Below are 72,089 nucleotides of genomic sequence, written 5' to 3' on the forward strand. Positions count from 1 at the left end.
TGGAGAGTACACACGAAACCGACCTTTGGACATGCCAGGATATTATGATGACATACTCTGTTGACTGATCACAAAGGATCAGTAGTGTGTTAAGTGTGTAAAAGAGTATAGCAGGGGTGTAGTGGTCAGGTTTGTTGTTGTTTTGGAAAGATTATCAGCGAAGGAGTACAGACAGAACCATGACACCTCCTTCAGCTATGTCAGAAATAGCAATGTACACTCATATATGTCCTGAGTCAGGGTCAACTGTACCTGAATGACAATGCTGACATCCTGTCAGACAGGCCCATACATACATACCCACCTCCCACTGACAAAAGGCCCTATCATCATACCAGGAGATATCACATGTAGAATGGGTAAACTGCTCCTCCCAAAGCCGAATGAATGCCATCACTTGGATAACATTGTTTCCCCATGTGTGTCATAAGTGAACAACAGAACAAACAGACCCTGCACCTGAACAGTCTGTTGAGCCTCACCCTCTCTACAGGATCTTACACTGTTGAATGTGTTACAGCAACATATGGCACACCCCACAAGTGCTGGTGCACAACAGACCATGGGAACTATAGTCCTATAAGCCTATGAAGTCTGAACTGCTAGGCCATGGAGTCCATCATGATTGCAGTCAGAAACAGAGCTATTGTAATTTGACAAACACACAGACCAACCAACTGTGGTATGTTAATGAGCTGATCATGTTCCCCAAACCTGCTAGATTGTTTTCAAGGCAGCCACCCAGGACATACATCACTGAAAGGAGCTACACACATCCCACATAGACTTTGAATAGCCCTTTATCAACATCACAGACACATGTTGTATCCACAAAACCAACAATCTGTGCATAAATATGTATTGTCATATGAAGGAATGGCAATTTGTCCACAGATAGATCACACAAGCTAAGAATTGAGGAGTCCTGTTCAAGCTGTTCACACTGGCTGACCCACATGGTTCATCCCTGGGATTGCATAAAACAAAGTGCACACACATTACCATGTCTAGTCTGATGATGTCAGCATCCTACAAATATAGCAGGAGAATAAAACCCACCCAGTAAAGTATATAGCGTGTCGTATTAATGTCTATCTCTCTTGTCTCATAACGTCGTTGGGTAGGGGTTTGAATCCTGCAATTGCTGAGTGTGTGTGTGATTCTCTTTGAGAAGAGTGGCCTTTTTGTAGACTATGAAAACCCAACAAAAGAGGTGAATTCCTCTTTGCCAAGTGTGATGATGTCAGTATCCCACGAATACAGCAGTGGAAATGAAAACTCCCAGTAAATCATATAGTCCGTCGTGTTAATGTGTATCTTCCAAGTGTCATGACATAGGTAGGGGCTTGAATCCTGCAAATGCTGAGTGTGCATGTATGTGTGTGTGTGATTCCCTTTAAGAGGAGTGGTCTTTTTGTAGACTGTGAAAACACAACACAAGAGATGAATTCCTCTTTGCCAAGTGTGATGATGTCATTATCCCACAAATACAGCAGTGGAAGTGAAAGCTCTCAGTAAATCATATAGCGTGTCGTATTAATGTGTATTTTCCAAGTGTCGTGACATAGTTAGGTAGGTGTTTGAATCTTATGAATGCATGTGTGTGTGTGTGATTCCCTTTGAGAGGAGTGGCCTTCTTGTAGACTGAAAACACAACAAAAGAGGTGAGTTTCTCTTTGCCAAGTGTGATGATGTCAGTATCCCACAAATACAGCTTTAGAAACCAAAACTCCCAATAAAGCATATAGCACATTGTGTTAATGTGTATTTCCCTAGTGTCATAACATAAGTAGATAGGGGTTTGAATCCTGAAAATTCTGAGTGTGTGTGATTCCCTTTGAGAGGAGTGGCCTTTTTGGAGACAGTGAAAACACATTAGAAGAGGTGAATTCCTCTTTGCCAAGTCTGATGATGTCAGTATCCCACAAATACAGCATTGGAAGTGAAAACTGTCAATAAAGCATATAGCGTGTCGTGGTAATGTGTTCCTCTCTAGTATCATAACATAGTTAGGTAGGGGCTTGAGTCTTGCAATTGCTGAGTGTGTGTGTGACACTGTTGATCAATGTGTTTTGGGTTTTGCTTTTACTACTATATGACATATCAGTAAAACAACAGTATGTGCATTGCACACTTCAGGTATCTGTGTGGCAAATACACATATGTACATGTGACCTAAATTGGTAACTGTGTGGCCAAGACATATATGTACATGTGACCTCAATCACTTCATAGGTGTGAAGCCTGCTTTCAACATGACTACATCTGTTACCATTGACAGTTGTTGCTGCTGTATCTTGGACCGTAGGTCACATATGTATGTATGTGACAAGTCCAGCCACTGTAGTGATCTGTGCCCTAGGTCATCTGTGTCACACACAGTTGCAATAGAATAGTGTGAGTGAGGGTGTATGCCTGGGACATATTTCAGACATGGTCAAACACAACACAGTCTGTCAATAATGGCCATTCATTGTAGGTATACAACAACTCCGTGGATATGCATACAGACCCCTTATTGCTTATGTGATACACTGAGGGACTTCAGCATACCTTTGGGAATGTGGATATCAAAGGACAGATGAAATCACATGTGGCTGTTTGTACACATCGGTACCCCAGCTACATGTTGTGTGCTACTACCAATGTGGTACTGTCAGGATACTATGTGTAGTAAATGTGGATGACTATGCTATTGTTGTCTCATAGCTTCACAACATGGGTTTGTCAACAGGTATCTGTCTGTATGATACCCTTGTGGAGGATAAGTGTCTAATCCGGGGAATGCATTGTAGGCCACTGTATGCATCACCAGATGTGGACGTACATATCCCTAGTGTGTTTGCTTGTACCTAGGACGGACGCATGCCAAACAGGAGTGGTCACGGGAATGTGTGGTGGTCAATACCACTGGTAACTGGTATAGTACAATACCGGAATGATTCTAATGCTACTGTGTATCCTACAGCTGTGTGTCAGTTGTCAAGACATCATCTAACGATTGGATAATATCAGACTGTTGAGGTTATGTACACTACCAGAATGCTAACCACTGACCGATATTAACAGTATCGCCCACAGCATAGTGTCATACCATGTCATACACACATGTGTACCTAAGTTGTGACATATGTGTAGTGAAATGCATACTGGACACCAATATGAAATATGAAGTATTAACACTGTGTAATACAGGGCATGTCACCCTTCCCATGTGCCCACCATGCACGTACATGCAAACAGTGCACCTCCACCATGTTCACAAATGTACACCATAAAATCTGTACTGCACACACCACAAACGTAACGTCCACTCACCGACACATGCTGCCACTACCACACACATCAGCCAACTGTCACATGTGTGGACAATCCATGTTTGGGATTAACACTGGTGTATACAATACGAAATTGATAATCACTGCTGGGATGCATCATGCCTGCTCAGATAAACCTACAAGGATATCATTACCCATTACTGTTCACATCATGCTAGCATTGCTACACTGCAAGTAGGTCACCCTGAGAATCAGCACCGTGCTATCTTGTTCCTGCATCAATGTCACAGATGACAGGAGGTGGCACAGTTTCATCATATGCACAGGGTGGGTGGTTGTTTTCCAGAGCCCAACGATGACCCATCCAATCAACATGTATGTATGTGTGTGTGTGTGTGTGTGTGTGTGTGTGTGTGTGTGTGTGTGTGTGTGTGTGTGTGTGTGAGGGACAACGGTACAGTATGGGTCAGTGTTGATGTGATGTGTGTGTGTCTGCATGCATACAGTACCCCTTGTGGCTGCCAAATATGGGAGTTTGTGGAACAGCCACAGACTGTACCTGCCAGGCTGTACAGATCACTAACTCTGGCCATGGACACAGTACCTGTGCCTGCCAGGGGTGACACAGACTGTATCGGGTACTAAGCCAGACTGAGTACTATCGTCAGAGGCAGAGGGATGCTGACTGGATCCATGTCCATGCTGGGACTGGCCAGAGCCACGTGCATGTGGTCGTCTCGGACGGTCTACCGACAGACCAGCCACAACATTGCTGGGGCTGGTACTGGCACTGCGGGAGCGGCTGTCACTTGGTTGTCATCTGCATCGGCTGCCAGCTGAGGATGTTGCTGGCATATGTCCACATCAACGTCCCAGCCATCCTGCACTGTCCTGGCACATGGACATAACATTGCGGAGGACAGCTAGAGTCTCCCCCCAACGTCTATCAATGACATCAGTGTAATTGCATATGGCCCGGCAAGGTCACAGATACTGTCATTGATCGCAGTGTTATGAGCCCTCTGCACCCTTAGTCCCTGCCTGGTGTACCGTTCCATACATGCCTGTTCTTGCATCACAGCCTGGAACATACCTGAGGTTGTGAGACCTGTGCTGGCACGCCTGCCAGGGGCATTACAGCCAGCAATGCTCCCACGAGAACCCCTGGACATATGCCTATGTGGTACCATTCCGTGTGTCTGGGCATGGCTGCTGTGTGGGGTTGCATGCGCCATGGATACCACACTTTCCTGGTCAATGCCTACCATATGCTATTCCTCACCTAAGGCCATTGGTGTTGAGGGATGTAATGGCAGTACATATGTGCACATAGATGGGGTGGAAAGCTGTGTACTGTCGATTGGTGGACCACCGACAGACCCTGTCAAACATGGCTGTGCCACTACACATGTATCATCATGGTCACCATTAGTGGCAGTGACCTCAGGTTCCCCGCTGCACCCATCCAACATTACCTCAGCACCTGTGGGAGGGAGACAGGAAGCACACTTTACCATCTGTACAGGATGTTCGCAACTATGCACACATGCACACATGGACACATTAACACATGCACACTAATACACTACACATTCAAGTTGATACACACACACCAACAGCAATACGGAACATAGTCGTTATTGGTTGATGGTGGAGTACAGTATCACAATACAAAGAGTCCTCTCGCACGTGTCAGCATGCAGCATGTGTGTTGCTTGACAGCATGCAGTGCGAGTATAGAGAGTCCTTGTAGTTGACAGTATACATGTCGTTGATGCATGTGTGTTGTTCACTGACTGCCCTCACCCTGGTAGACAATGTGTACATGGACACAACATTGCACTGCAAGTCTGAAACACTTTCCAATGTTGTGTGCATCATCACTCATAGGTATACAAACCATGTCCGGATGCATACAACTGTCAAGTGTCTAACGATGAATGCTATGTGTACTACTGCAGGTACTGTAACTGGATGTAGAGTAGTACCATGAGCCATCATCAGGCAGCATCATGTGGTCACTCAAGGACACTGATGCATGTCACACTGGCATCTATCTTGCTGTACCTGACCTACATTAAACAGTTCACAGACAGTCGTTGCATGGGCATGTCAGGTGTTTAATAGGGAACATTGCCTAACATGACTGTGTTGTGTGTTGACACATGTCACACTGCCCCATGATAGGGCTCTACCCCCAGGTATAGTATGTGTGCTGTGTTGATGACATATGGGATACTGGAGTACAACCTTACACCAGGTGTCTACATATGCCATGTGTATCATATTAACACATACTGCATATGACAAAGTGGTGTATGTTGTGTGCATGTGTATTGACTGTGCCTATACAATGTCCACTACAGTGTACCCCACTTGTTTGTGATGCTCTGTGTGTTGCATGTGTATGGGTCAGCTACTCATGTCACTGTGAAGTGCATAGTCACACACAAAACATGCAGAGCATGCACTACGCATAGGTGTTTAACATGTGTATATGGCCTACAACTCTCCTATGACATGCAGATGTTATATGCTAAATTGACTGTAGCCTACTCACCACCATGGGTCTCCTGTCTTGCTATCACACCAGAGGGACCTGTAAGGATATGAGACAGTATGTCAGTGTAAACAACTATGGCATTGCTGCTGTGAGTCTCCAATTATACAGTAGTACATGGGGTGACAGTCACAGGCATAGAGATAATGTCCAGAATTATCAGTATTGCATGACACCAGGCCCCACAAATTCTGCATATACAGTACACATCTGATTAATGCATAGTATAACACTTTGTATAACAGTGGTCTATGGATATGCCATGTTACCTGCACGTTCGTTGTCACTGTGCTGGGTGACTCCGGCCTCCATGATGACACAGGTGTGTTGTAACAGTTGGCCAGGAGCCACCACGCTGAGTAGCAGCTCTTCCACTCTGGTGAGGGGGGATGTGTGGCAGCACCACCACCTGTGGCAAGCTGTTGTCTGTGGACATCGGAGGCATGCTGCAGGACATGTCTGATTAAATCACTGCAGTGATGGCGTACCTGATCATAAGTCTGGTTTTGCATGGCTACATCATTCACCCGATGGACAGCATCCTGCCACAGTGCAGTGCGACCATGCTGGTCCTGGCAGGATCTTGAAAACAGTAGATTATAATGTTGGATGAGTGCATCTCTGATAACATCCTCCTCCTCCTCAGGGGTATAGGATGCCTTTCTGTTGTGTGCCATAACCCTGGAAGAATTTAAACAGCAATTGTGAAAAAGCCATGTTGCACACTCAACATTCTAATGTACAGACATCATTGATATGCCATATATAGCAACCTATTGGCTGTCAGCAGATACACACTTTTAATAACACATATGACTGCTAAGACCACAGCTGCCTGACAGTGCCTGGCACATGCTAAATACCAAACCATGTTCTGCACAGCCACAACATTAAACCAGTATGTAGGAATACACAACAGTACATGGCACACTGTATGTGACACAATGCAACACCTAGCCACAGGAGGTGTATATGAAGCTAATGCATACAGCCATTTGTCATCCATTTAAATCTATGTACAGTACGGTTACAGTACTAGCAGTACACCACAATACTTGTTGATAGCAAACCGCTCAGTAACATATGTGCACATTCACCACTATAGGTGGCATAGTGCTGTACTACACTACACATGTTGCTAGATAGGCACCTATATCCTGTGACACACATATCACCGAGGACATGTTACAGACATACCCACACACACATCAGACATACCTACAAGACACAAGGGTATGGCAACCCAGATTACAGTTACCTGTGTACCATACATTACTGTGTGTCAGCGCATACATAAACTCATGCCTGAGGTATGTGATGTGTGAGGACTCAGGTAACAAACAAAAGTGTGTTACCAAGCCATGTGGATATAGACCATACTGTGCAGGTGAGGCATACAGCTTCAGGTGGTACTACAGTCCATACCTGACTTGTATTCACTAGTGTTAACAATCAATAAGCATACATGTACTGCTTTAGCCTACAAAGGCACACTCCATTCAACAACATGGGAGTACATCACAACGTATGCCATAGTGATTTTCATGCCTGGCAATAGCATATGGACCTTTTGATGGGATTAGAGCTACAACACTACATACCATGGTATACACAGACTCCCACTAGGTTATCACACATATGCGCATCATTGACACATTCACATACACATTCTCCATCACACACAGTCAACCTCACATAGCATGTGTTGCAACAGGTACATGTGTGTGTGTTTCGTGTCTTAGGTAGCTGATAGGCTGTTATCCATAGGGTCTATGGAAGCATAGACATATGGTACCCTGCACTACACCACACAGGTAATGTAGGTTCCTGTGCCCCTGTCATGCAGAGCCACAGGGGTGATTACCGGGTTGTGTTTCCTATCTCACATGCAGTCATCATGGTTATTGATGGCAACTGCTAATGAGGACCTTCATATGCTGTTGATAGGTGGTTGGTTCCACAGTATGGTATGTGAATGTGATGATGATGTGCCAGTCAAGCATGTTCTGCTTTTTACATTACAAGATGTTGATCAGGAGAGTGTGTATCTTGCCTGGTGTTCCATCTGTTTACATGGAGCATGTCCAACACCTGTGGGTTTTCCATAGCTTTGTATGTTGGGCAGGGGTAGCCTCTGGGTAGGCGGTATGCGACACAGTGTACAATTGGTTTGCTAAGACAGTCGGCATAGGGCATCTGTTGGAATCTGGTAACACTCTTTGTGAGGTATGTGTCTGGCATCTACTGTTGCTGTGTATGTGTTCTGAGGTACATGCCAACATGGACATTGTACTCTATGATGGGTATTATGACTGATGAGTGGAGTGGAACCCTGACCTCTGTTTCCATGGATGACACACATTTACTGACGACATGTGGACTGTACTAGGTTTACATGACTAGTGTGGCACAGTGATCATCATTAGGGACACTACTGTCCACCTGTGTCCTGTAGTCTCTTATCACACCTTCGGTGTTGAGTACACTACCACCTATGTGTTAGTTCATGTGTACAGGGCTTTTAACAACAGGGATGGCAATACATGTACAACATTCAGCTGGAGCGTACATTTCAACATCCACTGGTGTACACGTTGATATGCATATCAGCACATATACAGTCCACCTTTCATGGTGGGAATATCAATAATGCTAAGGTTGAGGGGGCTACAGTTATGTAATGATATTGCACAGTGTTGTGCAGAATGCATGGAAGGTGCTCTCAGCCCATATATGTTTAGCAGGACCCCATATCTGGGAGACTATATACCTAACAAAGCATACCAATGGCATTTGAACAACACATGTCATATGCCAGCACTGTATGCTGTCTTGTTTGACACACACTACAACCTACATATATATATGCACATAATCTGCACCAACATATTAATGTCCACCTTTCACAAACAGTTTCAGTATGTCCCTTGCTCTATGCGCATGTTCAGATGCCCAGAAATCAGACACACATGTATCTCGACATATGTGTGTGCCACACAGACCACGAGGTCCACACTGTTGTAAGTCCATACACCTCACGGATGACCTGTTGGGCTTGCTATGACATGGACAGTTGTCACATGTGTGCATACAGTAATAGTACAAGGGTATACATATCTGCAAATGATACATTATTATGCTAGCCTGCTACAGCAGATGCCAATGCTAAGCTACACATTATGTGACTATCATGCATGTCTTACTCTGTGACATCCAAGTTTATCTAGATGTTTGCAATACTCCCCAAAACTGCAATTAAACGCAGTACTGTACAGACCATAGATAACATGTTCAGATGTTTGACATGTACTGCTGACCTACAACTGTCACACTTATGTCCCACTGCACACAGCTACCCAACAATTTCTCCATGGCAATACTTTTGCATGGCATCAGTGCATACATACCTATTGCTGCCACACATGCATGTATCAGAGGATCAACAGTACTAACCATAACCATCTACTACCTACCAGTAACTACAAACTGTTACATGCCTGTTTGTCCCTTCCGGGTTTGTCTGTGTATGTTTTATTGTTTTATTTATTTATTTTTTTTTGGTACTGAAATATACTGTTTTTGTATTTTTTTTTCCTGCTTGGCATTGTTCGCTATGTTGAACTTGCAATGTAATGATTGCATGTGGGGATAGCAAGTCCTATCTGCTTTTATAGGTATCTGCACGTGTGCATGTGATGCCCTCTGCACCAACTGTTGCCCAGCATTTGGTAAATGCATACAGCCTGCTGAGTGATAATTGCAGTACTCACTGCCATAGCAACCCAATGCTATAAATTGCTAAGGTATGTAGGCGTAGCCTTTTTAGATATCCAGAGTGGGGCCCATGCTTGTTTGCTGTGCAGACTGTTGTGTAAGTCAGAAGGTTGGTATACGTCTTATAAATTAAGCTAGAGGTGTAGACAGTGATGTACATGTTGTACTCAGACCTGACTTTTGCCACTTCCAATACTGAGCTATCAGTGTAGAGTTTTACTCACCACTACAAATGCTTACACAACATTTATGTGACTATTCTGGGAATATTAATGTGCTGACTTCTGCAGGGTGTATGTTTTTTGCTGTTGACATTACCACAGGGTTTGCAGGACAACTGGACAATTCATGTACTGATTATGCCTACCTAGACACTTGGTAGACCCTAAACACACAGGTATCTTTTAATTGGGGGGGGGGGCTTACATACTGAGAGCATTATGCATTAATATGTGAATATTATCTTACTGGACTTGCAGGATTGGTGTGTACCTGTGTGTTTATCAGGGCAGGTTGTCTGTTTGCATGGTTCCCACCTGTGAACTTACCCAGATGGTAGCCAGAGGTTACACTGTCATTCTTTGTCTGTGCAACTCACAGGTGTTTTCAGCACTGTTACAATGGCATTGTTACAGTCAGTTGCTACCAGTACATGGCTACATCCATTGGTATTTCTGTGTTATACCGCTACATAAGGGTATGCTTGTGGAGGGCCTAAGAAAGCTATTTGCAGAGTGTGTAACAGCATTATAGCCTATATGCCTGTGTGTTTGGGCCTCTGCCAGGCCTATGGAACAGTCACATACATCTTTGCATGGTGTCATGGATATGTAGTTGAAAGTGAGGTACACCTTACACATAATAGGAACAGTAGGTGTATACTTCAGTGAAGCAATGCATATGGATTAGTACTCCTTTCATGACATACAAGCAGTGTCTACAGTAATTATTGTCAGTATTCATTGTGTAATAGCCCACCATTCTGACTGATGTCAGTACTTTTCTGTGGGATTCTGAGGGACACAGCTAAAATATGTTTCACAATCAGGGACATCTCTGGAAAGTTGACTGAGTTAGGAGGTATGGCCTCTGCCCTACTCAGATATGCCCATGTTTGTACTGCTATGATACTGTGTGGGGGTTGTAAAGTGCCTCTGCAACATTATTTTCTGCTTCTTGATTGGCTGCTTCTCACATCACACTCATGTAATGCAATCCCACAACAATTGCTGGTAAAGATCCACAGAACAGGCTTTGTGTTATGGCTTTCCTATTTTTCCTTTACATTCACTCATTGTAATGCATGATATATTTTTTGCAGCACAAAGTTATTGTATATTTGTTGTGGCTTAGTGGTACTTCATGCAGTCTTATGTGTCCAAGGTCTGGGGTTGGAGACTGACAAAGGTATTTTAATTTTGCTGCTGAGCAGAACAAGGGCCCTGACCTACAGTGACTAAGGCACTTTTAAGCAGTTGTAAGCGGTTTTGCGCAGGTTTGCGCGACACTTAGCGATGCTTAGCTAAGCGCACACATGCGCACACTCACTTAATCCTGCTTACTACTGCTTAAAAGTGCTTACTCCCACTAACCCCCACGCTAATTTCTTTGAAAGAAAAGAAAATGGGGAGATAGGAAAGTGGTGAAAACGGGGCACAAAGAAGGAAAGACAGTAGGAAAACAAGCTCGGGATGTGCAGGAAAGGTGTAGGAAAGGTCCATAGCTGCCCATTACTTTACCAGCAACAGCTGTGCATATGTTGCAAATTTGGAGTGGAATTTGAAACCTTCCACCCCTGAGAGAGGGTTGAGGACATCAAAGTTTGTTCTGCTGCCAATTAGAATTATCAGTGAACATGTCCAAAGGACATGTGTGCGAAATGGGCAGCTATGTATGGGGCATATTTTTTGTTCGGGTACAGATTGCCCTTTTTTTTTTCAGGGGAGAGTGGAAAGTGAGGCAAAGGAAGTAGGTATATTTGGGGAGGTAGGTTGGGTAGGTAAACAGGCAAGACAAAAAAAACGCATACAGGGGCAGAGTATGACACATGGGGTGGGTGAACACAATTGACAGGGACGGATGTTTGGAAATCACAAGCCCATGAGCCCACAGATGGTAACAGTGGGACTGAGATCCCCACCCATGGGCAGTCACCACTGGACCTTCACAGACCCAAGGGTCACTGTGCTGGGGGCAGTGTAGGAGGGGCATGCTCACCCATGAGTCACCCCACTCTCGCCTCGAGCTGACGTAGGGGATCAGCGACTAAACGCTGGATCTCCCTATGCACCACAAACTGGACCGTTCGGAGGGTGACAGGAGGCCCTTCTCCACTCATGCTTGCAGGGGGGGTGAGCCCCATCCCCTGCACTGCTTCCACTGGAAGGTGGCACAGGACCTATGGAGGAGGGTGGCCCGGGCTGGGCACCAGACCTGCTGGTGCCAGGTGCAACTGCCAGCTGAGGAGGGACAGGTGGGTCAGCTGGGACTGGCCTTCCCATACGTTCTGTGATTAGGTGTGTTTAATTACAACATAGACAACTGCATTCCAAGTTAGTTGTAACAGCATGCAGTAATATTCCCATTAACCCAACACACCAGGGTTACAACAGTTGAACAGCAGGCATAACACATGCATGTATTGAACAACAGTGGACATTACAACAGCATGCAGGGATGATTGGTGGCAACAGGCCACCAGGATTGTGGTGTTTTAACAGGGGACATGCATCAAAGTAAGTGTAGATTTTATATAACAATAGGACATATGTCCCAACAAATGTTATGAGATTAGACATACCCATTGAGGTGTGGAATTGCATTGTTTATGCACATGGAGTAGGGTGTAAAAAGAAACCTCCATTAACTTCGTATTAGTACTTTAACTGTACGCTACATTCCTATTGACTGAAGGTGTATGTCCCCTACATGTATTCTTACACTAGGCAACATGCATTTGATTGCGTTATTGGTTTGGCTACTTCATTATATACCTGACCTATATCTGACATAGTAACTGACCAAGATGCAGATGTTACTGCTACATACTTGTATTAAATTTACTTGTTTATGTATCTGCACATCTAGATGTGTTCATGTGCCTTTTTCACTTGTTTTCTACACAACCCTACTTTTCAGGTAGAACACTAACATTTCTGGGGAACACCTTGACAGACTACTCATGTGCCAGATTTACCTATGCATGTCAGCCATTTCACAACTGTTGAGGACTGTTACATACTTCACAGCTACTGGCACTTCCTTCATCCACTTTATATGGAACTGCACTACTGTGAGTTATCAGCACTTAATACAACAGTAAAATTTCTTCACTGCAAGGGTACAACATTTCTGAGTAACTGGCACATACACACTGCAAGTATTATACCATTCTTATTTACATTAAAACTCTTTTCTACAGGCTCTCTCCTTTATTTGACATTACACTGCATACAGTAGACCTATTCAGGACATATTATACCTTTATTGATAGGATACAAGACTGTGTTTCAGGCTCACTCACTTTTTATGTATGACAGTGCATGCAGAGATAGTATTCCATACATGTTTTTGCTTTATTCATGGGTTACTACACTCTATTCCTGGCTATCTGACTTATGATATGTAACAGTACATGCAGAGGATTTATTCAGGGACTGAATGTTTTATGCTTCACAGCTACTGCCACTTCCTTCATCCACTTCCTATGGGACTTCACAACTGTGGGTTGACAGCACTTAATACAACAGTAATATTTTTTATTGCAAGAGTACAACAACATTTCAAAGTAAGTGACACAGATACACTTCAAGTTTTATACCTTTATTAATTACATTGAACACTCTTTTCTATAGGCTCTTTCTTTTACTTGTTATTACAGTGCATACGGAAGACATATTCAGGACATATTATACCTTTCTTGATAGGTTACAACACTCTTTTTCAGGCCTGATCACTTATATGTTATGACAGTACATGCAGGGATAGTATTCCAGACTTATTTTACCTTGATTAGTGGGTTAGTACACTCTATTTCTGGCTCACTGACATTTGTTATATAACGGTACATGCAGAGGATTTAATCAGAACATTTTATTGCTGAATTATTGGCCTGAAACACTTTTGTCATGCTCACTCACATATATTATGTAACAATACATGCAGAATATTTACTAACCTGCCTGGTGGCGCAGCCTTAGCAGCCTATCTGCATAGGCTTGCTGATTCATAGCACGAGCACCTGCAGCTGTGGAGTAAATAAAGGGATATTGAGACATACCTATCCATTATTTAGACTATAGCCAAAGTAAAAAAGCCTTGCGGAGTAAATGCTCAGCGGTTCGCAGCAAAAATCCAAAGAAAATAGTAAAAAGTAAACAACTGCTGAGCAAAACAATGAAGGGTGCTGGAAGATCCCAAAGTCAATACCAGAATCAATGTAACAATCCAAACGTTCGCTGTAAAATGCTCCAATGATGAAATTGTCAAATAGTATAAAAAACACAGATTTATTGTAACAGAAAGGTAAGCGCTTTCGCAAACATGCTTCTTCAGACCTTATTACATAAAAGACAAAGAACTATTGATTTAAATACATGGGAAGGCGCCAAAACCACAAGCAGTATTTAAAAAGACAGAACCTATTTATAAAAAACATTTAAAAACATATTAGAAACAATTTAGGAAGGTCATATCCAACCATATAGCTTAACAACATCTATAAAAAACACTAAATCAGTTTTAACTCTGTATAATTATTGGGAAATAATTAATAAAAAATAAATACAAAAAATGAACTAGCGTTTCTGATGTCCTAGTCTCCTAGATTTCAGAAGTGGACGTAGAGGGACTTTACCATTCAGCCCTGGTGGTAAATCAGCCCTGAACTTAATGATCCAGTTGATCTCCCTGGTCTCCGTGTAATTATCTACATCTCCTCTCCTATGAGTGGTGAAAATCTGTTCTAAAATTCTAAACTTGAACTGATGGTGTACACCTGCCTCACATGTATGCTTGGCTAGTGCATTGTAAAGATTGCCCTTCCTTGTGTGGTAAACATGCTCGCGTATCCTGTCTCTCAAAACACGATTCGTTTTGCCTACATAGTAGGCTGAACATGAGGTGCAGGATGCAAGGTATACCACATCCTTGGACATACAACTACCCTTTGTGCGAATGTAATATGTACCTGATCCATAGGGGTAAACAAAGACAGGGTCAGACTGGATGTACGAGCAAAAATTGCATCTATGACAGGGAACCATAAAGGGTCCCTGTCGAGGGGGACTGGTGAAGGGTACTCTAGGATAGCAGAGTAGATGTTTGAGGTTCTTCTTATTCAGGTACACAAACCTGGGTCGATCTCCAGTGAGTCCCTTAATGATAGGATCTACTGACAGGACATGCCAATGTTTAGTGAAGACATCTTTGATGGCCCCAATGTCCCTGGTGTAATAGACTGGAAACATCACACCACTACTAGTGGAAGCATGTCTATCTGTCCGCTGTGTACTTCCACTAACTGGATATACTTCCAAAGCCCCTTCTGAAAAGTAGGGCTTCGCTCTATCTGCCCTAAGGGTTGAAACACCATCCATCCCCCTTGCCACGTCCAATTCACTGTATCCTCGTGCCGTGAACCATTTCTTCCTCAGTAAGTAGAGCCAATGATAGTTCCAACTCTGACCGTGGTAATGACCGGTCGAAGTTGAACACTTCATTGCCCTCTGCTAGCAGGAATCCTTTTCCCATCAGGGTATATACCAGCGAAGAGGGGATGCATTCGAATCAGAGGGGGCGACACAAGAGGAAACTATCTCCGGACAAGTTTCCCAACCGGAGCATCAAGAAAATGTGGGAAGGGAAGAAGTAGATTTAGTTTTTAATTTATCCAGCCACGTTCTCAGCTGCTATGAGACACAAGTTCTTTCCAAAGGGCTTACATTTATTCCTACCATGTTTAGTAGGCCAGAAGAGACTTTAAGAGATTTTAAACTGTTTATCAGGAATCCGTCATTAAAGATTTTCTTCAGAGATTCAGGAAACTCTATGAGTGATACTGTTTTTAAAAAGCCGAGCACTTTCATCCCACCCATACATCCACTGGTTGCGGCTTATAGCAAATTAGTGGAGGATGATATCTACAAGATGGATAAGAGTTATTGTTCTAATAGAAGGAAGAGGTACAACCTTAGTTTCAAGCAACGGGAAGCATTAGACTCCCTCCGCAACAATTATAATATTGTCATTCGTCCTGCGGATAAAGGGGGAGGGGTAGTTGTTTTAGATGCAGAGAGATATCAGGATGATATGATGCAGATGTTGGCTGACACGAAATTCTATGAACCTATCACTAATAATAGGGTTGATGTTATCATTAACAAAATACAGTTCACTCTTTCAGAGCTTTTAAGCAATGAAGTGATTGATCGAACTCTTTATGACTTCCTGTATGTTATACATCCCTTGTTACCAACCATTCAGGGTCTTCCTAAGGTTCATAAGGATTTGCTCCACCCCCCAATGAGACCCATTGTTGCAGGGAGAGGGTGGTCAACGGAACCTTTATCTATTTTTGTAGAATCCCAACTTAGACCTTTAGTTGAAGCCAATTCTTTTATTTTAAAAGACACTGAACAGTTTTTATTGGATTTCTATCAATTTGTGAGTTCCTATGATAATTTGGATGATTTACTTTGGGTAACGATGGATGTTCAATCCCTGTTCACCGTTATACCCAATGCTGAGGGACTGGAAATGATTAATTCTTATTTGAGGAGATCCACTTCGCTCTTGGAACAGGATACTGATTTGACCCTGTTATTACTGGATATGATCCTTGAGTCCAATGTGTTTTGTTTCCAAGACAGTATTTTTTTACAACGGGATGGCGTAGCTATGGGCACTTCTTGTGCCAATAGCTACGCCAACCTAGTCATGGCTGAATGGGAGCATAGACACTTATTTCAAAATGATTTATACAGAGAATTTGCACCCTTCTACAGGCGTTTTGTAGACGACCTTTTTTTGATTTGGAAGGGTAGACCTGAGCAATTGGAATGTTTTTTCAAACAAGTGAATGACTCCTTAGAGTTCCTGAACTTTACCATGGAATGGTCCAACACCACTATTCCCTTCCTAGATGTGTATGTAGACAAGTTACCTAGTGGGATTGTTAATACAGGTTTATACCGGAAACCTTGTTATAGGAACACACTGCTACACCGCTCTAGTATGCATCCTGGTTTTGTTTACAGTAACATCATTAGGGGACAATCCATGCGTGCATCCAGATATACACCTGTAGACTCCAATCTCCAGATTGAGTTGGAGGATCTAAAGATGAAGTTCACGGCACGAGGATACAGTGAATTGGACGTGGCAAGGGGGATGGATGGTGTTTCAACCCTTAGGGCAGATAGAGCGAAGCCCTACTTTTCAGAAGGGGCTTTGGAAGTATATCCAGTTAGTGGAAGTACACAGCGGACAGATAGACATGCTTCCACTAGTAGTGGTGTGATGTTTCCAGTCTATTACACCAGGGACATTGGGGCCATCAAAGATGTCTTCACTAAACATTGGCATGTCCTGTCAGTAGATCCTATCATTAAGGGACTCACTGGAGATCGACCCAGGTTTGTGTACCGGAATAAGAAGAACCTCAAACATCTACTCTGCTATCCTAGAGTACCCTTCACCAGTCCCCCTCGACAGGGACCCTTTATGGTTCCCTGTCATAGATGCAATTTTTGCTCGTACATCCAGTCTGACCCTGTCTTTGTTTACCCCTATGGATCAGGTACATATTACATTCGCACAAAGGGTAGTTGTATGTCCAAGGATGTGGTATACCTTGCATCCTGCACCTCATGTTCAGCCTACTATGTAGGCAAAACGAATCGTGTTTTGAGAGACAGGATACGCGAGCATGTTTACCACACAAGGAAGGGTAATCTTTACAATGCACTAGCCAAGCATACATGTGAGGCAGGTGTACACCATCAGTTCAAGTTTAGAATTTTAGAACAGATTTTCACCACTCATAGGAGAGGAGATGTAGATAATTACACGGAGACCAGGGAGATCAACTGGATCATTAAGTTCAGGGCTGATTTACCACCAGGGCTGAATGGTAAAGTCCCTCTACGTCCACTTCTGAAATCTAGGAGACTAGGACATCAGAAACTCTAGTTCATTTTTTGTATTTATTTTTTATTAATTATTTCCCAATAATTATACAGAGTTACAACTGATTTAGTGTTTTTTATAGATGCTGTTAAGCTATATGGTAGGATATGACCTTCCTAAAATGTTTTTAAAATGTTTTTAAAATGTTTTTTATAAATAGGTTCTGTCTTTTTAAATACTGCTTGTGGTTTTGGCGCCTTCCCATGTATTTAAATCAATAGTTCTTTGTCTTTTATGTAATAAGGTCTGAAGAAGCATGTTTGCGAAAGCGCTTACCTTTCTGTTACAATAAATCTGTGTTTTTTATACTATTTGACAATTTCATCATTGGAGCATTTTACAGCGAACGTTTGGATTGTTACATTGATTCTGGTATTGACTTTGGGATCTTCCAGCAGCCTTCATTGTTTTGCTCAGCAGTTGTTTACTTTTTACTATTTTCTTTGTATTATTTAGACTATATTAGCTTGTCTTACATACTGCAATCCATGGCTACCTACTTAGTAGTGGGGCATCACGCTTTTGATGGGCCTCCTAGATCCACTGGTTCAGAAGGTCCTGCTTCTGCCTCTTCAGGTCTGCATGGTGGTGACAGACCTGCTCACCAGTCCAAGGGATGCCTGTGGCACTGGTGAGTTCATGAGTCAACCAGTTCCAAGCCTCTGCCTTATACTCCATTCCTTGGAACTGGCCCTGCAGGAGTCGAGTCTCATGCCGATGGACTAGGAGCCAAACCATATATCTTGACTCCTTGATGCCCCAACATTGCACTCGAAAGCGTGTACCCTCTCCAGCACCAGACATTCTAACTGCAGATGGGAGCTACAATCAGTTACGGCGAGTGTTCCCGCCTATGCGGCTTAAATATGCCACATTTCCCACACTTTTCTGTGATTGGCCATTTTTGAATATTCTCAGCTGACTGCAGACCTGCTTAGCAATTGTTAATCTAGCATTTATTAGTATATATATATATATATATATTAACAGTGGATGTTTATCCTAAGCTGTTGTGGCTTAGTGGTTCAGTACTTTGATTATGGTGCACAGTGTCCTGGTTTCAAACCTTATAATTGCTTTTTATTTTACTACTGTCCAGAAAGGTTAGAGGGCGTGGCTGTGTTTAAGCAACTTTATTCTACGTTGCTCCACGTTGCCCGACGGTGCACTGGTTGGCACTGCGTGCACCTCCACGCAAACCAGTTGCGCTGGGTAAAGCACTATTTAGCTATGGGCAACTATTTTGCGCTGGGTAAAGCACGATTAAGCTATGGACAACTACATTGCGCTGGGTAAATAGGGTTGCCACCTTTTCAAATGGCCAAAGTGGGACATTTTTGGTACAAACATCACATTTTACAGGCTGACCCATACCCACGGCCAGTAAAAAGGGCAGAACTTAACTTTTTTGCCTAAATAAAAGCTGATTCTTGTAGCATTTTAGTTGCTTATTCTGTTTCTTATAACATTTAGGTATTTCAGATACAGAATAACTGTTTTATGCAACTATTACATAAAATATAAGAATAAAAACAATGTGTAGCATTCGAAAAAACCAATAATCCTGAAAAACGAATACTAGAGAGCCAAGAGAAGCACCAAAATTCACGAACATGTAAATCCAAATAGTTTATTGTAACCAGACCAAAACGAACAGCAGCAATAACTCATTAACGCTTTTCACTCCAAAATACGCGTTTTCGTCCCTTGTAATAGGACTTCCTCAGATAACATTAATTGAAAGCCTTATCATTAAATACCTTAATTTCAGATCAATTAACCAATAGATTCACTTTTATTTTATTCAAATGGGCCAATCTAATCTTCTTAAAAACTCATTAATATTCATGTGTCATTTATTATTCATGTTGACGTCTTAATGAACGTGAAACATTTCATTATTAGTCTATAAAAACATACTTCATTCTAAATTCCTACTTAAATATTGTGAAAATGTGATTTATTTTATATAAAACAATAAGAACTAAATGTGATGAAATCTGTATCTAAAGAATGGTATTGTGACCCCATCTAGTGTATAAACATGTTACTACATTACTAAAAAACTTGTTTGTTTGAATACCCAATTAATCTATTGCAATATAAAATTAATGACCACTAAAATTGATCATTAAAAATTAATATTTGATAAAAATTAATACCCACAAAGTTTTGATAAGTTAAAATTAAAAGATGTTAAAACCATTAGCTATTTGTACCACATAATTCATTATGTAAACACTATTTCAAAGTTAAAAAATATATCATATCTTATTAGCTCTTAACTTTAATAGTGGTCCAATGGAAAGAAATTAATTAAGTCCAGGTTTCCTACCAGCATCAAGGTTAACCTGCCACCATAATTCCCTACTTTCTAGAACCTCCTCCCATGGACCTCCTCTAATATCAGGTTTTATTTGTTCTATTACAAAAAATACAAAACTAGCTCCACTACAATTTCTAAAGTGCTTAAACAATGCATTTGTCTCTCTTGTTTTGGTAATGTCATACATATGCTCGTAGATTCGCTTTTTTAAAACCCTTTCGGTTTTACCTATATAAAATGATTGACATTTTTGACAATTCGCTAGGTAAACCACTCCTTGAGTGTCACAATTAGCAAAACATTTACTTCCTATCCTTCTTTTCCTACTTTCTATATATATTTCTTCCTTATTAATGATATAGGGGCATTGTTGGCATCTTCCACATTTGAAGGTACCCATCCTTCTGTTGCTTACTATTTTCCTATCAAATCCTTTTCTTTCTATCATATTTCTTAAATTTGGTGAATTACTAAAATAACTTTAGGTTTGATAGTTTTAATTTCTTCCATGTCAGAGAAGGAAGAAATTTTTTCCCATTCCCTTGTTAAAATACTTTTAATATTTTGATTAAAGGAATTAAATTCCACCACTAGCCTTTTCTGAAATGTTTCCATGGTGTTATCCAGACAATTAACTTCTTTGTCCGAATTTCTGATTTCCTCTTGTCCCTTAATGGGCTGAAACCTATCCTTTCTACCAGTTTCTACCTCCTTCCTTATGTCCCTAACAAATTCCTTAGGAAAGCCCCTTTCTAGAAACATATTTTCCAACTTGTTACATTCTTCTTTAAAATCACTCTCCCTACTTGTCATCCTAGATCCCCTTACAAACTGTCCTTTAACTATGTTTTTCTTACAGTGTAGGGGGTGGGAGCTATCATAGTGTAGGAAGGAATTGCAATATGTCTCTTTTCTATACACTTTAGTTTCAAATTTGTGGTCCATCTTGTATACTTCCACATCCAAATAATTTAAATTGTCTGAATTTATGACATATGTAAATTTTAGGAAATTTGTAGTGGAGCTAATATATTCAAAAAACTCAAGAAATTTGTCCAGTCCCCCAGTCCAAAAAATCACTATGTCATCTAAAAACCTATGATACATTATCCAGTATTTTTTGAACTTCGAATTAATAACATATTTTTCTTCCCACTTAGAAAGGACTATATTAGCAAATGTGGGTGCACATGCCGCTCCCATGGACACCCCAGTTCTCGGTTGGTAATATTCACCATTAAAAATTGGAAAGTTATATTTTAATATGGTGTCCATGAGTGTGACCGTAGCAATTTTTTCTTCATGTGTCATTTTTGATCAAAAAATATGCTTTCTTCAAAAAAGTCCATACCATCTCTGTGTGGGATACTGGAAAAAAGATCGAGTATGTCAATAGTGACAAACATTAAATCATCTTTATATACCTCAGGTGTGAGTTCCCTAAGAAAATCCCAGGAGTGCTTTAGGATTATTTTGTTATTTACCCATATGTGTTTAGCTTTTGAATCTACGTATTTGGCTAGAGGAACAGTTTTGGCCCCCTCCGCTGTTACTATGAGTCTTAGGGGGGGATCATCCTGCTTCTTGTGAATTTTGGGTATACCAAACATGGTTGCTACCCTTGGATTCTTCACTTCGAAATATTTTTAGGTCTTGTTATCAATTACATTTTCTAAAACCAAATCTTGTAATATTAAATCTATTCTTTTATAAGCTACTTGCATCTCATTCTTTAAGACCACTGTATACTTATTTCCATCTTGCAAAATAGTATTAATTTTGGCTTCATATATTATCTTATCCATGATCACAATTCCCCCTCCCTTATCTGGTTTCATTATTCTCACTACCTGGTTATTCATTAAGTCATTCAACACATCATTTTCTTTTTTATTTAAATTGTATTTATGCCAATACCTCTTTCTTTCATTTGCTTTTCTTACTTCTTTTTCCAGCACAACTTCAAAATTTTTTAGTTGGGGTATTAATGGCGGGTTGAACGTAAATCTTCTTACTAGCTCAGACCCTTCAACATTGTTTCTTTTAAATCCTGCTCTTGATGCTAGAATTGTTAAACTGATTTTCCTAACAAATAACTTTACATCTAATATAGTTCTAGTTACATCCCCTTTATTAACTGGGATAAATTTTAAACCTTTACTCAGAAGACTGAAATGTTCCTTAGTCAAGGTCATATTACTAAAATTATAAATAGTAAATCCTTCATATATATTCTTAACATTCTCAACCATAATGTCTTGTGGTACATCTGCATTCATATTAGGGACTGGGGTATTTAAAAAAATCTCCCCCTCCCCCTTCCCCCCCCCCCCTTACTCGAAAATGTCCTCTCCTATATTGAGGCGGTTGATACTCTTGTATTCTTTCCCCCAAAGGTGGGAATTCTACATCATAAACCAATTCTTCCTCCCTCTCCCTCATGTCCCTCTCTTTGTTACTCCATTTATTGTTAAAAACTTTGTTGTCCATTTTAAAATGTGTAGGTTTCGGATAACTAGTATGGTTAGCATACTCCTGAATGTCCCTATTCAATTTCCCCATCTTTCGCTGTATAATTTCATCACATTTCATGTCAATATCTTTCCTTATTTTAAAATACTTTTCCTTCTCTTCCTGAATACTAAATATTAAATCAGTTTTAATACACAAGTCAAGTTCTTCTATTTCTTTAACTAAAGCATTCTGTTTCCTATTATTTTCCTCTACAATCAGCTGGACTATCTCCAGTCCACATTTATTAAATGCTTTTAACAAACTTTCATGTAACTGTGAACCAATTTGTACATTGTTTGGGTATTTATATACCCTAAGTCCTTTAGGGACTATTTCTTTAGTTAAACATTCCTTTAAATAAGCATTTTCTATACTAAAAGTTCTATATTGAAACATTAACTTGTGTAACTTATAAAATAAAATATAAGAAATAAGTTTGTCCTAAAATCTCAGGATATTTGCCATTTTTACAATTTTTTGTCAGGACACAACTGGCCAAAGAGGGACTGTCCCTCGCAAAGTGGGACAGGTGGTAACCCTATGGGTAAAGTGCGAGTTACCTAGGGGCAACTATATTGCACTGGGTTAAGCGTTGCTTAACTGCAGCCAATTATATGTCAGGTTCCTTTATAAATATACATTTTGTTCACTGATACATAAGCCATTTGAATGCCTTTTAGTAAATGTTTCATCATATAGGTCAGGAATTATTTCATATACTAATCTGGAACATAAAATAGGAAGGGGAGTGGTGGGACTCGAACCATGAATGCCTCCTCTTTGTGCGAACGTTCTACCACTACGCTATTACTATTTGGTGTAATTAGCATAAACATTCCTTATTATGCTCTTCCATGTCGAGATTGTTTACTGCAGCTAAGCAATGGGCACACCCGCGCACACACATGTGCAAATACGAGCAGTTATATTGGGGATTAGGAAAAATTAATGTTTTACTTTTTATAACTGTGCTGGGGTTTGTAATGTCAGGGAGTGTGGTATTGGGTACAGGGACATTTGAGCGGACTCGCTCTTGTGTGTTGACATTTTGTTTTTTAACACACTTGCAGGGGCGTAGACCTTTACACTGCTCGCCAGTCAGATACGCCCCCTGCTTGCCTGCATGGTCCGTGCTGGACTTGGGGTTGAGTCAGTGTGCCCTCATGAATATTCATGGCATGCTGACGTCATTCCGTTCAACTGCAGCCTCTGAGTAAGACTTATTTAGTCTTACATGGAGGATTTGTGAATCCGGGGGAGTGTCTTTCCTATTTGGAAACAGTTAAAATAATTAGCTGTAGCCATTATTATTTTTTCATTTTCATCTTGCTCTTATATCAGTGGAGTTCACAAAAGGTACTTGTCTTTTTGGTGTATGGGTGAGGACACATGCTATGTCTACACATTTAAAACAGCAAATTGAAATATATTATTAGGGATATTTGTTCTTTCACTTTCATCACAACCTGTCATTTGAAGATTACCAATAGCACTGTTTAAAAAATCAGAAATCAGGTATGCATATATGCATATAACGTCTGGGTGTTGAGTGGGTATACACAGAGGTACAGTGGGTCCAACATGGGGTATCTGGGCCCCAGAATTTCTGTCTGCACCTCTGGTAAATTGTATCATGCTCTGTATGCACAGAGTACTTCATGATGTTTTTTAATGTTATTGGTATCTGTGCTATAAAGGTTTTATAATCAAATTACTACGCTGTTTTGCAGAACAAGTTTCTACTGATGAAAAGATATGGTGAGGGTGGGTGACTCATTATTTGCAGCCCTGGTGTTGCTCAGAGCTTGGAATAGCTGCCAGGCTGTGTATGTGGGTAAGATTGTTAGGCAGCGCTCCTTGGTATAAGGTAGGGGATATCCTTAAGCCATGCTTCATAACAAGGACCTTAACTGCACCCAGAAATGGCTTGCAAAAGTATGCCCTTGCATATAAGTAAGGCCTCCAGCATATAAAAAAGCTGCTTTCTGTGTGTAGCTATGTCAGTTCCCTGACCATTTAACCTTCCACTGAAGTCTTTCTACCAGTTCTTGCTGTGATGATGGTGACCTCAATCAGTGGGAATTAACAAGGCAACTTGACATTGATAAGAAAATTGATGTTACGTAAGGTTTATTGGGTATGCTGCATTGCCAGAAGCTAAATTGCCAAAGATGCTTAAATACCTGCTCATATCAAGGGACTTAGAAAAGAAAAGAAAAAAAATAAAAAACATAGAATATACCTAATTGTCCAGGTGCAGTACATTGTTGCAAAATGTACTAGATTTATTTTTACCTGCAGAAATATGCCATGCAGCTTCTGTGTCAGTGCTAAGCAAAACATATTTTTCCCGCTGTATTTAAGACACAACATACCGTGAATATTAATGAAAGTAGCTGATGTAGCTCCCTGTCAGAAGTGAAAGAATTGTAATTGCAAGCCTTGTAACTTCAGATTATAAAGTACAAGTGTAAATGAAATGCAGTGAGTCTTGCAACATGCTGTAATGCCATTAAAGCTTCCTCACAAAGGAGTCATATAAAAGCTGTAGTGGTGCAGCAGTTAGCATTGTTGCTTCACAGCAAGAGGTTCTCCTGTTCGATTCTCGGCTGGAGCGCCTTCAGTGTGGAGTCTGCATGTCCTCCCCATGGTCATATGACATTTAAAGACATGCAGGTAGGTGGGTGCGTGAATAGGTGTGCCTTCTTTGAAGGTTGGGCGTCGGGCTGGCAACTCGGCACTGTAAGATCCATTGCCAATCATTAGTGGTCTGGAGTTCTGCTGTGGTGACCCCTAACTGGGAAAAAACAAAAGAAAAGACAAAGGAGTGGTTCCCTGAACCACTGCAGCATGAGGGTCTGTTTCCCCAGACTCTTCTCCAACCTATAAAAACTAACTCTGACATTAATGCACCACTAAGTGGAATATCACAAGATAATGCATGTACAGATTTAATACATATTTGTTTCATTCACACTTCCAGTCATGCTTTTTCAAGGTTCACAATTGTCCTGGTCCCCTTCAATAACACCCATCACACCAAATGATATTTGATGACCTTTATTAGATTTCCATAACATAGCTTTGATCACCAGCTTTATTAATTACAACTATTCATGATATAATTAATACTAAATACAGCATAACATCCTTGTAATGTTAATCATGGCAGTGTACCTACTCACCCTGCTGCAGTAAGCAGCGTCCATACTTCTACTTATTTTACTTATGAAGCAGCATCCCATCTCACTTCATACACCATACTTATGAAGCAGCATCCCAACTCACTTCATACACCATCCATTGAATTACCATCCACCAAATAAACACCATCCTTACCTCAGCTTGCTTATTTATTCAGCAAGCTTCCTCCAACTACTCATTTCCTTTCCCCAGATCCTTGAAATGAACATCCAGACATCAGAGGGGGAAAAGAAGAGGGCAAGCCTATCCCTCTTCTCCACCAACCAGCCTGACCAGTCTGCTCCCCCTCCCCCACCTGCAGTGCAGGACATACAATCAACAAACTCAGGTCCACTCCGGACCTCTCGACCGACGAAAGGCATCCCACCACCGGCCAACACCGAACGCATGCACGGAACCCCGTAACCCACAAAATCACATGACAAACAACAAGAAGGCATAAAATTGACAAATAAATGCAATGAACAGGTGCCTCGCAACCCGCAAAAGCACCCGCAACCATCCTACATGACAAAACTGAAACTGTAAGGTCTGCTTCGTTTTTTGGGGGTTTTTTTTACAGCAAAGCCACACTGCTCACCTACAGGTCATCAAGGACATAGTAATTGCTGTAGCAAGTTCATGCCAAAATGTGACTGCTTAACCCAGATACACTAGACTAAACCTCTTAAGCCCCTCCCCATCATTATCTCACTTCCTCCCAACCATCCCTGCCTCCACTTAACCCTTTCACTTCCCCAACCCATTTAACTCCCCTTAATATTAACCTAACCCCCCCATGAAGATGTCCCGAGACAACTTAGTTTGTTGCCAAACTTCATTTATTGTCCTCAAAATTTCAATAGAAACTTACTCATTAATGTCACTAAATCACTTAAACATTTACTGCTGCATAGGTTTTTACATTAGTTACAGGTGCACTTTAGTGTAGCATAGCCTCGCTTTGTTAACATTCCTTCATATGGCACATGTAGGGTGTAATCATTCTACTCAAAGTACCTAGCCATGAAACCTTTGTATGCATGTCACATGATCACAGCATACAGCACTGATTTCTGATGTTATAAATGGCTCTTACTTTGCAGGTTCTTTTCCAAAATTGTCAGCAGTTTAAGAGCACTATATGGTACTGAAGCTGAGATTCAACATGTTTTGTCTTCTGGTGAAGAGCTGTTGATATCCTTTTAAAACACTATTCAAAGCATATGAAGCTCTAGCATTGATTTTTGGAGTAAATAAATTCCACCAGTCCACTTGGGATAGATTCTAAACTGTTGTAAGCTGTGTTTAGTGAACATAATGGTGTGGCCTCAATGGAAGCAATGCATATCCAGATATGAGCAATAATCTTGTCTATGTATGATAGAACATTTGTTGGGTTATGGAAATGCCGATGGTCTCTTGAGAATTCCCTCAATAGAAACAACTGATAAAGTAAATGAAAGAATGTTTCACTATAAAAATGCTTTCACAGAAGGTCATTTCCAAAAATTTCAGGAAATGCTAGAAGAAGAAAAAAACAGAAATGCCAGGTTGGTCCACTAAGAGAAACCCCAAAGACAGTGGAACAAAGATATGACAAGAAAACTTTTTATTCGACCAACATAGGTTTTGCTATTACTTGAGCTTTTGGGCTAGCATGAGCATAATTCATAGCTGGTATTTGAGCCCAAGTTATCTAGATAATACTACATAGTAAAAATGAACACTCTGGCATGGGTGTTTGGTAAAGAAAGTTAGATGATGAAATTGAGTATGTGTAATGAAAATGTGTTGCATTTGAAATAGAATAAAAAAGAGCAACTGAAACACATTGTGAATGGTGGTCCAGCCTGGGCTCCATGTTGGTAAGGAGTACCAGCAGGAAGGGACAAAAATACATGTTTATACAATTTTTGCAATCATTTATGTCTGGCTGAAACCATAGATTCATCAGCACTGATGCTTCAACACATACAGCCTTCTTATTCCCCTTCCCCAACTTCTCCTCAGTTTCTTATTGCAAATGATCCCTCCTGTAACTAGCAACTAAACATTCTGTTACAGCTAGGGGAGTGGACTTGTAGGAAGGTGCATGCCTTTTACACCCAGTCATTGAGTTTGAAAGGATATTTAGGGGTGTGGTTAATTTTAAGCTTCCTTGCATTTTCCTGATCGCCAAGTGTTCCAATATTCAGGGACATCACATTTCTTTTTTTAAATTTATTTTAGTACACAGTCCCACTCCCAACTTCTCTATTCTAGCCACTGTCATGTAATGCTGGGTTGAAGTTTTTACCTTATTACTTCCTGTTTCATTTTGCATTCCACATGTATGCTTTGTAAAAGCCTGATAAAATGTAACTGTGTAAATACTGTCTAAAATAAATAAAACCACAAAAAGCTGTAATCTTTATATTAAAGGAAGCAAAAATTGATTTGCAGGCACACAGTAAAGAGGGGATAGATAAACAATAGTGACCTTCACAAATAAATCAGTTTCTTCCAGTATTTTATTACTTTTCTTATAGTGCAGTGAGGACAGATGCATGTTTCATTAAAGTAATGCTAAGGCTAAGTTGCCTTGCAATTTAACAATCAGTACTAAAAATATTTTAATGAAATATGCTTATTTATTTTTATTTTTTTCCTGACAATTACAAGTCCAGCTAACCACTTGTTGCCTTCTACCTCTACTGCTGCTAACTTTAGTTTCTCCAGCATTACTTGTGGTATTGCAGGTGTAAGCAGTTTGAGAGGAGGATGGGAAAGCACAGTGCAGAATTTTAGCAGCAGAAGCATAGCTAGGATGGGGCGAAGTGGGCAGCCTCCCTCAGAGCAAGATGTTAGGGGTGTAATCGGTAGATCTCAATTGGTCAGTACAGAAATATTGCTTTTGCATTAAAGAGCAAAGTGAAGCACTGCTTCAGTCCTTCATGTGTGGTATAACTTGTAGCAAACTGGTTGCTCCTTGAGTAGAGTAACAATAGAACTGGCACTTACTTAAGAAAGAGCTAAGGAGCCCCAGTAGGGCAGCATGCACCTTATTTTGTTTGTTTTGCTTTGTTTTGCCTTTTATTTTTTCTGCACAACTTAGACTTGAGGAGTGCCAGGTTGATTTTACACAGGAGACATTTTTAGATGACCTAACTAGACAGAGCTGCTGATGTCACAGACATCATTATGGCACATAATGAATGGCAGCTCTGAACCTAACTTCTACTGCTAATCTTTTAACAGCAATCTGTCTTGCCACTGTATCACACCACCATCACCTGGAGAGTGTCAGATAACATGCTTGTGCATGTGAATCTGTAAGAAGAAAAGGTTATACAGAACAAGTTAAACACTCACATGCCTTTAAGCATTATATTACAGTTACTGCATGCAATTGGAGGAACATAGTTTTGTTGCTTTAATGTTATGTGTTAATATGCTGGGAACCTCAGCTTCAAATCTATATGAAAAGAACGGAAGGTTATGTAATGGGTTTAAAAGTACAGTGTGGTATATATTTAAGAAAGCTAAAGAAAACATTTCTGTCATATATCCTCAGTATTTTATGAAAAGATGTAATTGTTCACCATTTGTTGACATTATACCTTCCTATATGTAGCTGAAACTTTGCATACTATATTGCTGAATATCCCTTTGAAAGTGAATGTAAATGACTACTGTTTGCATCATCTTGATTACAGTAAGTGCCAATGGCTAACTAGTTACTGCATCACTCAGGTCATGGCTGAAATGTCATATTAGACGTGCTCACCTAACAGTCTATCAAATGAAAGCAAAATAAAAAAATAAATAGATAAATAATATTACTTTCTACTTGCTCAAATCCATTTAAGTCTTCTTCTCTTTTGGCTGTTCCCGTTAGGGGTCTCCACAGCGGATTGTATTCATTTATTTATTTTATTTATTTTACATTTGTTAACCGGGAAAGTCCAACTAAATATATATCCATTTTCACAGAGGCCCGGGGAGAAAAGCTCCGACATCACACTACATATATGAGAGAGCATATAAGCAGCCTATACACATATGATCTCCATGAAAGAAATACCTATGAGCATATTTACAGTAATTATTAACAAGTTCTTGTTGTATATACTACATACAATCACATACATTTTTCATTTTTGTTTTCCCAAGATGGGTATTTGTTTAATACAGTATATGTCATTGAATTAGAAGGTGCATATCATTGGCTTAACAAGTATACCAGGGGATACAGGTGATCTCTGATGGAATCCTTGCAAACAGTGCAATGGGGTGGGTTAGCCAGGGGTATAGCATGAACAAAGCCAGCTGTTTTCATAATGAGTTTTCAGGAGTTTTTTGAAATGGATAAGAGAGGTGGTAGATATAATTTGGCTTGGGAGTGAATTCCAGGTTCTGGCAATAGTGCATGCAAAGAGAGATTTCCCAGCATCGTTTCTATGTTTGATGACATGTATGAGGTTTTGGTTAGTAGATCTTAAGGCTCTAGTGGTGACGTAGGGCTGAATTAGTTGCAGAAGTGCTGGAATTTTGTCACAAAGGTAGTAGAGCTTATGTGCTACTGAGAGTTGATTGAGTAGGAGTAGGTGAAGCAACTCCAGCCAGTTGAGTTGCTTGAAGGATAGACAGTGATGGGATCTATAGGAGGCATCAGTTGCAAACTTGGCTGTCTTGTTGTAACAAGAGTCCATTTTGTTTAGTTCTGTGCAGTGGAGATTAGTCATGATATGGGAGGCATAAAAGAGGATGGATAAGAGGTGAGTTATTGCTATAGAGGCTTTGGTATGTTTAGTGATAAGTGTTTGTTCCTATAAAGGAGAACAAGCTTTTTGTTTACTTTCTTGATTGTTTGTGCTATGTGTATGTCAAATTTTAGGTTATTGTCTATTTCAATGCCTAGCAGTTTTGTGTGTGTGGTTGGGGTGATCAGAGTATTGTCAGTGGATTCTATGGTAAATTCATTGTTTAGAGGAGGTGATCTACCAGGGCTAAAGAGCATTAGTTTTTTTTTTGGATTAAGAATAAGTTTAATGTTAGTGAATCATGCTTCAGCTAAAATAAAGTCATCTGTTTCCATTTCTTCCTGTCCTGTGCATCTTGGTCTGTCACACCAACCACCTGCATGTCCTCTCTCACCACATCCATAAACCTTATCTTAGGCCTTCATCTTTTCCTGTTACCTGGCAGCTCCATCCTTAGCATCCTTTTCCCAATATAATCCATTTAAGTGAATTTGAGTATAGTTAAGATTTGCCTTAGCACAGTATGTGGGGTATGTTTATAAGAGGATAGTCTGCAAATGTTTGATGAGCTAGAAAATGTGCTTGCAAGAAAGGAGCTTTCAGAGTCATGACAACACATAATAAAACATTAGGTGGTTGGGCAACTAACTTTGACAAGCAGAAATTCCACTTTAAAGTTCATTTGTAATAAATAACCCGTATAATATGCCGGATTTCAACATGAGATGAAGGAAATAACGCTAAACTTCACTGACTTCTGGCATATACGTAGTGCAAACAACTAACATGAAGGGCAGGATTCACGAAGCCTCCGTGTAAGAGTTACAAGGCTTACACGGAGGCTGCAGTTAAACGGTGTGATGTCAGCATGTCATGCATATGCATGAGGGCATGCTGAATCACACCTAAGGCTAACACGGTCCATGTAAGACAGTAGGGGCGTGTCCGTAGGGCAAGCCCTGCAAACGGACACATCCCCAGAAGAGTAAAAGTCCCGAAAGTAAACACCCATGACAGAGTCCGTGTAAATGTGAATAAACACAACACAACACATGCCCCCACAGACTATGAACATAAAATGTAGAAATGAACATCTAATAATTTTTTTTTATAAGTTGTAAAGATGTTTGCCCGTGAGTGTGCTCATTTGCTGGGCGTACCGGCTTAGCCAAAGTTAGCAGTCAGTGGAAAAGCATATAAGAACTAAATATGCAAAGTAAGCCAAAAAGCAATAGCGTAGCGGTAGAGACATCGGCTGAAGAGGAGGCAGTCATGGTTCGAGCACCCACGACATCAATTTTTATTTTTAGTGAAATAAGCAAGAAACAAGTCCCTGACATATATGTACATATATAAAATTATATTTTATGTAAAATGTAATGAAATGGGCCATGTATTTTGAAGAAATGTGAGATAAAAAAATAAAAAAAAAAATGTGAGATGTGCCCATAGCTGAGCTGCAGTCTGACAAGTTGAGGATATCTGCTTGTAGGTGAGCAGTGTTTTAACAGGTGTAAAATGAGTGCCCGTAGGTGAGCAGTGTTTTAACAGGTGTAAAACGAGTGCCCGTAGGTGAGCAGTGTTTTAACAGGTGTAAAATGAGTGCCCGTAGGTGAGCAGTGGTTTAATAGGTGTAAAATGAGTGCCCGGGGTTGAGCAGTGTTTTAACACGCTGAAACTGTGTGCCTGTAGCTGAGATGAGAGTAATGTGCGTGCTGACAGCCAAACCACACGTAAATCAGCGTGATCCGTTTGCGTGGAGCTGTGCACCGCGCCAACAAGCTAACCGACGGGCAACGTTGAGCAAGCTGTATCAAAACTCTCTTTACACAGACACACCTCCTAGCCTGTGTAGACAGTCATAAAATATAAAAAGCAATGGCCAGGCTCGAACCCAGGATACCATGCACCATAGTCAAAGTACTGAACCACTAAGCCATGACAGTTGAACTCAGAAATGCAGTAATAGCATATATATAGGAATGAATAGAAAGAGGAGCATGACAAAGCAGGTTTTGTGAAGCTGATACAATTCCAAAATGGCCAATCACAGATAAGTGCAGGAAAAACGACATATATAAGCCCCATAGGCAGGAATATACAGCATAAGCGATTGTAGAACTGACTTGCAGCCAGGATGTCAGGTGTAGGAGAGGGTAGTTGCTTTCGAGCACAGAGGTGGGGCATTGAGGAGTCCAAATATATGGTTTGGCTCCTCGTCCATAATCATGAGGCCCAACTCATGCAGGGCCAGGTCCTGTGGGGAGCATATAGGGCTGAGGTGTGGGACTGGTTGGCACATGATCTCACCAGTGCCACAGGAATACCAAGGACTGGTGAGCAGGTCCGTCACCACCATGCGGACCTGAAGAGACGGAAGCAGGACCAACTGAACCGTTGGATCCAGGAGGCCCGGCAAATGCCCAACGCCCCACTACTGAGTAAGTTACATGTAATTATTTATGTAAGAAATTAACCTAACTGATATTATGGAGATGTGTATTCCAATATTACTTTATTTATATTACAGCTGCAGGTGTCCGTTCTGTGAACCGTCAAGCCTATGGCGATAGGCTGGTGCGGTTGCGCCACCAGGCAGGTCAGTAATTCTCTCCCTGTAACTGTAAATAAATATATAAGTATGACAGTTAGCAAAAGAGTGCAGTGTAGTCACTAATTAATAAAATGTGCAAGTAACAGTGTAAGAGGGTTTGCAAGTATTGCTTGATTACAAAAGTGTGATGCAGCCTGTAATCCAAACATAAAAATGAAACAAGTCTGAAATAAAGATGTCCCACCTGTAATATAATAGTACATAACCTGCAGCAGGCTGAAAAGTACAGCTGCAGAAGCTGAGTAAAACACGTGTGAAATATATCCCTGTTGAAATTCAGAAACATGACATAAGTGAGACTGTTGGAAAGGATTGTTATAACTGCAGGTAAAACATGTCAATAAAGCCTAGAATTAAGTACCATCTTGAATTGTAAAAATAAAACAAGTGAGAGAGTGTGAGAAAGAGGTATGAATCCACCAATAAAGTAGTAATAACTCCTGAATAAAGTATACTGCAGTCAGTACAGAATGAAATGAATGTGACAGGCAGAACCAAACAGTAACATGTGTTGAAAACAGTACTGCAGCTGGAATGTGTGTCCCAAAATCTGGATATGTTGCTCTCAGTCTGCAATATGCAGATAGTATGGTTGTCTGAAATACCAAACATCCACAGTTGTCTATAGCTATATAAAGCAAATGTAGCAGGATGATGTAGCTGAACAGAGCCAGATATGAATGTGTATGAATAAAAATGAAATGTATATTGATGTAGCAGTAACATTCCTATCACCAACCTGAAGTAGTTATCACATAGGAAACTGTAGGCAGAACTGTAGTGTGTATATATCTGCAGCTAATATAAATGTACAGCATATGTATTGGTATTTGAAGTTGTTAATTAAATATTTCTTCACCCTACCCTATAACCACATATAATCCATTCCACGTGAAATGGTATGTGCAATCACAATTAACACCCCCGGACATTTGTCCTGTTAGTTCATACATATTTGCATGTACGTTGATGCATCTGCCCAGTTCATACATCCAAACCTGATGGCCTGTTGCCATCAATCAACCCTGCATGTTGTTGGATTGTGTATTGCTGTTCAAATTATGCATGTGTTATGCTTGCTGTTCAATGGCTTGAATATATGGGTGTTTGGTTAATGGGAATACTAATGCATGCTGTTACAACTAATTGTGAATGGTATTGTACATTACTAACCCAAACTGTCATAACATAATGCAAAACATAGGACGACAGGGAAGGCGGGTTCCAGTGGACCCACCTCTCCCACCTCAGCTGGCGAGTGCACCTGGCAGTAGTGCCCAGGCCGGACCCTCCTCCAGTGGCCCTGTGCCACCTGTGGGTGGAAGTGCTGCAGGGGATGGGGCTTGTCCCCCCTCTGCAAGCGTGGCCGGAGGAGAACATCCACTCACCCTCTGTAGTGTCCGGACTGTGGTGCGTAGGGAGATCTGGCATGCTGTGCTTGGGCCCCTATGCCAGCTTGAGGCAGGGGAGGCACAACTCACGGGCATGCCTGCTGCCCGGCCTACACAGCCCCAAGCACAGCCCCGTCCTGGGCAGTGAAGGCACAGTGGCAACTGCCCATGGGTGGGGCTCTCAGTTCCACGTTGCCATCTGTGGACTCATGGGCTCGAGATATCCAAACATCCATCCCTGTCAATTGTGTAACCTCCCCACATGTGTCATACACCGCCCCTGTATGCGTCTTGTTTGTCTTGTCTGTTAACCTACCCACCCTACCTCCCCAGCTTTACCGACTTCCTGTACCTGACATACCACTCTCACCTGAAAAAAAAAGGGCACTCTGTACCCACAAAAAATTACGCCCCATACATAGCTGCCCATTTTGCACACATGTCTGCTGGACATGTAAACTGTCAATTACAATTGGCTGTACAACAAGTATTATTGTTGTCCTTACACCTCTCTCAGGGGTGGAAGGTTTCAAATGTCACACCAAATTACAAACATATGACAGCTGTTGCTGATGAAGAAATGGGCAGCTATGGGCCTTACCTACATCCCTCCTGCAAAACCTGAGTTTGTTTCCTTACTGTCCTACCCTCTTTGTGACCCTTTTTTCACCACTTTCCTATCTCCCCACTTTCTTTTCTTTCAAAGAAAATAGTGCGGGTGTGCACAAGAGTAAGCACTTTTAAGCAGTAGTAAGCAGGTGTGCGCGAAGCTAAGCGGCAGTGCGCATGCGTGACCTCCGCACAAACCAGCGCTAACCCACTTACAACTGCTTAAAAGTGCCTTAGTCACTCTGAATGACAAGGCATGTAGTTTTCTCAGCAGCAAAATAAAATACCTCCCTCAGTCTCGAGCCCAGGACCTTGGAAACACTAGTCTGCATGACTTACCACTAAGCCATGAGTGCTATACAAGAACATTGTGCTGAAAGAAATATGTCATAAAATAGTAGGAATTAATTTAAAGGGAATATACAAGTCTAGCACACAAAGCATGTCATGTATATTTACTGTCAAATCTAGTGGATTTGTAAAATAGTACTGTGTGCTGAGAAACAGTCATGCTACTTGGTAGCTACTAGGTAATAATGTCACAGTAACATCTGGCAAGCCACACACATACCCAGAGCAGGATAAACACAGCCATAGTTGAATAGTTAAGAGTGCAGACATAGCAACTGTGACTGAGTTACAGGGATGTCCCTGATGTGAAAACAAATGTCAACTGTGCCCCACTGACACCCTGCCAAATGTACTAACAGTAGCTTACAGAACAACATGCATTGCAGTGTCTACAACACAGCCTGAAATATGAGAGACATACCAACCCTTACACTCACAGAACAGTGTCCACAGCAAGCCAGCATGATCCCCACCCTGATAATCTGAAAGGGCTACGCCTACCTAACAGACCTTTTTATAGCACAGGCCTGTAATCACAGTGAGAACTGCAATCACTACACAACAGGCTGCATGCAATTAGTAAATGCTGGCTAACAATTGGTGCAGAGGCCATCACATGGACATGTGCAGATACCTACAAAAGCATCCTGTACTCCCAGTCCACACATGCAATACTGTCATTGCACACGCTGGAGGTACAGGGAGAGAGAGAGAGAAAACCAAAAAAAAAAAAAAAAGAAAGAAAGAAAGAAAGAAAGAAAGAAAGAAAGAAAGAAAGAAAGAAAGAAAGAAAGAAAGAAATAACAAACCAGAAACATCAAGGCAAAGAGGCAGACAGCAGGCCAAGCAACTGCAAGCCTACACAAACAGCTGCAACAAACACAGGTAATGTAAAGTACTACTATAATACTCTACATACTGTGAACCCTCTGGATGTGTTATTGGTCTGTATCTATGTATATGAGGATGTGCATAGGGACGGGGACATACTGAAACTGTCACTGAAGGCTCCACAGACATATGTATGTGATGGTAGCTATGTGCACATAGCAATGTAGGTTGTAGTGCAATGTACAAGTAGGTGGTACAGTAATGGGTGTTCAGCAGTACGTTACTGTGTGTATACATATGTGGACCTAAAAAGGAGTATATATATATATATATATATATATATATATATATATATATATATATATATATATATATATCATGTGTATATGTATGTATATCGAGATATGTATGTATATATATATATATATATATATATAATATGCATATGTGTATACATAGATAGAGAGGGATGTAGAAATACATAGACAGATATAGTTTCACAGTGGCATAGTATAGTACTAGGCTATCTGCAGACAGTGTATAGAATAGATTTAGAAACCTGCGCCTCTGTATAGTAGTGACAGAGTGAAGACCCCCCTACATAATAGCATTAGTGTACTGTGCCTCTGTCTAGTAGTGACACAGAGAAGACCCCTGCTCTAAACCTATGATCTCCCATCCACTTGTCAAGAATGCACATGAAGAGTGTCAGTGAGGGTCTCTGCCTAACATGAACTGGGATCCTGTTCCACAGTATGGGAAGCCTCTTAGTGATGGATCTGTCCCTACAGTATGTCCTATTCATATGTGTGCTGAGGTTTAAATCCATAGCTGTTGTGCTTCTGATGGATTTGGATTGTATGAGGTGGAACATGTCCATCACTACCTGATTGGACATGGCCTACTACATCAGGCACAGATCACCCCTATGGAATAGAGCATGAGTTACGTTAGTCTGGCAGCATATGACAGTTGTTGCAGACCCTTGATCCACCTGGTGATGTACTCATGGGGTCCCCCTAGCTGTTGCAAGTGCCAGGTGAGGTACATACCAAATGGGGCATAGTACACAGTCATGGGCCTGATAAGGGAGGAGTATAAGGGTACAATGACCCCTTTTGATGTGGATGTGAATCCCTTCATGATAAGGTGGGCAAGGTAGGAAGTCCATCCAACCACTTTGGCAACATAGGTGTCAAATGAGAGGTCAGCATTGCACAGTGTCACCAGGTCTCCGATTACTTTGTATGTACTCAGTGGGTTATTGTCTATGTGATAATATGTAGGCACCTTGTCCATCCAAAAGGGTATGAGTATACATTACATGGCATGCAGTGTCAGGCCATGACTCTGCCACCAGTTGTTGGTGTCCGTGAGGCCTGTCAGTAGGATGTATGTGTCAGCAGGTGTTTTGCCTATGGCGCCTAGTATGCAGTCATCTTTGAACATTGTCAGCCACTACCCTCCCATGTCTGCTTCCACATCTGAGAATGATATGCCGAACATGAGCAGTCCCAGGACAGAGCCCTGTGGGACACCACATGTGACTGGCTCTGAGTCTGACATGGCACCAGTGAGGTTCACTATAGGGTTTCTATCCGTTAGCTGGTTTGCAACCCATCATGTGACATATGGATTTACATGTTAGCTGTTGATCATGTCTATGATGGCAGAGTGCGGTATTGTGTCGAATGCTGTAGGCAAGTCCAGGTAGGCTGTATGGACCGCTATGCCCTCAGCAATGGCTATAGTGACTGATTTAAAAAGGTCAACCAGGTTCATAAGGCAGGATCTGCCCTCTACAAAGCCAAACCGGGTGTGATCAAGTGTCTAAGTCCTCAATGTCTCTGTGTATGGGTACCATAATGATCCTTTCCATAGCGTTGCAGACCAGGCTGGTTAAGCGTATGGGGCGGTAGTTACCAGGGTCTGTAGAGGTGCCTCCTGTGTGTAGTGGTACTACTGTTGCTGTATGCCAGTGTCCAGGTACATATGCTGTAGTAAGGCTACGGCTGAATAGCATGTAAAGTACATGTGTAGCTCCTCTTGCAGTTCACGTAGCATGCAACCTGCAATACCGTTGGGTCCCATTGCTGCTGTGTTTACAGCTCCGCTGAGGGTGGTTCCCAGCTGGACATCTGAGATGACAGGGAGGTTACAGTCAGCTGGGATAAGTAATTCCACATGTATGGGTGAGGGAGTGTAGAAACCTGCACTGAACCTGTCTGCCAGACTGTTGGCATTATCTGTGTGTTCAGTGTAGCGTATGTCACTGTGAACTAACTGTGAACACAACTGAGGGTTCCCACCCAGGTGTGTAACATAGCAGAGGAAGGCCTTGTGGTTATCTGTAGTGACCATAGCGATGTCCCTCTCATTGTTGGCCTTGCATGTTTGTACGACAAAACCCATCTGTCTACTACTGCTGATGAGAGATGCCGTAGCTCTATGGAAGTATGCTCTGCCGTGCAGTAGCTATCATCTGTTGTTATACAAGTTGTTCAATGCTGGGGTCCACCAGACAGGATGCCTGCCCTTGGTGGAGAGGGTCATGGTTCCATTTGTGATTGCATGATCCATGCATTCTTGGAGATGTCTGTAGAAGCATATGTGAGGGTGTCTGCATTGTGGGACGTGGATTACACTGGCCCAGTGGGCATTCAGGATACCAACTCAGTTATAAGACGTGTAAAGTCGGCCTGTGAGAGGTCTCCCACTGTAGTCTGTTGTGTTGTGGGGGAGGTGGGATATGTATATCCAGGGTGATTAGTCTGTGATCAGATGTGACTAGTGAGGGGTATCCTTCCAGTGTGTAGCACATTATCCCCATGTTTGTGATGATCAGGTCTAGTATATTATCTCCTGTTGTGGGAGAGGTGACTAGCTGTTCCACTGCATTTGACATAGTGAATACCGGGAACCTTTGGGCTAGGTTGTTTGGGGTAGAATAATGCACCCAGTGTATGTTAGGGTAGTTGCACTATCCCAATATGATGGTGTGTGGTGGGACATTCATATCCTCCAATGTCAACAGGAAGGCTGACTGTGGTCCCTGAGATCGGGAGGGTGGTCTGTAACATGCTACCAGTTGTATAGCAGGTTTGCCTACGGTTATCTGCACCTGGATGGTCTGTGATGCTTCATGTGTTGCCACTAACCTGGAGGTGTGTGTGTCCTCCATGAATATGGACACCCCCCCTCCCTTTCCATTTTGTCTCGAGTCCTGGGGCCAAAATGCATGATACAGGCTATAGCCTGGTACTGCTGGTGTGCACTCAGGAGCCTTGAACCAAGTTCTCACGTACTGCACAGGCATCGAAATTGGTAGAATATGTATGTACAGATATATGTAATACACACATACATATATAGATATCTGTAGAGACTTACACATATACAGATAGATCTGACTGACAACAGATATGTCTGTATATGACTATCTCTCACTCTCTGTCCCACCCCCTCACACTCACCCTGTGTGTCTCTCTCACTCTCTCCCCCTCTCTCCCCACATCTCTATGTATATATCTACATCTAGATATACATATGATATATACAGATATACAAACAGATATATATCCATATACAGATAGAAATATATCAATACATATATATATATACATATATATATACATATATAGACTGTGTGAGGCACATGTGTGCAGATGTCTTGCTACAGGTGCTTGGTGTCACAGGCATGGAGTGAACACCAGTGTGGATACTGGAGTACCATACCCCATTCAAACATAGTGACACCAGTAACCACCACATATGTACATGGCTGCCCACCACTGCATGTGTCAGGGGGGAACAGGGGCAACAAGTGTACAATAGGCTCCACATTGATATACACAGTGGCACACTAGTCCTGTAATACCTGTACATGGAATGTGTCAGCGGACATGGTGTGTCAGCTATGGACATGTAGGTCACTGTACCCCTCCACACCCCACAATGTCCTACATGGTATGTACCTCCCATGACAGCTACAGATATGGTGAAGGACACAAACATATGCAAGTAACTGTGTCAATGCACTCAAACACCACAGAGCGCACACAGACTACCTACATAGAGTTTACCACTGCTGGATATACATAGTTCGGTCACACCCATGACAGTTGTCTCCCAACCATGGTAACACCTCCAACATCCACAACACAAATTACCTACATCTGCCGTCCTTGTCACTGCAGTATAGAGCACATGGTGGAGGTACGGGACCCTACCCACAGATATGACATATTCTGTAGTAGACCACACCAGAATTAAGAAGCAAGCCTCCCCATGAGTAGATGTCAGACATACCCCTGCTAAATGTTATGCTGATAGGTAATATGCTATATGAGTCACCCTGTGTAACTGTTTGTAAGGAGCAGGTACGATCATAACACATGTGTCACAAGGGGCAGGATAGCATAACAGTATGCTGCTGTAGGCCCAGGGCCAAAGCACTACCTATCTAGATTTAATGCACACCCATTAACACATTGCAAACAGAATATGTGAGGTGGAATGAGTGTGCTAGTGACTGGGTGCATGTTGTGTACTGGTGTGATTGCTCATCATTACTGTCTGTCTGTCATGGTAGTGTGTGTCCATGGTGTGAGGCCAGAGACAGGTGTGTGGGGTATTGCGATCAACACAAACTACATTGCCATATGTTGTGCTGTGTTACCCTGTATGCCACTGTGGTGTAGGTAGGGTTATGGCAAGTAAGAGTAGTGTGCAGTACCAGTGAAATATGTAATGTGCATTGTGTGCAGTGCATGGGCTGATAATGTTCCCCATACAGTACCTTGATTCAAACCCCCAGTGTGGAGTCGTGTATTGTATCTGAAACAGTGCGTTGACTGCTGCAATATACTAGTCTGTTGTATGGAGTGTGCCAGGTACTGTTGCACAGTTGTCAGATGAGCACTGATATCTGGTCATGTACATGTGTATCCCCCAATAGACAGACAGATGCTATATATGGTGCCTAAGTTATATCACTGCAGTCAAGTATAATGTGTATTATGTGTGCTATAGTCTGCTGACAGATATTGCTGACATATTTCCCTTCTCCTTTTCAGGGACATGGTTCACCAGCGGAACCCAGTCTACTCCGCTGCAGAAGAGAAGGAGATACACCAGAGCTTGGTGCAGGATTTCACTGTACTCTTTTCCCACACCCGCCAGAACCAGCAGGAGAGGGTGGCACTGTGGCAAGACCTGGTCCATCGGGTAAATGACATAGGCACACATAACCGGACATATGAGCAGGTACGCCATCACTGCAGTGATTTAATTAGAAATGTCCGTCAGCGTGCGTCGGATATCCACAGGCAGCAGCTTGCCACAGGTGGTGGAATGGCTAGACATCCCCCCTCACCAGACTGGAGGGACTACTCCTGAGTGTTGTGGCTCCAGCACAGCAACAACAACAGCATACATGTGTAATGATGGAGGCTGGAGCCACACAGCAGCAGGACACAGAGCGTGCAGGTAACATGCCATGTGTATAGTGACCATTCTGTACACTGTTAGGTTATGCATGTGTGGGGTGTGTCCTTGCTTTGTAGCTGTTATCTTGGTAATTATTGTGCATTAGTGATAACCTCATTATCTGCAGTACACCTGTGGAAGCTAACTGTTGCACTACTGAACTGTAACATGCCCACAGTATCAATGGCACAGTTGTGCCCACTGACGATGAATGTCTCTTTTCCGCAGGTCCCTCTGGTGTAACAGCAAGGCAGCCTATCCATGCTGGTGAGTGTGTAATACCATTACCTTCACTACTCTGTATACTAATAGTAATAATAGGCTGAAGCAGTAGTGCAATGTGTTTGATTGCAGGTGTGTTTGTGTCTGTGGGTTGATATCACATATACTGAGGTGTGTGCATGTGTTCATGTGCCCATGTGTGCATGTGTGCATGTGTGCATGTGCCCATGTGTGCATGTGCACATGTGTGCATGTGCCCATGTGTGCATGTGCGCATGTGTGCATGTGTGCATGTGCCCATGTGTGCATGTGCCCATGTGTGCATGTGCATGTGTGCATGTGTGCATCAGTGGTGGCATTGTGTACACATTGTAAACTGTGTTTCCTGTCTTACTCCCACAGGTTCTGGTGCTGCTCTGGTGTCATGCAGCAGGAACCTGAATCAGCTGCTGTGGATAGTGATGATGATACCTGTGTAATGGCACAGGTAGGTGTGCCAGGGTCCGGCATTGGTCAGCCAATTGACACTACACAGCTATCGACCCCATCTATCGCACAGTCATCCTGCAATACATCCTTTGTCACCAATGTCCCTAGGTGATGGACAGGATACAGCGGGCATTGACCAGGGTAATGTGGTACCAGTGGCACATGCATCCCCACACTGCAGCCATGGCCAGGGCCCTGACACGGTACTGCACAGGCACCGCGTCCATGGGTTCTCGTGGGAGCGTCCGTGGGTGTACCGCCTGTCAGGCGTGCCCACAGAGGCCCATTTTTAAAGGGGTTTGGGGTTTTTTAAACCTTCCCATTTTATTTTGGGCAAGGTAAAAACCTGGGGGGAAAAAGGGGGTTTTTTTAACTGTTGCACTTACGGGAACCCTGTTTTTCCAGGGGGCCCCCCACCCAGTTTTTCAATGGGCACAGGGTTTTTTTTTTTTTTTTTTTTTTTTTTTTTTTTTTTTTTTTTTTTTTTTTTTTTTTTTTTTTTTTTTTTTTTTTTTTTTTTTTTTTTTTTTTTTTTTTTTTTTTTTTTTTTTTTTTTTTTTTTGGGGGGGGGGGGGGGGGGGGGGGGGGGGGGGGGGGGGGGGGGGGGGGGGGGGGGGGGGGGGGGGGGGGGGGGGGGGGGGGGGGGGGGGGGGGGGGGGGGGGGGGGGGGGGGGGGGGGGGGGGGGGGGGGGGGGGGGGGGGGGGGGGGGGGGGGCCCAAAAACTGGTTGGATAAGGGTCCCCCCCTCCAGGCCTCCTGGGGGACAGCAGGACTTATCCGGGCGGTAATTTGGGTGTAAAACCCTTATTCAATATCTGTTCTTATAAAATAAAGGTAACATAGGGCAAATGTGATCCATTGTTTGTCTGTGTTAAACCAAACCCCAAAGCATGTCAATTGGTTGTATCAGTGGCAGACTCAGGCATACCAGGTACACACCCTGTGCATATGATGAAACTGTGCCACCTCCTGCAATCTGTAAGATCGGTGTAGGAACAGGTTAACATGGTGCTGATGCACAGGGTGACTACATAGACATATTGTAATAGTATGATGTTGACAACAGTACAGTGTAATTGTAGCATTGTGGGTATATACCAGCATGCCTGATGCAGTTACAGTATGAATGTCATTGTATTGTTTTGTACACCCATACTAATTACCACAGTGTTCTGTCTGCACATCTTTGCATACTGGTGGTGAGGTTGTGAAGGGATGGCCACCTACATAGGTAGCACAGGGGATATAACAATGTACATATTGATACTCAGTGATGGCCATGTCAACTGCGAGTTGCATGCTGTCCACACACGACTCTGCAATGCAGATATTTCAGGATGTTGATATCTGTGCAGTACTACACAGCAGGTTCAGGGCTCTCAAGAGCACACTAGCACTACAAGGTCACACCTCATACCATGCATAACAGCACTAAAACACAGAACTAACTATGACAGGAGGGAGAGTGTCCATACATGTCAAGGATACTGTGGTGCCAGGACAGGTAGCATACATCATACTATGTCTGGAACTGCTGAGTGAGGGCTCAGTGTCTGTTATTTGAGATGTGTAGTATTACAGGTATGAGCACTTGGGTATCAGGCCAGTTATTCAACATTACGTAGGTACGTGGTCTATACACTTGTGGGGGTTGCGGCTGGACCCAGCCCATCTGACCTGGGAATGTCTGGGTACTGGCTTAGAGTGCCTGCATATATGCACTGTTACATACTGGAAGTTGTACACCTTGTTTGTTGTAGCATAGTCTACATACAGGCCTGCTGACTGTAGCTTTGTTTGTATGCATGTTTGCCTGTTATGTTCCTGAAACACTGATTCCACCTGCAGTGCAGATATACAGTGCCTCTGTGGATCCCTAGTGACATCTGTGTTGCTTACTGTACTGATGTCCATGTGTCACTTGACAGAACGTCACTGTTTGACCTGTTTGCATGTACCTTGCCTGTAACACATTGCATATGATGTACCTCACATTTGCTCAAGACAGCATTCATATATGCCAGCACTAACAATTCAGGAGCACTACACCCTCACAAAGTCACCTTGAGTACCTTGTTCCCCATTGGCCCTATGTGTCGTTACTTAGTGTGGGAGTCACAATGCTATGGTAGCATGTGCAAAGGTCACCTGTTGATCTACTCTCAGGTCCAGTTGGTGAATCTGTGAGTCATGTGGCAATGTTACAGCTGCCTCATGTACACAGACAACCCTCTCCCCTTCCCATACATGTACAACACATGTGTGAGATGCAACTACATAGCCAAACTGGGGGCTCAGCTCTGTTTACACAGCACTGGCATTCCCTGTCAGGTGGAGTGGGATACTACAGTGAATACAGTACCAGTCTCCCATAGACCTGCCATGACCACAATCCAAACACAGACACACACAGGTACATTATTGGGCTCTCAGAATAGCATCCTGCCTGAGCAGCTGACACCTGCAAAGCAGACACACAAGCAAACATTACACCAGAGCAGAGCACATGCGACACATAGCTCACAAAGCCTGTCTGCCAAACAGTGTCAGGCCATATGGCTAGACAACACACCTGCTACGGTTGTATGAGGTACCTCTATTGACACGTACACAGTGGTCCTGCTCCTAGGCTGAACAAGGTGACGGTCACACTGAGCTGCCCGTCGGGCACTATGATCCACCACATAACAGAAGCAAAGCAGTCACTCCAAGGCATGTAGCAGTATGACTCAGTCATTGTCTGTGCCAGTGTGTATGACCTCTGACGCACCTCCCTGGACTACATGTTAGGGGACATGGAGGGGCTCTCTGAGATTGTGGCACAGGCTGGTATGACCCTGGCTTTGGGTAGCATCTCACCCTCACCATGAATGCTACCACAATATGTAGACAGGTTCATCAGTTTCTGCACTTAACATATCTTTCAGTGACATCCAAAGGGGATCCAATGCCTGTCAGTGTGGGATTACATGCTGGACATGCCACATTGCTTTGCTTGGGACAGCTTGCACCTGTCACCCATGGGCCATTGTATATTGGCAGAGGCTGTCGCTACACACATACTGCCTTTGTATGCAAGGCTGACATTACATAGCCACCTACACAGGTAGCACACGGGATGGGACACTAATAGCAATGCTACTCAACAGCAGAAGTGTAAACCTCAAAATGCATGCAGTGGAAACTGTCATTAGCATGGGGTACAGCAATATCCGTGCAGTAACAGACTCCTGGTACAAGGCTCCCAGGTGCACACCATCAGTGCCAGGTCATTCCTGATACCATGCTTGTCATCCCCTACACATGCACCAAAACAGAACAGGGGGGATGTATCCAAAGGCACCTCAGATACACACCCCCCCCAGGTTGGTGGCACTGCACAAAGCATCAGAGCCTCTCCATGTGCAACACACAGTGGGTTAGACTGCCTGCAGGTTCATAGCCTGGCACACACCACACTCCCATACCCAGGAAACACACTTGGCCTTCCTGACAACACTGGGAATATGACGGTCTCTACACACACCATTATATGGTTGTACTGCAACTACCCAAACATACAGTGTGAGCATTATTCTAGCTGCAAGACCCTATCTGAAGGTGTCTTATCATTCATTCCCTGCATTGCTATGGAACAACTTGTTACCACTCCCACAAGTGGTGACAACATGCTGCACCTGTTCATCATCAACATGTGGTCTATATGCTCCAGACCAATCATGTATCCTCACTGGTGGGATGACACCATCTACAACCCACACTGTATAGACACATATCACATGCAGCCCCTGCACAGAACACCCCAGTCTTACAGTTGTCTGATGCATATTCCATGTATTCACATGAGGCAGGCTTCGGACATGGGAACTCTTGTAGTTCACAGGTGCATATGTGTAGGTGGCACACACATACATCATGTGTGCATTGACATTACTGATATAATGTATGTCATGCAATATTGGGAACAACACCCCACACACATGGACAAACTGTGTGACAAAATTACACATGGCATTTGTAGGATACAAACCCCTACCTAACTATGTTAGATCACTTGTGAGAGTTGCATTAGCAGAGCATGCTATTTGCATTACTGGGGGGATTGCTTTCTCCTGCTGTACTTATAGGGTGCTGACATCATCAGTGTTTAGACAGTGGAATATGCAGCATGTGTTGTGTAGTAAAAGTTGCCAAAAGGGACATTTCTCATACACATGGGATTGCACACACTACTCCCCCATACAAAGTCACACACACACTGGGCACTTGCAGGATTCAAACCCCTACCTAACTATGTTATGACATTAGTGAGAGACGCATTAGCAGAGCGTGCTATTTGCATTACTGGGGCGGGGATTGCTTTCTCCTGCTGTACTTATAGGGTGCTGACATCATCAGTGTTTCGACAATGGAATATCCAGCATGTTTTGTGTAGTATAAGTTGCCAAAAGGGACATTTCTCATACATCTGGAATTGCACACACTACTCCCCCATACACAGTCACACACACACACTGGGCACTTGCAGGATTCAAACCCCTACCTAACTATGTTATGACACTTTTTAGAGACGCAGTAGCGAGTAGCTATTCACATTACTGGGTATAACTTCTGCTCCTGACATATGTATAGTGTGCTGACATCATTATGGATGCAGAGGTATGTACATCTGTTACTATCCATCCATAAGGGGGAGAGCATATCTATGCATTAACTTTGCACAGGCACAGTGGCCTACTGTACTGCCAAATACACTGTGGATAGCCTTCTGTATTCCCTAGGGACAACGGTCAGGTATTGCACTCTATGGCCATATGTTTACATGTCAGATGCACGTATCTGTTGCTCATATACTGTTTGTGGGTCTTTATTGCCATAGCCTTCCCTATCTCTATAAAAAATGTGTGTACTGTGGGAGATGTTTGCATATGAGTGGGATCCAGTACTTTACTTATGTCTCTGTTGTAACTTCACTGTGTGCACTGGGCAGATGTCTGTATTGTGGGAGGTTCCTGTGTTAACACATATAAATGCCTGATATGTGTGTGCACCTGCTGAACTGTGACATGGCCTAAGTGTGTGAGCATGCCCAGTTCACAGTTTGTATGGCTTCTTGACTGCCACATCTCATTTATCTAAGTGTGTGAGCATGCCCAGTGTGCCCTTTCCTTATGTTTGGATCTGTGGACCACCACATTTCTGTTTGTGTGTGGACGCCATCTATATATCACATGTACAGTTGACTGTTGGACATCAGGTTGTGTTCTTACTGCCCAACTGCTGTGTGTCTGCACCTAACAGGCATTATGCTGTGCCTGCAGGGTCACCATGGGATAGTTTGCATACAGTTGTCATCATCCTTTCCTTCTGACCAAACAGTTGTATTGTTGTATAGTGTACTGGTGCAAAATATTCACTGTGGTGGACAGTATAATCGGTTTCAGTCCTATCACTGCTTGTAATGTTTATAGTGAGCACACCAGACTGGTTGAGGGCCAGTTGTGCAGATATGACCATGTTGCATTTTGTTCAGATATGGACAGCTTAGTACATGATTGTCCGACATTGTTAATGTATTCCACAACTTGTGTGGACAGTGACAAACAATGGCCTTGTGCCCTAGTCCATTTGTAATGCTAGTCAGAGAGTGTTTGTCCTTCAACACACATTTACTGGTGTTTGCCATGACATATGTCACGGTTAGTGTGCTGTGCCTCTGTCTGCCCATGACATACAGGTGTTATCCAGGGTACACCTGCCATCACCCATCCAGTCATCATGATTCCTCTGGATGACAGTCACTGAGTGACTCCCTGGATATCCTGTAGTGGGAGTTTAGTCGTGAGTGGAGTGAGCTTCTGGGTTGTGGACCAATCAGTACAGCATGTCCTGTTTATGTCTGTGCTGGGGTTCAGGCCTGTCAGCTGCATAGGTCACCAGCATTCAGTGTTTACATGGTGCCACATGTCTATTGATACCAGGTTGGCTATGGCTCTATACATCAGGCACAGTTCACCTCCAGCCAGGCAGTATGGCACTGTGTGGAGCTGCAGTTACTTTACTCAGGCGACACATGGCATCTGTTACAGCTCTGCAATCCTCCTGGTGGGGTATTTGTGTGGTCATTCCAGTTGCTGCAGGTGTCTGCTACGGTACATCCCTGAAGGGCCATTGTACACAATTGTGAGGCTGCTGATGGATGACTGGGGAGGCACATTGACCTACCCTAACCAAGCTGTGCTTACCTTCATGATTAGGTGGGTATATGGTATGTTTCTGTAACCACTACAGACACATGGTTGTCACATGCAGGATATGTGTCACCTTGTGTCCCCAGGTCTCTTATTGCTCCTGATGTACTTACTGGGTTAACACCTATGTGGTAATTTCTGGCCATGTACTGTGTTTCCACAGGGGTTGACTATACCCTATTCTGCATTTAGCTTGTTGACATGGCTGTGGCACCACTTGTGTGTTTCTATGTGTGCCTTTTGTATGTTGCTTGTGTCAGCTGGAGGGTCCAATATGGTGGCCAGTTTGTCGTCCTCTGCAAACCTGTTCAGACAGAGTCCTTCCATGTTGGCCTGTAGCTATGTGACATATATAACATAAAAGAGGGTTCCCAGGACCATGCCTTGTGGGATGCCAGTTGTACCTGGTTTGCAGTCTGCCATGGCTACAGCATGTCTGCCAGGTCAGTTCTATCCTTGAGCTGGTTTGCAACCCATCTACTTGCATAGGGGTTTATGGTTAGGCTGGTGAGCTTATCTGCACCGCCAACTAGGGTATTGTATGGAAGGGTTTAGCAAGGTCCAGATAGGCTGTGTGATTGACATTCCCCACATCACTGAGCTTGGTGCATGTTTCACATGAGTCAGGCATGTGTACGGGTCAGGAACTGCCCTATGACAGCCAGACTGGATAGGGTCCAATGTCTGTAGGTACCTAATCTCGTTATTCATGGGATCCATGATCATCCTCTACATTACTTGCCAACCTAGATATTCGGGGTTGAGGGATGATAGTTTGCAGTATCCACTCAGGCACCCCCTTTGTGGTGTGGGACCACTGTTGCTGTACACCGCTCTTTGGGTACATATCCTGTGGTAGGGCTGATAGTGCACAGTAATGCTATTTGCTGTTGCATTCTTCTTACAGTACTTGTTGGACACAACCCAGGACACCATCTGGTACCATTGATGCTGTGTGCTGTGCTTTGTGGATGCTGGCTATTACCTCAGCATCTGCAATGTCAGGGGGCCAGCACTCTCCTGGGATAGATATTTGGCAGTTAGGTGCTGGTGGGGAGTTTGCAAAGAATCTGTTAGGTAGGATGTTGGCAATGTGTGTGGGTTTGGTGCATTGATTGTGATATTAGAGTGCTGCAGAGCATATCTGTGGATTACCACCATGGTTCCTACCATCAGGTAGGACAGCTATGTAATAATCCTTTGTGTCCTGCACAATTTGTATCATCATAGGTTCATACTAGGCTATCTGCCCTGGCCTTGTTAGAGCATGGACAGACTGTGTGTGGGTCTCAACACCCCTTGCAATGTGCATATCATGCCCACGTAGGGTTTACTTTCCTAGATGTGACACAGGGATGGCCCCCAGTATACACCTGCTATCTCCCATGCACTTCAACGGAGCTCAGCATATCATGGACTGGGATTCTGTTCCAGAGTGTCCTGAGCCTCTGGGTTATGGATCTGTCCCTCCAGCACATCCTAGTAATCTATGTGTAGAGGTTCAGATATCTCACTGTGGTGTGTCTGCTGGATTTGGGGTTTCTGCAGTGGAGCATGTCCATTCATTCTGGATTGGGCATGGCCTTGTACATCAGGCATACATCACCTCTGACTGTGCAGTATGCTTCTGAATTGGGCTATGGTTTCTTCACCCAGGCTGCAGATGTCCAATGTTTGGACCCTTTATCCTGTTGGTGGGGTACATTTGGGGTCTTTCTGACTGCTGCATGTGTAAGGTAAGGTACATGCGGACTGGGGCATAGTTGTCACGTATGGGCCTGATAAGGGAAGGGTATGGGGGCACAGTGACCTCTGTAGCTCTACATGTGCATCCTTTCATATTAAGGTTGGCAATATAGCAGGTCTTCCTGGCCACCATGGCAATGTGTGTGTCACATGACAGGTTACCGTCCACTTGTGTCCCTAGGTCCATGACTACGTCTTCCATACATTATGGATTGCCACCTATGTCATACTTTGTGTGTGCCTTGTTTGGTATTTGTTGGGACATTCATACTCTAACGCATCTTCAGGAAAGCTGGCTGGGGTACCTGGGTTTGTGTGGGGGGTCTGTAGCAGGCTTCAAACAGGTACACAGTTTGAGACAGTGTTACTTGCCCGTGGATAGTCCATGCTGCTTCTTGCTGTGTTACCAACCTGGGGGTGTGGTTATTCTTGATAATTACTGGTAGCCACACTCCTATTGTTGTGTACTCCATGTTTTGGAGCTGTAGAGCATGGTATGAGGCATAACCTGGTAGTATTAGGGTGCACTTCTGGGCCTTGCCCAGGTTTCTGTTACAGAACACATATTACCATTCTCCATGCTGTGGTGTGTTTGGTCTGCATGCACCTTGCAGGTTAGACTTCTGGCATTGGGTAGCATTACATCCAGGTTATTATCCCTTGTGCTACCTATGTTGCTGGGTTTGTGTTTCCAGACTTACCTATTCCAGGCACAGTGGGGGAGACAGCAGCCTTTGCCAGTATCTACACAGCCAGGTGTGCTGGGTGCGTGCCATCACTAGCAGGTGGGGCATCATTTCTTCCTCAGCATGTCAGCCCAGGCTGTCAGCCATGTGTTCCCCCTTGCTAACGGCAATACCTCAGCCAATTATTGTACTTGATCTTGTTGTTTTCATAGTGTGGCATCATGCTTGATGAGGGTGAGATGTTAGGTTGGGTCTTCATGTTTGCATATTCTAGATGGTGTTACATTGCTTAACACATGGCAATCATGCCTCAGGTGGTGCTGCAGGGCTGCCTCTGTCGGATGCACATACTACACTCCCTGTACATGTTTGAGAGCAGGTTATGCCATTTTAGGCATCCCTGTTACTATATGAGTATGTCAGAGAGGGGTATCATTCCCAGGGTTCCTACTGAGCCAGGGTATGTGCTATGCGTTGCCTCTTTGCCAAGGTCAGGGCATACTGGGCACGCCTCCTTCTGCCTACTGGGGCAGGCTCAGGTTGTTCCTCCTCCGAGTCACGCTCTGCCTGTGATGGCCTTGGCAATGGTGGGGGGCTGTTTGGCCTGGTCCTATGCTGGTCCTGCTGCAGCTGTTTTCGCAGGATCATATTATGTAGCATAGCACATACCATGACAATTTGGGTACATGTAGTTGGTGAGTACTGCAAGGCTCCACCAGATGTGTCCAGACACCGGAACCGTGACTTGAGCAGCCCAAACACACGCTCTATTACATTACGTGTTTGTGCGTGTGCCTCATTATGGCATTCCTGTTCAGGTGTGTGTGCGTTTCTGATGTGTGTCATCAGCCACGGCTCCAGTGCATAACCTGCATCCCCCACTAGGTGTCCATGTGGGATGTCCCCATTGGCAAATGTCTGGTACAGCTGCGTCAAATGCCAGATATGGGAATCATGGTAGCTCCCAGGGCAGCCAGCACACACATTCATTATTACGCCCTGGGCATCACACACAACCTGGCAGTTGATGGAGGGGAAGCCCTTGCGGTTAATGTAGGCCCTACCCTGCTCATAGGCTGGTGCTTTGATGCATATGTGCGTGCAGTCTATTGCACCCACTACCTCAGGGTATTCTGCTATTTGCTGGAAGAGACGCATATTGCTGGCCAATACCTCACGGGCATTGGGGAAATATACATGATCACCGACATGTGCTGACATGGCATCCAGGAACTGGTGCAGTACGCTGGAGGCTGATGCCTGTGATATCCCCATCATATCACCAGTTGGTCTCTGGAAGGTACCTGTTGCTAGTATTCTTAGGCCAACACATACCTTGGTTTCCACTGGGATGGGTTCCCCACTGTTGGTTCTGTGTGTGAGGCATGGCCTGCACAGCTCGACAATTTGCTGCAGGAGGTCTCTGTCCACTCTATAGCGCTCCATTATCTCCAGCTCATGTAACCCCTGGTAGGTGACCCTGGGCCCGTACACTCTTCTCCATCTCCTCACTGTGGGTTGTCTGGCAGCATTTCCATTGTCAGCACCCTCAGCAAGTCTCCTATGTCTCCTTATGACAGCTATGGCAGCCCCTAGCATGTTTGGTTTGAGTGCAGCTTTTTCAGTTTTCACTTCTACTAGCTTACTCCTGTCTTGCTGTATCTCTTGAGAGAAACATACTGCAATGCTGTTTGCAGTGTTTTAAGTGCTGGGCTGGGCTTGTATTCTGCCTGTGTAATTGCCTGCTTCTAATTGTTTTCACCTGCTACCTCTACAGGTATTCCCTGCTAGTTTCCTACTATTTCTCCTGCTTCCTTTTCCTCTCTGTTTCCTCAGGGGAGCAGCAAGATACCAGCGAAAACATGCTCACAGTGGCTACCACGCATGCACACATGCTTACACAGACTAGATTCTGCTTATTCAGGTTAAAACGCGTGCACACCAGCGCAAACAGGTTTACAGAGCTTTAAACAGGCTCCTACATGCTTACTCTGCCTTACAAGCACGCACTCTGTCTTACTCGCACCTCCCAGCGGCGCACGCATGTGCATGCACAGCAAGAAACTTTGGTGTTGGCCACAGTGTACACCTTCCATTTCTTGACTTTCCCATGCTTATCTGTTGACACTCCTCTTTTTCTGCTGTGTGATTGATATGTTTCACATAACACTTTGCTCCAATGAGCTTGCTTTCTTCCTGACATTCCCCCCTGTGATGTCACCTATCTCCTACTCTGTTACTCCCCCTTATCTAACTCTTGCACTACACGGACTGTGCTCATTTGCTATGTGACAGTGTGATTCACTATCCTACCATTCATTTACATAGGATTGCCTACTAATGAAGAAAAATAAAGTACAGGTCACCGCTGAATCTGTTCAAAAACTTCTTTAATAAAAAGGAAGCACTTTCGGAACAAATCCTTCATCAGACATAATACTTGCATCACTAAAACAACCATTTTTAAAATATGATTCATCCAATCATGTACTCTTAAAAACCCGCCTTTTTTGCAGCACTGGTTTAATAGGTAAAACATCATTGAGCCCAGGTGGTCTGTGTGCTCTTAAATCCACAATCCATTTTGATTCAGCTAATGCTGTTCTATGCTGAATGTCCCCCCCCCGTCACTAACTGTAATGTTTACAATACATCTAAACTTAAAAGTGTGTGTGGGGTACTGGTTTACATGTCTATATAGGGCATTACTCTCCTGTCCTGTTCTGATGTTACTAATATGCTGTAGAATACGTACTTTTAACATATTATTTGTCATTCCCACATAGAAACATTCACATTGTTCACAATTGGCCATATACACTAGATGTTTAGTTCTACAGGTTGCCCTCCCTTTAAAAGAAAATGTTTGTCTCATTTCAGGATGTTGATATTCAGTATCACTGTTGATATACTTACAGGCCTTACAGTTACCACAGGGGTGTGTACCTGTATTGAACTCAGAAGTATGTTTCCTGTCTAAATGTACCTCTTTACATAACAAATCCTTGAGATTGTTGTTCCATCTATAACGGAACTTGGGACGTTCAGCTACTACATCTTTAAGGCTAATGTCACTTGTTAATATGTTCCAATTGTTTTGGACTATCCTGCATATGTCCCTGATATTACTACCATATGTGAAAAGAAGTGTGGGTTCATCGTTCTTATAGCTATGAGTGGCAGTGTCTGTCCTACTATCAGATCTCTTCATCCATGGTCTGTTATGTGTCTGTCTATATCTTGTGTTGTTACTTACTACTTTATTAACCATTTCCCTCCTGTAACCCCTTTCTGTAAAATGTTTGCTCAATTTTGATAGTTCTCCCTCACAACACATATCTTCTGAACACACCCTAGATATCCTACCCACTTGGCTCTTAACAATATTGGGAAAGATGTATCTAGGGTGCATACTGTCATAAGATAACAGTGTATTATGCCAACATTGTTTTCTGTGTAATTTGGAGGTGAAGCCATGGTCACTCTGTTCCACACAAACATCCAGAAAATCAATCTGGGTAAACGAAATCTTAGAACTAAACGTCAAAAAGGTAGTGGTGGTATGCAAAAAAGCCATGAACCTCTCAAATGTGGATGGATCCCCATCCCACAAAATAAAAACATTATCCACAAATCTGACATACAGGGCTACATATTTGTCCCATTCTTGATTGTTAAGAATGACCTCGGTTTCCCATTTGGATAAAACCAAATTTGCATAGGTATTGGCACAGGGGGTGCCCATGGCTACCCCCTGTGCCTGTCTATATATAGACCCAGGTCCTATAAAGACATTGTTGTGCAAGACCAAAGATAATAGTTCCTGCACTGTTTGTCGCTTGTGTTCAGTCGCACCCAATCTGCTAATAACTTCTCCCACTGCTGCAATCCCATACTGATGTTCTATAACAGTAAACAAACTGTTGACATCCAGTGTGGCCATCAGAAACCTATTACCATTCCGTTGGTGACTGCGGCTAAAAGCCCAGGAATTGCCCTGTGTCCCTCAGTATATTATCCAACTGGTCTAGGTAAGGTTTTAGCGTAAATTCCAGCCATATGGAAATATTTTCAGTGACCCACCCTCTCCCCGAGACAATGGGTCTGAGTGGTGGGTCTGTCAGAGACTTATGTATCTTAGGCAGGGCCTTAAATATGGGTAACTGGTTTGTCTATCTTTAGGAACTCATGGACTTCTTGTTCTATCAAGCCCCTTTCTAACAGGTGGTGGAGCTGACTGTGCACATTGTCTATGATCATTCTGATTTGTAGTGGATTGATGGATTCATATTCACCATTAGATGTTAACATTGCTTTCAGTTTGTTCTCATACCAGTGCGTATCTAACACTACGATGGCTCCCCCCTTATCCGCCATCTTAATGGTAATATCTTTTCTGTCCATAAGGCCATGTAAGGCCGTCCTTTGCGTGGACGTAAGATTATAATAACCATGTGCGCTTCTTCCCTCAAAATACTTAAAAAGGTCATTTTCACATCCATTCATAAACAGGTTCAGTGTAGGTGTAAAATTAGGAACAAAAGTACATCAGAACAGGACAGGAGAGTAATGCCCTATATAGACATGTAAACCAGTACCCCACACATACTTTTAAGTTTAGATGTATTGTAAACATTACAGTTAGTGACAGGGGGGGGGACATTCAGCATAGAACAGCATTAGCTGAATCAAAATGGATTGTGGATTTAAGAGCACACAGACCACCTGGGCTCAATGATGTTTTACCTATTAAACCAGTGCTGCAAAAAAGGCGGGTTTTTAAGAGTACATGATTGGATGAATCATATTTTAAAAATGGTTGTTTTAGTGATGCAAGTATTATGTCTGATGAAGGATTTGTTCCGAAAGCGCTTACTTTTTATTAAAGAAGTTTTTGAACAGATTCAGCGGTGACCTGCACTTTATTTTTCTTCACTTGTTTGGACTAGTATTACAGGTCTTCAGCATAACTCATTATATTTTTGGTAGTATTTTGTTTTATTTTTTGGTGAAGTTATGCCTGCTGAACATGATATGCATACTAAAGAGGACAATGTAACTGCTCCTTATGGTGCCCTTGGAGGAATTGTTTATGGCCATTCTGGTCTAGAAGTTGATACCTTGGGCAATCCGCTCCTTGATTTGGGTCTTGGTATCCAGAGGGAAGGATTATATGGAAGAAAAGTACCAGCAGCAGTGGACAGAGCTTTTGATGATTTACTCAAAGAGTGGAACTTCAAGGCTGGTAAAATGCAGCGCCTGCAGTGGCAGGCATTTCATCTTGAAGCTTGTTTAAATTATGGTATTGTCCCTAGGGGTATGAGAGTCCTGTGTATGCCAGCACAGGGCGATAGATACCCCGATCTGCTAGCACAATGGCAGGCTCTTAATTTACAAACGAGCATGGAGTATATGAAGTTGTTGATTAATTTTTTTGCACCTGAATTGGACAATCTGAAGCAAGAGGTAGCATCCACACTTTTGAGACTACGGACAGACTTTCCCGACGATATAAGCAAGGAGAGAATTTCTTCGACCTTGCTCCGTTTATCAAAGGAAGCGGATAAACTTAAAGAAACAAAGTTGAGTAAAATCAAGAGAGATCACTCCGATTTTACCGAAGGAAACATCTTTGTTTGGCCCAGATTCAAGGATCGCGCCCACGCTACAGAGAGATGTCCTCCAGTGGTGACGACAACACGCACGGAGACCATGCAGGTCTCAGAGATCCAAACAGCAGCTACTTCAGCGGATAAAACTTTACCGGGGACCAGAACAGTTGTTATATGACCACAATCACCCGGAATGGAGGCGAGCAACATCGCAGGAGAACCGCCCCCAGATAGGAACAACGTGGTTGCTGAAATGAGCCGTGCACAAGTAAGTGATATGATGGAAGGCACTGCTTCGAGCAACAGTAATGTGTTCTTACACAGTGATACACATTTTCCGCGTTTGGCGGAACACTCTTCAACTCCAGAGGGAGCTTCCAGCTCTGAAGTGGCTATAGTAAAGGGAAGCGATTTACAAACAGGGGCTCGACCTAAAACATATGCAGCATCCCTACATTTTTTGGGAAATCTACCGGCTCCTGTGAGGAGGAAAGGAGCAGGAAAGAGGTCCTTAAGCGAGGACAGGATTATAGACAAGCGTCGGAGGACCATACAGTGACTTATAGTATGTGTAATAACATTGTTTATAATCTATCACAATTTGAGCTAAGCACTGATGAGATAGATGTTTTAAATAAGGGTTTGACCTTTGTCCCCAGCAAGCAATGTGTATATAGTGATATTGTTTTTGATTTAATGTTGTTTTGTCGGGGTGTTATGTTTAAGTTGATTTTTGATAATCAAGCTAGGAGTGTTTTAGGACCCAAGAAACCCAGTACTTTTGTTCCTAATTTTACACCTACACTGAACCTGTTTATGAATGGATGTGAAAATGACCTTTTTAAGTATTTTGAGGGAAGAAGCACACACGGTTATTATAATCTTACGTCCACGCAAAGGACGGCCTTACATGGCCTTATGGACAGAAAAGATATTACCATTAAGATGGCGGATAAGGGGGGAGCCATCGTAGTGTTAGATACGCACTGGTATGAGAACAAACTGAAAGCAATGTTAACATCTAATGGTGAATATGAATCCATCAATCCACTACAAATCAGAATGATCATAGACAATGTGCACAGTCAGCTCCACCACCTGTTAGAAAGGGGCTTGATAGAACAAGAAGTCCATGAGTTCCTAAAGATAGACAAACCAGTTACGCCCATATTTAAGGCCCTGCCTAAGATACATAAGTCTCTGACAGACCCACCACTCAGACCCATTGTCTCGGGGAGAGGGTGGGTCACTGAAAATATTTCCATATGGCTGGAATTTACGCTAAAACCTTACCTAGACCAGTTGGATAATATACTGAGGGACAGAGGGCAATTCCTGGGGCTTTTAGCCGCAGTCACCAAACGGAATGGTAATAGGTTTCTGATGGCCACACTGGATGTCAACAGTTTGTTTACTGTTATAGAACATCAGTATGGGATTGCAGCAGTGGGAGAAGTTATTAGCAGATTGGGTGCGACTGAACACAAGCGACAAACAGTGCAGGAACTATTATCTTTGGTCTTGCACAACAATGTCTTTATAGGACCTGGGTCTATATATAGACAGGCACAGGGGGTAGCCATGGGCACCCCCTGTGCCAATACCTATGCAAATTTGGTTTTATCCAAATGGGAAACCGAGGTCATTCTTAACAATCAAGAATGGGACAAATATGTAGCCCTGTATGTCAGATTTGTGGATGATGTTTTTATTTTGTGGGATGGGGATCCATCCACATTTGAGAGGTTCATGGCTTTTTTGCATACCACCACTACCTTTTTGACATTTAGTTCTAAGATTTCATTTACCCAGATTGATTTTCTGGATGTTTGTGTGGAACAGAGTGACCATGGCTTCACCTCCAAATTACACAGAAAACAATGTTGGCGTAATACACTGTTATCTATGACAGTATGCACCCTAGATACATCTTTCCCAATACTGTTAAGAGCCAAGTGGGTAGGATGTCTAGGGTGTGTTCAGAAGATATGTGTTGTGAGGGAGAACAATCAAAATTGAGCAAACATTTTACAGAAAGGGGTTACAGGAGGGAAATGGTTAATAAAGTAGTAAGTAACAACACAAGATATAGACAGACGCATAACAGACCATGGATGAAGAGATCTGATAGTAGGACAGACACTGCCACTCATAGCTATAAGAACGATGAACCCACACTTCTTTTCACATATGGTAGTAATATCAGGGACATATGCAGGATAGTCCAAAACAATTGGAACATATTAACAAGTGACATTGGCCTTAAAGATGTAGTAGCTGAACGTCCCAGGTTCCGTTATAGAAGGAACAACAATCTCAAGGATTTGTTATGTAAAGAGGTACATTTAGACAGGAAACATACTTCTGAGTTCAATACAGGTACACACCCCTGTGGTAACTGTAAGGCCTGTAAGTATATCAACAGTGATACTGAATATCAACATCCTGAAATGAGACAAACATTTTCTTTTAAAGGGAGGGCAACCTGTAGAACTAAACATCTAGTGTATATGGCCAAATGTGAACAATGTGAATGTTTCTATGTGGGAATGACAAATAATATGTTAAAAGTACGTATTTTACAGCATATTAGTAACATCAGAACAGGACAGGAGAGTAATGCCCTATATAGACATGTAAACCAGTACCCCACACACACTTTTAAGTTTAGATGTATTGTAAACATTACAGTTTGTGACAGGGGGGGGGGACATTCAGCATAGAACAGCATTAGCTGAATCAAAATGGATTGTGGATTTAAGAGCACACAGACCACCTGGGCTCAATGATGTTTTACCTATTAAACCAGTGCTGCAAAAAAGGCGGGTTTTTAAGAGTACATGATTGGATGAATCATATTTTAAAAATGGTTGTTTTAGTGATGCAAGTATTATGTCTGATGAAGGATTTGTTCCGAAAGCGCTTACTTTTTTATTAAAGAAGTTTTTGAACAGATTCAGCGGTGACCTGTACTTTATTTTTCTTCACTTGTTTGGACTAGTATTACAGGTCTTCAGCATAACTCATTATATTTTTGGTAGTATTGCCTACTAATGCTTAGTTACATGTCTTACACTCAGCTTCCCCCCTTAGCAACCACTAGACGGTGGCCATGTTGTTTTTGGTCTGCTAGTCCCTGCATTGCAAATCCATGCATTACATAAAACCCACATTTGTGGGTTTCTAACCTTCATTTTTCAGTTTTATATAGCGCAGCTCGTTTACGCGGGGCTGCGCTGCGTTTAAACATCGCCGATCTCCGAAAAAAAAAAAATTTTTTTTCTTGTTTGCATCGGTTTACCATGCCAATGGCCACATATTTGGCCATTGGCATGCTGTCTGTAACATTTACACAGTTTATTTGGAGCTGTCATGGCTCCGTTGTGTTATTTTTCAGTAACGTACTCAGTTGTCAATTGAGTACATTTCTGCAACTAACACGACTCTTACAGGGGCTGGGTTCAGCTTCGTGGATTGCTAATCTACCTCATTTGCATGCCTTTCGGCTGCAAGTGGGGTGATTAGCATATCCACGCCATGCCCATGTAAGAGTCATTTTAGCTTTCTCTTACACGGGATTTCGGGCTGTTCCTGGATCGCGATGACTGCATAGAGTCTTACACGGCTCTTAGACTCCATGCAAGCCATCGTGAATCCTGCCCGAAGTGTGACAGAAATGTAGAAATATCCTTACCTAATATGCTTTTGCTATTGAAAACAAATTATGCATTATTTAATGTGCAACATGTAGAAAACAAAATGTTCTTTCCATATATGATTTTCATCCTGAAATGAGATCAAGATTTGATTGCTGTTGACAGGAAATTATTGAAGAAATCAAAACTCAGATGTAAATAAAATAACATTCCTTTGTTCATCACCTACATCTCAGCACAACCTTCTTGTCTATTAAGCAGCTCTGACTTTAAATCTTTGAAAAAGGTTAGTGCTTTTTACCAAAACTGTGAGTGATCCTGTCACAACCAGTATTCAGTATGTCAACAGCCTCCTTCATCATTAAAAAAGTAATACATCGAAGTTTTGAATAAGTAACGAAGGCTATGTTGAACAGATTATAATCAGCAATGTACATGTTGCTTGTTTTACTCTCTGACTCATGCTTCATATTATGGCTAGTATACTAAACCTACATTAATGAGCACAATATGTCTTCCCTCTTTTGTAATGCATTTTGTCTGATATTTATACTTAACACCCTCTCCTCTGTAATTCTAGGACTTAACGTTTTGGCCCAGATTCAACTGAAAATTGTCATTCTCTTAAGTATGTATTCATTTATTTAACAAAACAAATTAAAGCATCTTTCTTTTCTATTTTTTTAGTGGTTGTCCAGTCATGACATCACTCCTTTGCAATCTTTAATTTACCTGATTTTCATTTATTTATTTATTTAACATTTGTTAACCAGGAAAGTCTGACTTGGAACAAAGCCAATTTTCAGCAGAGGCCCAGGGAGAAATGCTCCAGACACATGTCTTTGTAACGTGGGAGGAAACAGGAGCACCTGGAAGAAACCCACATGAATGCAGGGAGGACATGAATGACTCTACACAGAAGGCACTCCAGCTGAGAATCAAACCAGATAACCTCCTGCTGTGAGGTGACAACACTAACACTGCACCACTGTGCCGTCCAAATTCAGAAATTGGGTGTTGTTTCCAGTGCTGTAATCTCAGATGGCAAGAACATTGCAGGCTTGATGACCAGCTTCTTATAAAACTGAGGTGCTGATTGCAGTTTCTTTTCTGGGGAGAAACTCTTGGTTAGGCTTGTAACGGCCCCAGAGCCATTAGCCTAGTCATTTCCTATGATCCTATGATAAGGAGGGAAGCACTGCCAATGCGACATCCCAAATTTTCTCCTTGCATTGAGTTCTATCTGAACTCCACACAGCAAAAGTCACTCAACTGGCTGTGTTTTCCTAAGTCCAGGTTAGCAATTTAGTTGAAAGCCATGCAGTGAAAGCTATTAATCAGGAAACAAAAGAGTAAATACAAGTCTTTCAGTGTGTTTAACTGTGGTTTAAATTGGATGGATACCTTTGCCAGTCTTATACACTTTTAGCCCAATGAGCACTAGGATCTTATTGGAATCTCACCTCATGCTCATTGCCCTACTGGTGGTAATGTGTTCCTACTGCATGTTTCAAGCAGGACTTGAAACACATTCCTGACTATTGTTTACGTGAAAATCTGTTTATGACAGAAATGTAGAGCATCCATCTTACTTATTAGTACAGGGACTATAACTCATCAAAGGACATATGTCTGAATAAAACTAAACTAAGTGCTTCAGTGAAAAGTAGTTTTTGCTAACCAGAATTCACCATCCCTCAACAGAGATCAAGGGGGAAGGGCTGAGAAGCAGGTCCAGAAGGCGCAATTTAGTTATACTGTCCCTCACTCTAGCCTCAATTACCAAAAAATATCTAGACAAGTTCTCTTGTATTTAAGGCATATTCCAGGAAGACACTGCAAAAGGCTGTTTATTGACTTTGGGTCCATTCATGAATAATGTGCATAGCTATTATCTTAGTGGACACATATTGGACAAGGCTGGAAGTTTTTAGTATGTGAGATTATTTCTTGGCTACTGCATATTGCTTATCATCTACTACCCTGCTGTAACAGATAATGGCACTCAGTTTATATCAGAAAAAAAATCATGATTTCAGAAGAATATCACTGCACAGGGAAGAAACACTATACAAGTCTCTAAGTTTTGCCCTATTGCAATTCTCTCCCCGTTTCAAAAATTGTAGAAAAAGTTATCCACGCTCAACTTCCTCAGCATCTCCTCTTTGAACAGGACTTAACCAGTACTCAACATGAATTCCTCCCTGACCATGGTGTAACTACTGGACTGTTATCCTTTTCAGACAATATAAACAGGAAAAGGGACTCTGATAAATGTCTCTTCCATATTTCAGGATCTATCCAAAGCCTTTGATACCATCTCCCATAGCAAACTCCTTCAAGAACTGTATCCTCTTGGCCTATCCCTCCTTCACTTCACTGGTTTAAAAGCTACCTATCTGACAGACAGTAAACTGCTAGATGGCAACATACTTTCTCTTGTTACCACCCTCTTACCACTGGTGTACCCCAAGGCTCAAGTCTTGGTCCACTTCTCTTTAAGATTTTCATTAATGACCTCTATACCTCTTCTAGGTAAGCATCACGTATACAGCATGCTGATGATTCAACATTACTATCTTCATCTGACACTCTGGCACTTCTTAAAATCAAAAAGAAGCTTTTACCTCTAAAAATTTGGCTATACAGTGCCAGATTATTACTCAATCCCAAAAAACAAATCTCCCCCAAAAACAATGCACATCTGAAGGGCAAGTCCACCTTCAAAATCTTTTCACTTAATAAAACAATGATAGAACTTGCATCTTATACAAAACTGCTTGGTGTGACAACTGATGACTCCACATTCAAAATAATACAAAAAAATCCCCAGAAACTTGTCATGTGGCATGTTTTATAAACATAAAAACTTTAATTCTAACGCTGTTAAAACCGGGTCTATATTGAATGCTCGAACTTTCAAAAGTTCAAATGTCATATATGACAGATCACCATATGATCGAACTTTTGAAAGTTCGAATGTTTTAATGGACATCTCCGTACAGTGCGGAATGGGAAGATTTCCCTTTTCTGCACTGTTGTGCGATCTCAAAGTTGGCATATTTATAGAGCATGGGATGTGGGGGGTGCAGGGGGGTTTGCCCCCCTGCTTCAAACATTCAGTTAGGTTATTTGTGTAGTTTTTTTTTTTTTTTGGATGTTCTAACTTTTAAAAGTTCGATCATATGGTGTCAACCATAAGACACTTGAACTTTTAAACGTTCTAGCATCCAATATAGACCCATTAAAACCACCCTAGCAACCATTTACCTCATTCCTTTATTCTTATATGGTGCCCCTATCCTTACCAACTTGCAGTTACTATTAAAACTAAACTTGAAATATGCTACAAAAGTTGCTAAATTTGTTGCCAATAAACTATACCATACACAACATTAAAAGGCTGTTAAAAGATTGAACTAGCTTCCCTGGAAGTCATATAACTAGCTACTGCCCACAACATCATTTATAAACCCCATGCCTGTCCTGCACTAAGCTCTATTCTTCCTATCACCAAAACAGACCCCTTTGTTCTAATGATGAACAACTTCTCAACATCTATAAGCCTCAAAAAGCAATTGGAGATAGTCTTTACTGCTAATCTGTTTCCAAAACAATGGAATTCTATTCCACAGGCTATCACACTGTAATTGACCATCCTTCCTTCAAACATCTTCTGAAAGACCACCTATCAAACTCATGGCTCTGTTCATGCTATATCCCTGGTTGAACATCAATCTTGTCTTCTTTTCTCTACCCCTGTATGGACAGATTCTCTGTCACCTCTTCCTTATATTAACCTGGCTATCGTACACTCACTGTCACTCTGCACAACCTCTTCCTATCACCTCCTCCCCATTTATACTAATCTATCCTAATTTCTCTACCCCTTTATAGTTACAATTAAACTAAACATATAACTTTTACTTATTTTTACTGCAAATTGCCAAAAGGGCAATCTCCAGAATTGTATATACAATAGTCTTTCAACTTTGTGTTTTCTCACTGTAACATATTTTTACTATATCTCTATGCCTTACAATACTGCTGATTATTTTTGAAATGTATAATTTTTCAGTGTTTTTTTTTTCTCTGTTAAATGGAGCTTTCTCCCAGCGTCTCCACAGAAAATGAACTCTTGTGACCCATTCAAACTTTCCCAGTAAAAAAAATGTCAGTAAAAATAAACAAATAAATGATTTCATTACACAAAATGGTATCACATATTCCATTAATGTACTAGGACATTGTTATAAATGGTGTTGCAGAATGACATTTTTCAGAAATTTAAATCTGGAATACATGCAGTATTGCATGAGGAAGATGATGATTTAGTCTTTTTTGCTAAACTACACAACCACACCCAAGTGTATAGGCCAGTCACCCTCAGAATTATTTCTTATTAGTCACATATTAATTAATTTAACTAAAAAGAGCACAAATTGAGTGTTGATGCAAGAGATAAATAGTTTTCTGCAGAAAATTAAACATGATAACCATGTAAAGAATAGGTTATGCCGTGATTCACATTTACTACATCTTTCAGATATAACCAGGGAAGTTCACAAGAAAACTCATATGTAATAATTGAACAGACTGGTCATGTTTAGTTTTGTACAAGCGGGACAAACACTAGTTTCATGTATTATGAGCATAATGACCAAATAAGGGTCACAACAACTGTAGACATGAAACATCCTGAAAAAATAAGTCCATCTACACACATGGTGGATGGTGTAGACAAAAACTGATGAAGTAATAGAAGTGAGATAAACTCTTTACAGGAATCTCTTGTGTCATGTTTTCAGTCTGAGTTTTAAAAATATTTAAATTATTTAATGCCAGAGGTGAAACATTTACAATGAGTTTGAAAAGCAAAAAAAAGTTTGTTTTTATTATTACTGAGATTTTAACATACAAACTCTTTGTTGCATAAATAGACTTTTATCAGCTTCAGTTAATGACCTCTGAAACACAATGTTCATTAAGACGGAGTATTATTTTCTCTTAGATAGAAATAAGGGGAATGTGATACATTGACCTTTACTATTTAGATGACTTTCAGCTTGTGGTATCCATAAAATAAGCCAGGTTGCAATGTAAAATATGACTGTGCACGAGGATAGAGCTCATATAATAAAGTGTGCCAAAAGCTGATACATGCTCTCCTTGCTTGTTATTTAAGCAATAACCCACAGCCAGATGCCAGTAATGCTGGATTTACCCATGGGTGGTGTGATATGAACATAGGGGAAAGTCTGAGTGATCAAACAAAGCCATCCATGAGTAAATCCAGCATTAATAAAGAAATTGCTTGCCTTTCTTAAATAATGTCTTTGGATAATGGCATTGTAGTGTTCCTGCATGTTGTTCCGAGCTCTTCTGCATTTGCGGATATACTGTGCATGTATATGGGATTTACATCCCCATGCTTACAGAGTATACCAGTGTTGTTCAAGAAAAGCTATGCAGAAAAGAGAATCTGTATTGCTGTTTTTTACTTTTTTTTTCTTATCAGTGTTAATACAATAAACCTGGACAAAGCTCAATGTAATAGGGAGAACAAAGGTCCAAATAGTGACAGATTTTATTGCTCTAATTAACTTAGGAAGTTGCTTGAAGGATAGGTTTTGTGTTAATTCCATTTTTTGAAGGATATGAAGCGTAGACCTGAAATGCCAGTCTTTATTTAATGACTTCAAGTTCCAGTGGCCTACCAGAAAACTGCATTTTTTATGAAGAAAAGAATCAAAACAATGAGTCAAGAATCTGGACATTCTGCAAAGATCAGGACAATTCAGAGGTATGACAGTCTGCTGAGATTTTAGTTTGGACAGAGCAGAAATACAAGGAAAATCAGGCACATTTCTGTTTATTTAGTTTTTCAGAACATACCTGATTTTTCTTGTATTTTCCTCTGTCCTGCATAGCATATGCCTTTATAAAAATCTGGCCACTCATTCGTACTTCAGTGGTCAAACTTTTTTCAGTTAGTATATACTCAATTTACAATGGGCACATTGGTTGGGCTGTCCAATCAGCATGCACATTTTTGAATACAAATAAGAACTCAATGTATAATTTAGCAATAACCCACGAGTGGGTGTGGGTTAATTCTGTGATGCCCACAATCAGTCTTGGGTTATTGCTGCTATACAATGACTTTATTTAAGAGAGAAATTGCTTACCTTTCTTAAATAATGGGCCGGATTCACAAAGGCTTGCATGGAGTCTTAGAGTAGAGTAAGACTCCATGCAGCCATCATGTCCGACGAGCGATCCAGGAACAGCCTGTAGGGGCATGTAAGAGAGCTCCTAAAATGGCTCTTACATGGACAGGGCTGGGATATGCAAATGACCTCAATTGCAGGCGAAAGGCATGCAAATGAGGTAGATTTGCAATTCAGGAAACCTAAACCTGTCCGAGTAAGAGCAGTGTTATTTGCAGAAATGTACTCAGTTGACAACTGAGTACCATTCTGCAAATAGCAAAACAGAGCCATGACAGCTCCAAATAAAGGTTGCATCCAGTGCAGGAAGCATGACAATGGCCAAATATGCAGCCATGTGAAATGTTTCCTGATGCAATATGAAAATAAAAATATATATTTTTTTTGCCGATTTCCGATGTTTAAGCGTAGCGCAGCGCCGCGCAAATGGGCTGCACTCTAAAACCCAGAATACTAAAAATTAAAACCCACAAATGTGGATTTTATTGAAATTGTTAATGTACAATGCAAGGGAATGGCAGGCTGAAGACAACATGGCCACCGAGTAGAGGTTGCCAAGGGGGGAAGCTCAGTCTAAAACATGTAACCAAGCATTAGTAGGCAATCCTATGAAAATGAGCATTAGGATAGTGAATCACAAGTTTACATAGCAAATGAGCACAGTCAGTGGAGTGTAGGAGTATGATATGGGGAGTAACAGAGTAGAAGATAGGTGACATCACGAGGGGGGTATGTATGAAAGAAGTGAAGCTCATTGGAGCAGAGTGGCATGTGTCAGCTGTCATTCACACATCATGGAAAGAGGTGTGTCAACAGGTAGGCTAGAGAAAGGCAAGAAATGGAAGGTGTATGCCGTGGATAACACCAAAGTATCTTGCTGAGTGGGTATGCGCACGTGTGCATGCGTGTAAACCCGAGTAAAACAGAGTGCGCTCGTGTGAGCGTGAGTGCGCACGTTTAAGCCAGAGTAAGCATGTATAAGGCTGTTTAAAGAGTTGTTCGCGCGTTTGTGCTGGTGTGCACGTGTTTTAACCTGAATAAGCAAGTTTTAGTCAGTGTAAGCATGTGTGTGTGCATGTTAGCTGCTGTGATGTGTTTGCGCTTGTGTGTGCGGCGCTCCCCCCCCTGAGGAAACAGAAAGGAAAAAGGAAGCACAACAAATAGTAGGACGCTACCAGGGAGTACTAGCAGAGCTAGCAGGTGAAAACAATCAGAATCAGGCAATTACACAGGCAGTACACTAGCCCAGTTCAGCCTAGCACTTAAAACTCTGCAAACAACAGTCCATTATGTTTCTCACAACAGACACTGCAGTAAGCTAATAGAAGTGAAAACTGAAAAAGCTTTACTGAGACAAAGAAATGTTAGGGGCTGCCATTGCTGTTATAAGGTGACATATGCAACATGCTGAGGGTGGTGACAATGGAAATGCTGCTGGACAACCCACAGTGAGGAGATGGAGAAGAGTGTACAGGCCCAGGGTAACCTACCAGGGGCTACATGAGCTGGAGATAGTGGAGCACTATAGAGTGGACAGAGACCTCCTGCAGCAAATTGTTGAGCTGTGCAGGCCACGCCTCACACACAGAACCAACAGAAGGGAACCCATCCCAGTGGAAACCAAGGTATGTGTTGGCCTAAGAATATTAGCAACAGGTACCTTCCAGAGACAAACTGGTGATATGATGGGGATATCACAGGCATCAGCATCCAGGGTGCTACACCAGTTCCTGGATGCCATGTCAGCACATGTCAGTGATCATGTATATTTCCCCAATTTCCATGAGGTATTGGCCAGCAATATGCATCTCTTCCAGCAAATAGCGGAATACCCTGAGGTAGTGGGTGCAATAGACTGCACGCACATATGCATCAAAGCATCAGCCGGTGAGCGAGGTAGGGTCTACTTCAACTGCAAGGGTTTCCCCTCCATCAACTGCCAGGTCATGTGTGATGCCCAGGGCATAATACTGAATGTGTGTGCAGGCTGTCCTGGAAGCTACCATGATTCCCATATCTGGCATCTGACGCAGCTGTACCAGACATTTGCCAATGGGGACATCCCAGATGGTCACCTAGTGGGGGATGCTGGCTATGCACTGGAGCCGTGGCTGATGATACCCATTAGAAACGCACACACGCCTGAACAGGAATGCCATAATGAGGCACACGCACAAACACATAATGTAATAGAGCGTGTGTCTGGGCTGCTCAAGTCACGATTCTGGTGCCTGGACACATCTGGTGGAGCCTTGCAGTACTCACCAACTACATGTACCCAAATTGTCATGGTATGTGCTATGCTACATAATATGATCCTGCGAAAACAGCTGCAGCAGGACCAGCACAGGCCTGGGCCAAACTGCCCCCCCCACCATTGCCAAGGCCATCACAGGCAGAGCATGACTCGGAGGAGGAACAACCTGAGCCTGCCCCAGTAGGCAGAAGGAGGCATGCCCAGTATGCTTTGGCCTTGGCAAAGAGGCAATGCATAGCACATACACTGGCTCAGTAGGAACTCTGGAAATGATACCTCTCTCCGACTCACACATATAGTAAAAGGGATGCCTAAGTTGACACTACCTGCTTTCAAACATGTACAGGGAGTGTAGTATGTGCATCTGACAAAGGCAGCCCTGCAGCACCACCTAAGGCAAGATTGCCATGTGTTAAGCAATATAAAGCAGTACTAAACAGCATTTACCACCATGTAGTATATGCAAACAAAATCGCACACACCAACTAGCACAACTGTGGTCAATGTTCAGTAATATTGGGCAACGTCTAGCAATGTTGGTGAATATTGAGCAATGTTGGACAAGCCTGGTTTAAGTAGGGCATAGCTGAACAAAAGCCAACATGCTCATATTTGCTTAACTGGCCCTTAAGCAGTCTGGTCTGCTCAGTATGAAAATATAAAGCAGTGATGGGTCTCAAACCCAGGATACTTTGCATTATAGCCAAAGCACTGAGCCACTAAACCATGATAGTATTGTGGTGGTCAGCCTGTATGAAGGAATGTTGATAAGTCTATGCAAAGTATTTCATGGAAACCCTGCAGGCACAGCATAATCCTTGTCGAGTTATGACACAAAGGTGAGTCCTGCAGTGAGAACAGAACCTGACTTCCAACACACACAGTATAAATGTTAATATCGGTCATGTTCGCACACATCAATAAATGTAGTGGACCTCAGATAGCAACATACTGAAAGGTCACACTGGGCATGGTCACACACTTGAATTAATGAGACAAATGTCAGGCAACAAAACACGGAATGGCAGAACTGGGCATGCTCACACACTTAGGCTATGTCTGAGTACAGCAGTGGGCCACGCATATCTGGCAGTTGCATGTGTTAACCCAGGAACCTGTCACTATACAGCAATCCACCCTATGCACACAGTTATATGACAACAGACACATCTATAATATAGTGGAACCCTGTCATAATCAAATATGTTCTGCAGATACCAAAGTTGTTCATAGAAACTGGTAAAGCAAAGATGATAAAGACCTGCAAACAGTATCAGCAATAAACATTGTGCATCTTGAACATTAGCATAGGTTCAGAGGTCGATACAAGGCTATCTGCCCTAGGGCATGTACAAGCCTAGCCAGAGTGTATTTGGCATTCACAACCCTGTCAGATTACTACATTGTGTGTGTGAATAGTAGGTCACACAAGATAGCCCATGTACGTTTAGGCTAGTGTGCCTCTGTCTAGCAGGGACACAGAAGATATCCCAGGGGTAAACATACGATCACCCATACAGTTGTCAAGATGTCTCCAGTAGGTGGTCAGTGGGTGGCTCTGCCTATGTGAAACTGGGATTACATTCTGGAGTGAGTGGAGCCCCTGAGATAAGAATCTGTCCCTCCACAATGTCCTATTAACATCTGTCCTGAGGTATACGTCCCTGGAGTGTGTAGCTCCAAGGGAGTCGGATATCCTGAGGTGGAGAATGTCCAGTAATTCTGGGTTGGATATATCTGTAAACAACAGGCACACATCATATATGAGTAGGTGGTAAGTGACTGAGTAGAGCTGGAGTTACTGCATCTGAACTGTGCAGGGCATCTGTGTGAGTCCCTAGATCTGCTTGGTGAGAAACTTCCGTGGCCAGTACAGTTGCTGCAGGTGTCAGGTAAGGCACACCCCAAATGTGGCATTGTAACCAACCATGGATTTGATGAGTATAGGGGCACAATGACCTCACTCGATCTAGATGTGAAACTATATGGGATAAGGTGGCCCACATAGAAGGTGTGTCCAACCACTTTGGCAATGTGAATGTCAAAGGCGACAGTACGAACAAGTCATGTGCCCAAACCCCTAACAACTCCTACCGTATGTAATGGAGTACTACCTATGTGGTAATGTGTGGGCATGTTGTTATTCCCAAAGGGGATGACTATGCAACTAATGGCATTTAGCTGTTGGCCATGGCTCAGGCACCAGTCATCCATCTCTGTGAGACCCTGTTTGAGTATGCATGTGGCAGCTGGAGAGTTGATCATGGCACCCAGTTTGCAGTCAAGTGCAAACATGTTCAGCCATATTCCCTCTGTGGTAGCCTGTACGTCAGACAAATATATACTGAACAAGAGAGGTCCCAGGACCGAGCCATGTGGGATGCCATGTGTAACTGGTGTATAGTCAGACATGGTACCTGCAATTCTGACCATGTGGGTGCTATCCCTGATCCAGGTATCAATCCATCGTGTGAGATATGTGTCCATATCGACGCTGGTGAGCCTATGCATAATGGCCCAGTGGGTTATTGTGTTGAAGGGTTTTGCAAGGTTCAGGTAGGCTGTGTGGACAGCCGTCCCTATGTTGATGGACCTGTTAGCCGTTTAAAGAATACAAACAGGTTCAAGAGGCAAGATCTGCCCACAACAACGCTGAAATGTGTAGGACACAGTGTCTGTAGGTTCCTGATGTCTATGTGTATGAGTCCCATGACAATACACGCCATAGCTTTGCAGAACAGGCTACTGAGGCTTATAGGGCAATATTGTCTGCGGTCCGTTGTGGCACCAACTCTGTGGAGTGGGACCACTGTCGCTGTACGCCATTCCTTGGGTACATATCCTGTGGTAACTCCGATATTGAACAGTGATGTAATGTGAGGGTTACGTCTGTCATGATGCTCGTGTAAGATGCAGGATGGGACACCGTCTGGTCACATTGATACTGTGATGTACGCTTTGGGGAAGGCAGCATTCACCTGTTACTTTGTGATGTCAGGGAGGTTATACTCTGTTGGGATGGATAGTTGTTCCTTAGGGGGGATGGGTGGGAGACATCTGCACTGAACCTGTTTGCCAGGATGTTGGCAA

Source organism: Protopterus annectens, chromosome 1.part2 (genome assembly GCF_019279795.1).
Source record: "Protopterus annectens isolate FY-2018-M chromosome 1.part2, PAN1.0, whole genome shotgun sequence".
Lineage (NCBI taxonomy): Eukaryota > Metazoa > Chordata > Ceratodontiformes > Protopteridae > Protopterus > Protopterus annectens.